General features: G+C 46.2%; 1 protein-coding gene across 1 annotated transcript; it reads left to right on the forward strand.

The window, feature by feature from the left end:
• Nucleotides 1-16568: 16568 nt before the first annotated feature.
• Nucleotides 16569-51791, forward strand: HS3ST6 (heparan sulfate-glucosamine 3-sulfotransferase 6). Its single transcript, XM_021006897.2, has 2 exons — nt 16569-17234; nt 50890-51791. The coding sequence occupies exons 1-2, from the start codon at nt 16696-16698 to the stop codon at nt 51506-51508; spliced, it is 1158 nt and encodes a 385-aa protein (XP_020862556.1). The 5' UTR covers nt 16569-16695; the 3' UTR covers nt 51509-51791.
• The last annotated feature ends 19883 nt before the right edge of the window (nt 51792-71674 follow it).

The following is a 71674-nucleotide window of genomic DNA, read 5'->3' on the forward strand; positions in this document are numbered from 1 at the left end:
TACAATGTCCTCATTATATTTGTGTTACTGACTTCATAGAGGTAACTTTGACATAATGGAAAAAGAGCTGGCCATGGGGCCAGGGACTCTTGAGTTCAAGTTCAGTCTTTTACACATGAGCTGTGTGACCTTAGCCAAGTTACTTAACCTCTCAGTGCCCTAGCAATTCTAAGACTATAAATTGCAGAGAAAGTGCTGACCTATGGTGGTAAAGGGATTTTCCTGTCCTAGGAGTTTTCTGTATCAATAAAATCACAGGCTCAGTCAGTCGCTATCCCCTTTTCATATTAACCTTACAAGGTTAGTTGGGAGGAGAGCTCTTTTTCCACCTGACAGCGCTATAGAAAAATGAGCTATTATTGCTTGGTTCTGAGCAGGGTTGTGTAGAAATCTGCGGTAACTCTGCAGTCAGAAGAGTACGTTGGGAGAGCAAAGGACGTACATGTTTACACGACTATGCACATGTGTATTCGTGTATGTACAATGAGATGTACTCTCATGTTTGCATGTGCATACACATACACCTATGTATATAGCTCACCAGGTGCATGTACTCACATGTACAAGTGCAAGCAGGCTGGTTTTCCCAAATGCAGATGGGAGGCCTGCCTCCTAACCCTCCCCTACTATCCCAACACACTTAAGACCTGTCCCAACACGGTCTGTGGTGTATGGTGTGTTCCTGGGACGAGTCTTGCTGGGTCTCCCGGGCTCTCTATCCTTGGCCTGGAAGCCATCTCCAGGGCTTTGGCAGGGGAGGCCCTCTAGCTTAGACTCTGAGTCCTTAATAGGAGATGAGGCTGAGGTCTTGTCAGTGTCAGGACTCAGGATAGGCTGACCCCTTCTCCAAAAAGACTATTGGGAAGGCTCCCCCTGTGGAAAATCTCTACCCTGTCTTACCTTCTCCTTTGTGCAGAACACACCCTCTGTGCATCTGTGGCAATCCAAGTTCTGAGAAAACCCAGCTTGTGGAAACTCCCCATCCTTTTCCTTACAGAACAGTGGAGTCTCAGGAGCCCTGAGGCAGGAGGAAGGAGGTTCCTTTGATGATAACATCCCCAAAGCTCCAGCCAGAAATCTGAGAGAGGCAGCCTAGCATAGTGGGAAAGAAACCTACACTGGGTATTAAGAGACCAGCCATATGACCTTGTGCAACTGGTCTAACATAGAATGAGAGAGATGAAGCATGTCATCTCTAAGATATTGTCTGGTTCTAATATGATATATGGTGTGGAATATGTGCCCGGAACTTGGTCTTATTGGGAAATAGAGAATACTACCCTGCCAAGTTCCCACAGACTTTCCCCCCATGACTAGGACCCATTTCTTTGACTTGGTCAAGGAGAGGCCTCCATCTTGGATTATGCCTACCCTCTCCTTGTCTCACTACACAGAGTGAATAAATTCAGATTCTGGGGTCTTCTCTCTTACCCACCCTGTCACATTTCCCCACAATCAACAAAGATCCTATAGATTCCACCTCTTCAAAATCACTTTATTTTCTCTCAGTAGGCAATGGGAGTAGAGTAGAAAGAGCACTGGGTTTGGAGTCAGAAGAGCTGGGTTCAAATCTCCTGGTTCTGCTGCATACTACCTAGGTGAACATGGCAAATGATTTCCCTTCTTGGGGTTTCCTCAGTGATAAAATCCAATTTGTTTGGATCAAGTGATTTCCAAGTTCCAGCCAGAGACAATGGGGGTATGGTAGAAAGAGTATTAGACTTGGAGCCAGGAGGCCTGCATCCGAATTCCAGTTCTGATGCTTATTGGCTCTGTGCTTAGGGAAAGTCATTTGACCTATCTATAAAGTGGGGCTCATTATACTTGCACCACATAATCTGACAGGGTTGTTGTACGGCAATATTTTTAAAACTTTAAAGTGCTATAGAAACTCAAGCTACTATGATGATTTATACCTTTCCGCTCCCAAGACCCCGACCCCAGTCTGAGCCTTCATCACTTCTCACCTCAACCATTACAATCCACTCTTAACTAAATTCCCTCCTTCAGTCTACAGCTACTAGAAAGAAATAACTTTTCTCCTATTGTATATTTTCCCTTACTTCATTAACGAAGCTTTTGACTGAAGAAAGTTGTCCTTAGAAAAGGACCAACAGTGCCTTAAATTAACCACTGTCCCTAGGTGAGAAGGGAAATTTCCCTTGCTTCACCCTGTCATGTATCCCCTTCCTTATCCACTTAGGGAAAGTGCAAAATCAAAGAACCAGAGATACGGAGCTAGAAAGGACTTTAGAGACCATCTCATCCAATCCCCTCCTTTGACAGATAAGGAAACTGAGGCACAGAGAAATGAAGAGCCCTGCTCAGGGTCACAAAGAAAGGAATGGTGCTAGAAGCTGAGGAGCCTGAGAAAGGCTTCCTGCATAAGATGAGATTTGAGCTTCATCTAGATACAGAATTTTGTTCTGTGAGGTTTGGATTAAGTCATGGGGCCACACTTGAGGACCTAGAAGGCCACATGTGGCTTTGAGGCTGAAGGTAAGGAGAAGGAAGCTGGGGAAGAAAGGAGTCAGAGTTGAGGAAGGTCAGTCTTTCACGCTTGGGGGACAGCCAGCACAAAAGCTTGGAACTGAGGGATAGAATGTCACATGGGAGGAACAGAGAATAGGCCAGGTAGCTGGATTAGGGAGTACATGCAGGGGAATAAGATGTAAGAAGACTGGAAATGTAGGAAGGAACTAAACATTCTAGAAATCCCATGTAAAATTCCTTTCTGGGGAAGCTGAAAACGTTTAGAGTAATATTCTAAATCTGGAGGATTGTATAGGTCCTTAAGAGTGGTGGGGGTGAAGAGTCACCAGGGAACGGATGATTGCCTTCATGGTAACAATGTGTAAAGTGTAGCCCAAGTACAAAATTCCTTTCTGAGGGGGCCCCAGATCCTTAGGATAGTACTATACCTCTGAAGGATCATAAAGGATCCAGAGGGTAACTGGGGAGAGGCAGGGCTCACCAGAGGGTGGGTGAGGTGTTGACTTTCTAAAAAAAAATTTTTTTATAACAACACTACACATCAAGGCAGATAGTTATATTTGCTTAATTGCTATGTTGTTTTTGTTGTTCAGTCTTGTCTGATTCTTCCTGACCCCATTTGGAGTTTTATTGTGTGTGTGTGTGTGTGTGTGTGTGTGTGTGTGTGTGTGTGTGTGTTTTGGCAGAGATACTGGAGTGATTTGCTATTTACTTCTCCAGCTCATTTTACAGATGAGGCAAAACAGGTAAATGACTTGCCCAGAATCATACATCTAGTAAACATCTGAAGCCAGATTTGAACTCAGGAAGATGAGTCTTCCTGACTCCAGGCTTGGTACTCTTTCCATTGTGCCACCTAGCTGCTCTAATTGCTATTTACATTTAAATTAATTTAAATGCAGTTCAATGTAGCATCATCGAACTTTCAGTTTTTTCCATTAAGTGCCCATTAGGATTCTCTGTCCATTCATTTTCACCCACTTTTTCTCATAGCATCTTAGTGCATAATCCATTCTTCTGTTTTTGATTTTTTTTTGTTCTGCATTATTCCACAAAGGTCTTTCCAGATTTTTTTGTATTCCTTGCACTTGTCCATCTTAATTGTTTTGTAGTATTCCATTTCATTAATATACCACAATTTATTTAACCATTTCCCTCTGCCTCCAGTTTTTTTTTCCTGCAATTACATATGATGTTGCTATTAAAAATCTTTGAATAAGGAGTTCTTTATTCTCCTTAAAAAAAAACAACAGGGTATATTCCTAACACAAGAGTCATCAAGTCAAAGGGCATAATTATTTTTGTAACTTTTATCATATACTTCCAGATGAGTCTACAGAATGATTCTGCAAAGTTGAGCTTCTATTAGAATTGAATGAATGTACCTGTTTGCCACAACCCCACCTGTAATGAGTTCTTTCAGTGGCTGACTTTTTATTTAACAACCCCAAGTACATAGCTTTTTCAGGGGAGTTCCAACCATAGGGTGCCACCACTATTCAGGAGAACTGTATAGGTCCTAAGGGGGAGAAAGATGTGACTCACGAGAGATGAAAGAGGGGGGAGATAAAGGATGTTGTATCCAAAATATTAGCTTTTTAACCCCAACGTGAACTCCCCCAAGGAGCTTTCAATCAAATAGGAGAGAGAGAGGATAAATACAAAATTATAATACAGTAAAGAGTGAGATAGAGCTGCTAGGTAGTACAGCGGATAGAGTGCTGATCCTCAGGTCAGGAAGACTCATCTCCCTGAGTTCAAATCTGGCCTCAGAACTTACTAGCTGTGTGACCCTGGGCAAGCCATTTAACCCTATTTGCTTCAGTTTCCTCATCTGTAAAATGAGCTGGAGAAGGAAATGGCAAACCACTCCAGTATCTCTGCCAAGAAGACCCCAAATGGGGTTACAAAGAGTAGGACACGACTGAAAAATGACTGAACAACAAAAGAGTGAGATAAGTACATGGGCAAGAACCAGGCAAATCACCAAGACAAATCTGAGGAAGGGGAAGTCACTTGGTAAAGCTTGAACACAAGCCTCGGGCCTCTGTTTTCAGGCTTTGGTTTGGTCTGGTTTTTTCCTACTGCACAGCATTGGCATGGCTGCTCCATCAGCTTCTATCATTTCCCACCTCTGAAATCTCCTTCATCTGGATCTTTCCCTGGGAGTTTACCCATCCAGATACCCCATGGTATTTCTTCAGTCATGCCCAGCTAGTTCTCATATGGTGTGGCATGGTCATGCTACCAATCACTCAGTCAAAAAAAGCATATTTTAAGCACTTACTGTGTGCCAGGCTGAGCACTGGAGAGACAAAGAAAAGCAAAAGACAGTCCCTGCCCTCAAAGAGTTTACATTCTGATGAGAGAGACAACACTAGGTCTGTATAAGATGTGTCCAGAGTACATGGCAGGTAATCCCAGAGGGAAAGGGGCTATCACCTGGGAGGGTGTGGAAAGACTGGGTGACAATTCAATCTGCCTAGACTTTATATGAAAACTTTTTTCCCCTTCTACATATCCCTTCCCTGCCAGTACTAGAAAGATTAAACCAAACCACATCCCTGAATAGAATCATCTTTTTGAATACTCTAGGCCGAGATCAGGAGCATAGAAAACTTGATCGCACTATTTAGGGGGAACAAGAGGAGTATGAACAATTACAGATTGGCTAGGATACGAGTTCAGAACCTGATCACTGGGAGAAGGATGGAAGGATTGAAGTTGGGAAGAAAAGAGATGGACCAGAAACTATCACTGATTCTTTGTGAATAAGGGAGAATTGGTAGGTATAATGGAGAAGGCATGGCTAGCTAAGGGCTCATTAGTGGACTTCAAGCTAATTTTACATCAATAGTATGATATAGCAATCCAAAAAGCTAATAATAATCTTAGGTTATACAAAGTGAGACACAAATGTCCAGAACAAGGAAAAATGACATCCTCTTATACCACATCTGGTGCTCCATGATGCTTGGAGGGACCTGGAATAAACAGTAGTGATTCCCTTTCATCAGAAATGAAATGTATAATGAAAAGAGTACTGTATTTGGAATCAGAGGACCTGGGTTCAAATCCTGACTCTATTCCTTTCTGTGTGACCTTGGGCAAGTCACTTTATTTTTGTGGGCCTCAGTTTTCTTCTCCGTAAAATAAAGGAGTTAGGCAAGATGATGTCTCAGGATCCCATGATCATAAGTGGTCCAGCCTGGTTAGCACTCCCCTCCACACTTAGAGATCCATATTTTCCTCATTTATTCAGGCCCCTGCTCTGGGTATTAGGAGAATGAGAGAGGATTGAGATTCTGGGGATCCTTCCTCACCTATAAGGTGGGGAGAGAGGTGGAACTCTTCTAAAGTCCCCTCCAGCTCTAAATCCCATGATCCTAAGAGGAAAAGGGCTCAAGGAAACTAGAACTCTGCCTGAAGTTACCTGCCCCAAAGGCTCTTTCTCCTTTTGGAACCTCTAGAGATCTAATTAGGTCTAGGCAATTGTATTAACTGACTAATTAACAGAGTGCTGATCCCAAGCAAAATGGCCTGTGGGTGCAGAGCTCAGCAAGCCTGGGACAGGCAAAGAGAGGGCTGGGACATTTCAAGAAAGCCTCCTGGAGGTTGATGAAGGTCATTCTAGCCCAGGGCCTGACAGGTGTGGAATGGAGGAGGGGAGGGTGGGGAAGCCAAGATGGTTCCTGTGGTCTGGGATTCACTCCAATCTGTGTCTTTGCTTGGGCTGTCCCCAGCCCCTGGAATGTCCTCCTCCCTTCTTTCTGCCTCTCCAAGAGGAGTCCTTCAAGAACCAATCCAAGTCCCACCTTCTCCAGGAAGCCTGGGAAGGAATTCCCAGACTACTCCAGCCTATGGCCATCTCTCTCATCAACCTTGGGCTGGCTACAATCTTTCCCTATGTGTGTAACATGATGCTACATAATGATTTCAAGAATATGTGTCTTGTGTTCCCAACCACCCTTCAGGCTCCCACAAATCACATTAACCTGATAGGACTAGAGAGCTATACCAGCTGACCAGAAGATCTGGACACCCAATCTACCTTAGCCATCCTGACACCCACCTTCCTGCTGCTCCACTTCACTGTCTGTGGAACAGTACTTCTAGACCAGATTTCCAGAAAAAATTCCCCCAGTTCCTGGGGTAATTAATCCGTTCAGCTTTGGAATTCATCCCCTGGGTAAGGCTGTCTTGATTGGTGAATGAGTACAAACTCAAATCTCTGTCTCTATGCATATATAGTACATATATGCATAGCTATAGACATAAAGACATATCGACATATCTATCTATCTATCTATCTATCTATCTATCTATCTATCTATCTATCTATCTATCTATCTATCTATCTTTGCATATAGCCCACTATGTCTAGCTGCTCCAGACAACTAGGCCAGACCATGCTTCATATCCCATGTAGCTGTCCAGCCTGGTCATCTGCCATCAGCCCTGCTACCCTGAGTATAATCCCACCTTTCTTTCCTCTTCTTGCTCTGGTTGTAGTAACCAAACAAATATTATCATTCTGCCATTATTAATGGAAAGGGAGTGTCAATAAATTGCCCTATGGATCAGCCTACCATCCCTGCAATTTTACAGACCCTCTCTTCCCTGGCTACAAAACACACACACATATACACATATACATACATACACATATATACACATATACATACATATATACACATGTGTGTATGTGTGTGTTGTTTCTCCTTCTTAGAATGTATTCACCTTGAAGGCAGAAACTGTTTCACTTTTTCTATTTCTATCCCCAGTGCCTAGCACAGTGCCTGGCAAACAATAAGCATTTAATAAATGTTTTTTCATTCACGCATTCATTCATTCACTTAGTCCAAGTGCTCTTAATCTGGGGTCCATGAAATTGGCTTCATAAAAAAATTTGATAACTTTATTTTAGTATAATTTGTTTCCTCTCTAATCCTGTATATTTCATTTTATGCATTTAAAAACACTATTCTAAGAAGCAGTTCATAGGTTTTACCAGACTATGAAAGAGGACCACCACACAAAAAAATGAAGACTCCCTGTTCTAATCTGACTCCTTTAGTTGAAGAATCTCAGGCTTAGAAAGATGAAGTATTTTAATTACCATTTGACAGAAGAGAAAATTGAGGTTCAGATAAGTGACTTGACCAAGGTCACATAACTAGTTGTGTTATAGCTGAGATTCAAAACCAGGTCCTCTGACTTCAAGTCAGAACCCATCCAGTCCCCTCATCTGACAGATAAGGAATCTGAGGCTCAGAACAGTGAAATGTCCAAATGTCCAAAGTCACACAGATGTTAAGTGGCAGAGCCAGGCTTCAAACTCTGCCTGACTTCGGCAGATATCTTTGCTGGGCTGTCCTGAGTGGGAATCTTGCAAAGTCTTCCAGTCTGTTAAAGTAGAAAACAATAGTGAAGCTGGTACCAGCCAAATCTCAAGGGGGACTTGGTCAGACCACGGATTTGGAGCTGTAAGGTACCTGGGAAGTTATTAGCCCCGACTGCCTACTAGAGAAATTGCCCGAAGCCAAGTTAGAATTTGAACCCAGGTCCTCTGACTCCAGAGAGAGTGTTCTTTCCACCTTGTGTTTCTTACATTTCTTTAGGAAAGGAAAGGGGGGGACAAAAAGCTTGCTAGGAATGTAAACTTCCGGCAGGCCTGGGGCTGAGCTGAGGTTGCTGGTCTGTCTGTCTGGGAAGGATTCCCACCTGGAGGCTTGGAGCCAGCCAGGACCTCCTTCCGCTGCATTTAGGGGGCAGGTGGCTAATTCCCGTCATGTGGTGGTGTCTCAGCCTCAACAGTGTTTACAATCCCCTGTCCCCTCTGATTAAGCGCTCTGCGGCGAGAGCCACGTTTGACTTTTGTTGCTCTAAGGCTGCCTAGAAGAAGCAACTCAGTTAAAATAGTAATTAGCCTCGCGCACACAGAGAGCCCCAATCCAATCTCTGCCCCAGCAGCTCCACACACGTCTGCGGGGTGATGGCTCCCCTCCAGCTCTAGCGCCATCTCCTGTCCCCTTGGATTCATTCCCCTCCTGTTCAGAGCCATCCCAGAGGGCTAGGTATGGCTCCTCACACGCAGCAGAATGGTTCTCTCTCCAGGTCCCCAGCCTCAGTCTTCCAGCCAGCTGGGCCTCTGGCTCAGTGCACAGTCTCCTCCCCTCCTCACAGTTTGGTTTGAGTAGGCTTTGCTTCCCCCACCCCCACCCGAATAGGTTTGGGATCTTCTGGATTGGGAAGTCCATTTTTTTTTTTTAGGCAATTAGGGTTAAGTGACTTGCCCAGGGTCACAGAGCTAGTAGGTGTCAAGTGTCTGAGGCTGGATTTGAACTTCTCTATCCACTGTGCCACCTAGCTGCCCCTGGGAAGTCCCTTCTAACAGTACCGATCAAAACCTGATCCCCTGTGATTGCCCACCTTGTGGGGTTCTTGTCCACGTCTTCGCTAGAGTTTGTCACACATCCTTATGTCCTGCCCGGAATTTGCCACCCAGCCTCCTGGAGACCTTCCTTACTTTTGCCTGACATTGCCTGGAGTACTCCTGCTGTTTACCTGTTATCCTTCATTCTTGCCCCATTCTTTTATGCCTATTCAAATCCTGCCCATCCTTTAAGGTCCACTTCAAATCTTAACACCTGCAGGGATCCCACCCTGACTATTCAATAAATACCACTGCTCACGTAGAGTGGAAACATACTGAAGTTAGGGGGTTGTGAGCAGAACCCTGGCTTCTTCCCATCTGGTCCTCAGAATAGCTGAATCAGGAGTGGGCACACAGTGGGGCTCAGTAGAGATATGGATGAATACCTACCCCATGGGAAAGGAATAAGGGACAGCCCAGGGACCTGGGCTTAATTCCCAGCTCTTCCATTTACTAGCTGTGTGACCTTGGGCAAGTTACTTCACTTATCTGGACCTCTCTAGTCTCTGCTGTCAAATTGTGATAAAAATAGTGCTACATCCATCAGAGGGCTGTTGGGAGGAAAGTGATCTGTAAACTGTGAAGCTCTGTATAGCATGTGAGCTATCATTATCCCTCCAGCTCACAAAGATCTCTCTCTTTTCTGAACTTTTGAAATGGCATTTAGAATCTGAGTGACATGCTCTATCCCTTGATCACACGCAATCAAGTCTTGGCCTTTAACTCTTCCACGTCTGAGTCTTCCAGCTCTCTGTGGGCTAGCCTCTTCCTATCTGGGACAGACATATCGGCAGATTCAGTATGGGCATAATAAATGAGTGGAGTGGTTGGCTGGGGACTAGGTAAGATAAGGTGATAGCTCACCAATCAGAGACTAGGGTCCCTAGTTCCTTCAACTGATCTTTATATGACAGAGTTTCCAGTCCCTTAATTATCCTGACTGCCTTTATCTGCAGATGCGCTAGTTGTCAATGACCTTTCCAAAATGTCATGTCCAGAACAGAATACAATATTCAAGACCTCATCTGACCAGGGCAGAGCAGACAGAATTACCTGCTTTGTTTTGGACACTATTTGTTGTTGTTCACTCATTTCAGTTGACTCTTTGTGACCCCTTTTGGGGTTTTCTTGGTAAAGATACTGGAGTGGTTTGCCATTTCCTTCTCCAGCTTATTTTACAGATGAGGAAACTGAGGCAAACAGGGTTAAGTGATTTACCCAGGGTCATACAGCTAATAAGTGTCGGAGGCCAGATTTGAACTCAAGATAAGTCTTCCTGACTCCAGACCCAGCCCTCTGTGCACTATGGCGCCATCTAGCTAACCTTGGACTAACTCTGAGTATCTAGCAGGGTCACTGAACCCACTATGAGGGCAGCAATATCATGATGGCCCTCTAAATGCTGGGGAAACTCTTAGAAATAAAAATGTCTAGGCAAACAGTTCTGGAATTCACCTGGTTCCTTCCACCTCCTTGCTGATACTTCTTTATATATGCCTTTACATGTCTAAGTGGAGGTAGGGAGTATGAGGTCTGAGGACACTCCTAACAGGGAAGTCAGCCTAGCATTAAGTTCCTTAGCTGCCATGTCATTGTGCTAACTCATATCAAGTTTGTAGTCCACTAAAACTCCTAAGGTTTTCCACACAAGCTTTAGTCTCACCGAATCTCCTCCATTCTGTACTTAAGTGGTTGATTTTTTGATTCCAAGCATAGCACTTTGCGTTTATCCTTATTAAAATTCATTTTATTGGATTTAACCTATCCTTCTTACCCGAGGAGATATTTTTGGATCCTATTATCCAGTGAGCTGGCTATCCATCCCTCCCAGCTTCAAATCATCTGAAAATTTGACAAGCATGCCAACTATGCCTTCATTCATGCTATTGATAAAAAATTTTGAACAGCACAGGGCCGAGGATAGAAATCCCTGGGGCTTTCTACTCCCTCCAGGTTGACATCGATCTGCTAATCACCGCTCTTTGGATCGAGTCATTCAATCAGTTCTGAATTCACTTAACAACTATCATCCAGCCCACATCTCTCCATCCTGTCGACAGGGACGTCAGAAGAGACTTTGACAAAGGCCTAGCTGACAGCCGGGTTGGTATACTATGTCTATAGCTTTCCCTCAGGAGGGAAAACCTTTCCCTTGGGAAGCCTCCAGATCCTTTCATGGAGCCACAATTTCTTGGGGAGCTCTGCAGACTGCAGTTTGATATATCTATGGCAGGGGTTCATTTCTCAGGGGCTTAGGGGATTTGAATTTTGCCATACCATTGACATTGTAAAATGAGTCTAGGAAAAAGGACAGTGGCCCATAGTCCTAATGATCCATTTGTTTTCCCGTGGTAAGGGTACCTGGATTTAGGTCTCTCCTCCCCGACACACTCTTTATTTGGTAGGGAGGAGTTGGAGAGAAATAGTTTTGTTTTTTTTAAAGGAGATGGCAGTACATCCTGATTGACCCCTCTAGTTAGGATGCAATTGAAAGCAAATAACTCTGTGCTTTTCTAACCTTAGTCGAGTTCTATAACAAGCATGCTCTAACTCGTGAATTCCCTTATGATCTTCTGAAGTTCAAGGTCCTTTAGGGACTTTATATCTCCTCCATTTACCCAGCCCAGGACTTTTCAGTAGGTGCTTAATAAATGTTTGGTATTAAATATATTAAACATTTATTATTATTAATTTGCTATTATTTACCATTATTATTGTCAACCAGAATAAATTTGTTAAATTATCTATTATGATTAATTTATTGTTATTAATATTTGAGTATTAAATCTATTTATCTACATATATGTAGTATATCCTTCCTAGAAGTACTTCCCCAACTCAGCAATCACAGGCTGCAGGTTGGGTTTTTATGAGCCTTCAGTGAAGTTATTTTTGATAATGAGCCACAATTAGCTCAAAGCAAAAGCACTTATCAAGATGGCATGATAAGAACAGTAGCTCCATAATATTCCCCCATAAACTTGGGGCATACTCCCTCACAAATATGCTCATTGTCCAAGGGAAAAGTAGGCACAGGCTTAGAGTATGCTGGTGGTGAGACCTATGGAGGTAACTCGTACCTCCAGCACTGGTGGGCTCTAATATGCTTTCTCTTCTCTTGGTGTTCCACTCTGGGAGCAGCATTTCTGTTGGGGAGGTCATTCAGTCAGACTTTCTGGACTGTTCCTCTCCAAATCTTATCTCTTATTTATTGGGGCTAATTTCCTCCTTGAATTCACATACGACTCTCTTCTCTGCTGCCATGTTACTTAAAGATCTTTCTTGCCCCAATTCTCTCTCTCTCTCTCTCTCTCTCTCTCTCTCTCTCTCTCTCTCTCTCTCTCTCTCTCTCTCTCTCACCCCCATCCCCCTCCCCCCCAATGCAATGTGTCTACTGCAAAATATTCATCCCACCCCAGAAGAGGAGGGAGTCATACTCTACAAAGCCACTTCCTGCCTCAAATGTCTCTGCTGCCTCCAGGGCTGGCAAGTTTATTTTTTTAAAGGCCATCAGGGACATGGCCAATCTCTGGCAAGCTTCCTTTCCAATTCCATCAGGGAAATTTTATTCACACTTCCAAAGGGATGATGGGACATAGAGAGTCTTTGTACTATATTTTGTTTAATTCATTAACACTTGGTTACCTCAGTGAATATATCAACTGGTGGTGGGAGGATACCCACCCTCCCCCACACAACATATGTGTGTTTATAAGCATATGCATATTTATTTATTTATAACCTGATCTGGTCTCCATGGGATAAGAGTAAAAAGAAGAGATTCCTTCCTAGCCAGGGCAGAGGAACTAGGGGGTAACTCTGAGTATCTAGCAGGGTCACTGAACCCACTATGAGGGCAGCAATATCATGATGGCCCTCTAAATGCTGGGGAAACTCTTAGAAATAAAAATGTCTAGGCAAACAGTTCTGGAATTCACCTGGTTCCTTCCACCTCCTTGCTGATACTTCTTTATATATGCCTTTACATGTCTAAGTGGAGGTAGGGAGTATGAGGTCTGAGGACGCTCCTAACAGGGAAGTCAGCCTAGCTAAAGCAGCAAAGCACCCCGAGGGAGACCATGTGTCAGTCAAGTCAAACCCCTGCTAAAACTTCAGTCACCACCTCCCTTTAGACATGGACAGAGATAGTTCAGAAGCTTGAGCCCAAGAGTCGTTCTAATAGTAAAGCTCCATGTCCCAAACCACTAGTTCTGCTTTTAGCCAGGCCTCTGCAGCCATCATGAAGGGGAGCAAGTCATCCTCCCCACCACTAATACCACCTACTGACCAACCACCATTGATGGGTGGATAATCCCTACAGTCCCAGGAAATACTGTTCTCCCCCATACTACTGGCCATGTTTCCAGCAACTCCCCACAGCTACAATCTGGGGAGCAATCCTTATGGAGAAGGGGCAGGCCATCCTCACCAGCTACTACCCTAAACCAGCCTAGGTGACTCACTACACTATGGCACCCTGAGGAGGATATAGGAGGTGGCATGTGTCAGACAAGACAAACCACTGTCACCATCTTGACCACCACTTGATTACCTTTCAGACCCCAGTGGAGATAGCCCAGGACCTAGAGTTCAAGAACAGGGGAGGGCAGTAATCCCCAGACCAGTGGCCCTGCTTCCAGCCCAGTCCCCTAGCAAGAAATCAACCTTTATAGAGACTTTCTGCAGGTGCTGCAGCATGCTATGTCCTTTATCCCCAAAGCAACTACAGCTACTACAGACCTAGAAAATTCTTGCCACCTAAAATCCTTGGTACTGTCAAATAATGCAACATCAGAAAAAGATAGGGGTTTTTTTCCCAGTGGAAATGACATTAAAAAAGGCCATTACCACCTGCTTTGCTTTTCTACCAGAATGATCATGGAGCCTTTCCATCCAATACGCAACTAAAACTTTCTGTGTGTTGTTTCTCATTAGAGCTTCATTAAAATGTGAGCTCTTAGATAGCAGAGACTGTCTAGCTTTTCTGTTTGTATCTCTAGAACTTAGCACAGTGCTTTATACATAGTATGCACTTAATTTTTTTTTTCATTTCATTCATTCATTCCTAGAGAGTGTGAGGTTTGGGTCCATTCCACGTACAAGTTAAAGTCACCTCCCATTGAATACTTGGCCACTAAGTATTCATAGAGACAAAGCTCTGTTTCCGGCCTGGAGCTAGTTACATCAGTCCCAAGCCACAACTAGAGTGGGGACAGAAAGGCATTTCTCAAATGTATTTTGACATGGAGGAGCACACCTCTCCCTACCTTGGTGAAAACTGGCACCCTCATCCCCACAGGCCTAGCCTTAAAGTCCTCAGATGAGCAATTCAACTGCCAGGACTACTGCCAGGGTCCCATAGTGAAGAATCCTTCTCTCAGAACATGTGTGTGTGTGTGTGTGTGTGTGTGTGTGTGTGTGATGGGGTGGAGTGAGGGCCAGACTGCTCCTTTCCCAGTGCAATTATGCCCAACATAAGGCTGTCCTCTGAGCCTATCTTCCCTAACTCAACTGAATTTGTCTTTGGGTAGTTACAGCTAATTATGGCTCTGTACCAGCCCTTTTCCAAGAAGAGAGCCACTATGGTGTGGAACCCTGAAGTTTTAAACAAAGGATAATCATTCCATACTGCTGAGACACTCTCTCTCTCTCTCTCTCTCTCTCTCTCTCTCTCTCTCTCTCTTCTCTCTCTCTCTCTCTTTCTCCTCTCTCCCCCTCTCATGGGGACAGGTAGGCCAGGCACCTTCTTTCAGAGTCAACCAGACACTGGGGAGTTGGGGGGTGGTGGGGAGGAGAAAGGCTCCTGGGAGAGGGATGCCATGGAAACGAGACTCCGGAGGTGGAGGCCTGGGGGTAGTTTGGTTGCCCAGCTGTAGACCACAAGCCAGACACCTCCCGTCATGCCAGGTCACTGGGCAAATTTTCCAGATGTGGGAGGGAGAGAAGGGGGGGCAATCAGGAAAGTGGGGACAGGAGATGGGGGAAGAAAGTAATGGCTTACACAGGGAGGCTGTGGAGGAGACTGAGAGGCTCAGGGGGAGGGGAGAGTCAGGTGAGGCAAAGAAGGAGGGAAAGAGGGAACATAGGAGATGGTACTGGGAGGAAAAGGCATGGGGAGGGATGGGGAGGAAAGGGATGAGGGGGAAAAGGAAGTAAGGGGTGAGGGAAGTTGGGAAACACAAGGAGAGGGAAATGATGAGGACTAATAAAGGAGAGGAATAGAGAGTAGAGGAAGGAGGAAAGGTGGCTGTGGAGAGGAGGAAAATAAAGATGGAGACAAGCGAGAGAAGGGGAAAGGAGCAAGGATGAAGCAGGAGACTAGGAACACGGAGAGAGAATGCTGGAGGAGGCAGGGAGTCTGAGACCTAGAAAAGGGAAAGGAGGAGGCAGGGGAAAGAGAATGGGAAGGCAGGAATTAGGGGCCAGGGACAGGTAGTGAAAGAGGGAAGGGAGGAGACGGGAGAGGTGGCAATGTGTGTGTGTGTGTACGTGTGTATGTGTGTAAGTGTGTATGTGTGTAAGTGTGTGTGTGTGTGTGTGTGTGTGTGTGGTGTGTGTGTGTGTACGTGTGTGTGCGCGCGCGCGCACGCACGGACTGGGAAGAAGAGAGCTCACAAGAGGGGGAACGAAGCACCGAAGGAGGCCGGAGAGGCAAAACCGCTCTGGGAGAATCCCCAAATCCAAGCCCAAGTGAAAGGCTCCAGTGGCAGATGCCGGCTTTGAGAAGCAGTCTCATAAACCATAAGAAGCTTTGCCCTTGCCTTTTTCTCTATCCCGCTCCGGCGCCCGGGAAAGCAACCAGAGCTGAGTTCAGCTCTGCCCGAGGCTGTACTCGCACTTGGACTCCTAAAATTACACACCGGCACGTTCAGGCCCTTCTGAGAGAGCGAACAGGCACCTCCCCGCCCAATTGTGCCCCCTCGAAGCAGTCGATGGCGACTCACTTACCTATGACAACTTGTCACCACTCCTGCTCTCCAAGGACCCTCCTCCCACTTGGTCCCAGCCTGAGTTGGAAGAGGGGAAAGGAGTTAATCGGGATTCTCGGGGAGCAGGACCTTAGGGGGTGAGGGCGTGAAGGACTTAAGGAACCAGCCGGGCAGAGGGACTAGGGTGGCAGAGTCTGACCGGGAATCCCCAGCTCTCGGAATGGGGAAAGCACTAAGAGTGTCCAGGGTCTTTTCACGTTTCCTCATGTACTCCTGGGATGTGTACCCCAGAGTCCCATAACGTGTGTGCCTAGGGTCCCGTGTGTGCTTTTGTCCTCCCAGGAAGGCGTACATCTGGACTATGTTCATTTGGGTCACGTATCTACGCGTGTCTCCGAGGCCTGTGTTCTAATGACTGTCCCGGGTTTGCAGCAGTTCTGTAGGAGGAGGTAGCGCGCTCGGGACCTGGCAGGGGCTGAGTTCTCAGCTCCTTGCGCCCCAAGCAGCAGGGGTTACCCCAGGAGGCAGTGGCGGAGAAGGACTGGGTAGGTAGCGGGAGGGTGGCGAGAGGGAAGCGCACTCTGGCTGGGCGAGGCGGGGCGGGCTCAAGCCGGGTTGGGGCGGGGCGGGGCAGGCAGGGGCGGGGGCTGCTGGGCCCCTCCCCGCCCTTCCCCTCCCCTCTTCTCCTCCCCCGCTCCCCGTTGCCTCTCCCTTGGCCGGCCGGCGGCCCTGCAGAAGCCGAGACGCCCGGCTGAGGGAGCGCGGCCAGGGCCGGGATGCACGCCCCGCGCGGCGCTCCACGGCCCCCGCTCCGGGCTCCGGGCGCAACGAGGCTTCATGGGACGTAGCGGCGGCGGCGGCGGGGAAGGCAGCGGCGCGGGGGGCCCGGGGCCGGGGCTCCGGGCGCACCTCGGGGCGCTGCTCCGCGCGCCGCCCCGCGCGCCGCTGCTGCTCTCTGTGCTCCTGCTCGGCACCTACTTTTTCTATTGCCTGTCCGGCCCCTGCGCCGCTGCCCGCCCCCCGTCGCAGCCAGCCGCGCCCCCTTCCACCCGCACCCCGCAGCCGCCGTCCCGGGCGCCGCGGCCCGGACGCCTTCTCCCAGCAGCCGCAGCTGAATCTGAGGAACCCTCAGAGCCCGAGACGGAGCGCGGCGGAGCTGGGGCTCCCCGAAGCCCCGGGACACCCGGCGGGGGCGGGCTGCCCCTGGCCAGCAGTTTCGGGAGCCGGCGCTTCCCGCAGGCGCTCATCGTGGGCGTGAAGAAGGGTGGCACGCGAGCCTTGCTCGAGTTTCTGAGGGTGCACCCCGACGTCCGAGCGCTCGGCGCCGAGCCCCACTTCTTCGACAGGTGCTACAACAAGGGACTTGCCTGGTACAGGTAAGCGCCCGGCCGTGCTCCTTTGCAAGCCTGGTGTAGGGATCTTAGACTGCCCGAGTCTGACTAGGGGTAGAATCACCCCTGAAGGCAGCTGGAATCTCCTGACCCCTTGCTACCCTGAGAGCTTCGCCCCATCTGGGACTCTTTCCCCCTCCTCTCTCCTCTTTGAGACGACCAACCCTTTGAGATGATGCCCACTTCTCTTCAACTTGATATACTTCTTTTCACTTTGGTCCAATTCTTCTTCCATCCCAGCCTGGATCTGCTTTCTTCCTTCCAGCCAGATCCTTCTATTCCGTAGGGAATTGAGGCCTCCCGGTTTTCTTTTTGTAGGTTCAGGAAAAGTCTCCTGCAGGCACCCAGAAGGGCTTTTGCCCCTCACATCGACACCCTCCTTCCCTCGATTTAATTTTTTTGGGAAAGGGAAAGCCCTAATCACAGTCTCCTTTGTAGCTAAGGCTACTTAAAACAGTTTTCAAGGTCTGTCACTGGCAGTGAAGGTAGGGGGTGGGGAGGGTGTTGCCCAGAAACTTTTAGCAGCTTGGAGAGAAGTGGGTCCCAGCAGTTCCCGAAGGCTTTTAGAGAATAGCCTGAAGAGTATAGTATCCTTCAAGACCCCACCCTACCGGGCCAGGTCCTCTAGAAAGGATTGTCTTTCATGGGGAGGAAGGAAGAACTGTCCGTGCCGACGGTGGCCCAGTATCTAATTAGGCCCCTGTGGAAAGCAGGGGAACAGTACAACCTCTGAAGATTTGGGCTGCGGAGTGATTTCTATATGTGTGTTGGGAGTGTATGTGTGTGCTGTTGAACCCTAGAAACTAGCTCAGAGTGTAGCTTAGGAGAATTAGGTAGGGATATAGGCTCGGGAGCCCACCACCTCCCTAGTTTTGATATGGAGCCTAGAGAAGGTCACTGAAGATGGGAAGAGGGATATGAGTAAGTAAGTCGTGGGGGAAGTCCATGACAGCAACAGAGTCCTGTAAGATCTGGGCTCAGAGAACCAAATCGGTGGCTAAGGAAAGGCAACCAAGACTTGAGACACAGAAAGGAAATCTCCTTTGCTTCTATATTGAGCTGGTGACCAGAACTCAATCTTGTGAGTTTTTTGGGTTCTAAAGTCAGGGTAAGGGACTGGCTGAAGTTTTAGGGAGGGTAGGGAATGGAGATGGTGTTTTTATATCTTGGAGTGGTATAAACATGTTTCCTATTAGCTAGGAAATCCCAAAATGCAGAAAGCCAAGGGTCTACTGGAGTGCCAACTGGCAAAACGACTGGCCAGGAGCTGCCTCTAACAGGCACACTTACTCAGTTTTCTTGAGTGGAACTTGGGGAATAGTGCAGTAGAATGGGCACTGAATGGGGGGGGGTCTGCCACTTATGATGCTTGACTTTGGATGAATCACTTGATCTCTATAGGCCTTAATTACAATTCCTGTTATAAAGGGAGAGAGTTTTACTAAATGATCTGTAATTCTGTGCTCTTGTATTGGGGGTGAATCTTCCTTTTTGGATGTTACTATATTCATTGTATCTTCACTGCTGGCCTGTCGGTAGCTTATCTGGGACCAGGAAGCAACTCCAGGGGAGAGTCTTCCCATGACTGGAAGTCTTAACTAACCCTTTCTAATAGGGAAGGACATTGTGTTTGGGAAAGCGAATAGATTCACAAAGCTTAAAGACCTACCCTCTTGTGCTAAGTCTGTAGGGAGCCGCCCTCCCTGTTTGCCAGCTCTCAGGGATTCAGGCTTTGTGAACCACATAGACAGGCAGCTCTAGGGGTTTCAGGGTCCAAGTGGACATGGGAGGAATGTTTGGGAAATGAGTCTTCTCTCTGTTCACTCCTAACGAGCTCCATCAGGGCATTACAAGTATGGATCTTATTTTGGGGGGCAGAAATGAACTTGGTGTTGTGAGAACAATTTAGGTACACAAATTTCTAGTGCTTCAGCATCCCCTTTTCTTTTCTCACCCTGACTCCTTTTCCCCAGAAGAGGGACTTGGGGCAATATCACCATCTCAAGGCAGTTAGCAGGAAAGGGTTCCACAACTCCCCTGCTGACTCCTTTGACACAGGCAGAAATTAGGTACCATTGCTGGAGGAAGCAGCTGGCCCGGCATTGAGTGAATGAGCTTATATGGTCCTGGAACTAATGTCACAGAAATGGCTGGTCTGTGGCTGTTGGTCCTAGCCTGGGCTTTGCCCCATCACTTTCCTAGCTTCCAATGCCAGATCTAGAGGTCACTCACATTATCCTAAATCCTATGCCTTTTAGCTTCTGGGGCCTTAGAAACCTATGGGCTTTGGGCCACCAGTGAGGGGAGAAGAGTTTTCGGGGAATATAAGGAGTGGTGTCACAGACATAATGCTTCCTGGGAAGGACTCAGAAGGCATCTTGGTATAGTAGAAAGAAGAGTAGAGCTGGCATCAAGATAACCTGGGTTTGAATTCCAGATCTGCTTTCACTTACTACTTGTGAGGAGGCCTTGGGTATTTCACTAATCTAAGCCTCAAGTTTCTTATATGTAAAATGAGTAGGTTGCAATAGATGGTTTCTACGATTCCTTCCAGCTCCCATTTCTGTGATAAGCTTGTTGACTGGTGTTTTAATTAACAGGAAAGAGGTAGGTAGAGTGTCTGTGACTGTCAGACATTCATAGATCTTACAGAAGTTTGGTTTTCCCCTTTTTCTCTGCTTCAGTTTAGATGTGTGTGTGTGTGTGTGTGTGTGTCTGTGTCTGTCCCGGTCCATCCATCTGTCTCTCTGTCTGTTTAGAGAGGGCTAGAGCCGGGCTTGGTTGTTCTGAACGTTGTGGCCCAACGTGTGTGTGTGTGTGTGTGTGTGTGTGTGTGTGTGTGTGTGTGTGTGTGTGTGTGTGTGTGTGTGTGTGTATGCGTGCGCATCTGGGTGAGACCCCGCTCCAATTACAGGGTTACTCCATTAACTTCAGGATTTAGTGTTATTGGCAGCTGGAAAGTGGAATTAAGGAGATGCCTCCAGGAGGAAGGGAAACCGAAGCCTTGTGATCTCTCAGATAGAGGCTCAGACAGTGTAGACATTCCGGTGTCCACCTCTATCACTGTTATCTCCTGGTTATCCTGGGCTCTAAGTGTATCTGCCAGAAAACCCCCTTATATAGGTGATAGTCATCTCCTCTCTGAGACAGGGCCACACCCCCCCCCCAAGGGGTTTCCTTCCCTTGTACTTTCCAGAATGGTCAGACCATAGGACTATATTAAATTGACTCTAATTTATTTTGGAGTTTGGACAATCTTACTGATGATCAGATTTATAATTGTAAAGGTAGCTCATATATTTCTAACACTTTGCAATTTACAAAATGCTTTCCTCACAACAACTCCCTGCGGATGAGGTATATACTCTCATTGTCTCCATTTTACGGATGAGAATACAAGCATCTTGGGAGTAAAGATTGTTTCTTTTCTTTTTAATGTTTGTATCTCCAGAACTTAGCATAGTACCTGACACATGGTAGGTGCTTAATTGTTGATTTGATTGAGAAAATTGAGGCTTAGAGAAGTTCATTGACTTCTTAGTGTCACACAGTAAATATTAGGTTTCCTGACTCCAGGTCTATCTGTTCTTCCCATTATGCCAGTTCCAGCCCAGTTTCTCTCTGATGCCTGCTGGCCCCTACTGTCTGGTTCCATGTGGACCTGGATAATGAATATGCTTTGTACCCATTTCCTCAATGTTGAATGTAAACTCCTAGAGGGCAGGAATGAGTACATTTGAATATGCACTGTGCCTGGAACTAGGTCTGTGCTTAAGAAAAGTTTGTTGAATTGAATTGTGTTGAAAGTATTTCTGATGATAATTACTCTGAGAGGCACAATGAGGCTCCCTCTTGGGCTTTCCAGACTGAGCTGGAAGGAGGCTATGGGTGGTAGAAAGTTCTCTGGATCATCCTGATTACAGTTCTGCTTCACTCTGTGAGCCTGGGCTAGTCACCCGTCTGGGTTCCCGTCTCCTCTTATAGTCAAGGAGGAATTTGGACCAGATGATCTTTAAGGTCCCTTCCAATTCTGACAGTCTGATTTGTAGATTGTCTGCCCTCCTTCCTCCCTTCCTTCCCACCCCCCCAAGATAAATGACTGTAGTTTTTTTCCCCCCTAACCCTTTAGCCCTTGAGTTTATACTGATAGTGATATAGAAGCCTTTTTTTAGTGGTTCCTGGTTCATGTATCACAGCCCAATCAATCTCTTAAGGGGTGTCCCTGAACAGGGGCCTCTCCGGGACTTCTTCTAGGAGGAAGAGGGGGTCAGAGGAGACAGTTTTTAGCTTGCAGGAAGCAGGTATGTCTGTTCAGGAGGGAACAGCTATATTTCCCGAAGCATTCCTAGTGGCACACGTTCATGGGAAGAGTCAGTTCTCTGTTCTCAGAGGTAACCTGGGCTGCCCTGAAAGTTTGGAAATAAGTATTTCTGCTTGAAGTTACTGATAAAAATTATCTTGGGGAGTCTTTTTTATTTAAATTCAAATTTACTTTCAATTGTGAATTCTCTCCTTCTTGTCTCTCCCTTCCCTTCCCCCACCGATTGAGAAAGCTAGAAAAACAAAACCTACAAATATGTATAGTCATGCAAAACAAATTCTTGGGGAGTCTTTTATGTAGAGTAGGTAAAACCACATTGCCTCTGCATAATGAAGAGATGGTTCCTGAGAAACAAAGCCCTTTATACACATTCTAGACCTCCAGAATGGCAGATCTGGGAGGATCTTTTGGGGTCATCTGGTCCAATTCCCCTCAGTTTACAGATGGTGAAACTGAAAAAGGGATGGAGGTTTATTAGCAGGTCACACCGAAAACAAAAGAGGGTTGGAACTAGAACTTCCAGTCCCAAACTCTAAATCTCCCCTGGAAGTGTCTGGTTTTATCCAGAGGTACTAATATTCTCTCTACCTTCCTCCTCCTCCTCCTTCCCTCCCCACTCCCCATCAAGCAGATTCAATTTCAGCTATGGTACCATAGAGTTGTAAGGAACCTCTGAGACCCTCTAATCCAACCTTCTTATTTTACAGATGAAAAAACTAAGGCTCAGAGGTCAAGTGGCTTGCCTAAGGTAGTAATTAATTAGGAAAGGGAGGATAGGAATCTGGTCTCCCAGTCCACTTTAATTTAAAGAATTAGCATAAAACTGGAGATAATTTGAAGAGATCAGCGAGGAGAGGATAGTTGGAACTCACACCGAAGGGTCGAGGAGTTGCTACCTCTTCCATATGGATGGATGAACAAATCTGAAATTTATGCCACGATCCTGCTGGTTTAAGTGAAGAAATCCAAGCCTGCCAACTCTGGCAGTCAGTGGGAAGGGACTGGGCCAGGCCCTCATTTATTGATTGAAACACAGTGTCAGTAACCACTCTGGCCCCCCAGGGGTTGGTCCTGTCTCTAATGATCTTTGTTCCATTCTGAAATAATCCTGTTGTCTCTCCAGGTCATTTCTTCCCCCTGAAGTTAAGAAAATCTCAATGGCTGTCCTAATTTCCAAGAGCCTTGGCTAGTCTAATAGGGTCTTTAGATGCCTGAGCTAAAGTGGATTTTGCTACTTAGCTCTCTGCCCAGGAATCCTGAAGCAAATAATTATAGCTGCTCACCCTGAGGAGGAAGTAGGATAGAGCAGGAAGCTATGGGGAAGCCTGAATGTTAATTGGAGCCCATATTTAAGAGCTTATTACTGACCTTTGAGAAGTTTTGACTGTATTAAGCTTGGGTGGGGATTGAGAACTTCGCTAATGAAAGGGTTGAGCAAAGGCGCCTTAATACCAGGGTTTAGCCCTAAAACAGTTTTCAAAGAGCCCTTAGAATCCGGCTGCCTCACCCTGCTGTCTTGCTGGGAGCCATTTGGAAGGGGAGCTTGCCTTGGACCGGGGGTGCCCGCCCAGGAAGGAAGGTCCTTTGGGTGAGGGGGCAGGACCATGCCCCGGGCTGCCTGGCTCAGCCAACAACCAGGGCTCAGAGTTAGAGATGAGGTCGGGAATGGAGACAATCTCTTCAGGGCCTTCAAGAAATTTGTTTTGCTTGTGTTTGTCTGAGTGGGAACAATAGGAGTATGTGTGATTGTGGCTATGTGAGGCTGTAAAGGTGTTGTGTGGGTGTTGTTTTTTTTTTCTTAGTGTGTTTATATGGGTCTGTGAGTTCATAGTGGGGTATTTGTATGTGGGTGTGAATGTACTTGTTGGCAGGAACGGTGTTTGTGGTTGGAAAAGTGTAGTTTTTTTAGTGCGTTCAACAGACTTGAGATATTTTCACCTTGTAATAATACTAATGTCTAGCATTTATATAGTGCTTTATATTGAAGTTTACCAAGTGCTCTATATGTGGTATTTCATTTGATCTTCACAACAGCCCTGCATGAGAAGTGAGGCCATGAAGTCTAGAGGTTTGCCCAGGGTTCCCCAATGAGCGTTGGATAGATTTGAACTCAGTTCTCCCTGCTGCCGAGACCAGAACCATATCTACCACTCCACCTAGCTGCCTCTTCGGGGAAAGGCAGCATTCAGTGTACTGGAGGTAGGTGGAGAGAGAGGAGCAGTTTCAGGACCTGAGTTCTTGGGGTTAGCTGGACTGACCGGCAGTTCCTCCTTATCTACTTCCCTGCTTGATAGATTCTCTCTCCTGCCCTATACTGTCTTTGAATAGCCATCTTGCTTTAGCCTTTTTCTGAGAGGGGTCTACCTGGTATGGATGTCCCCATAGGGTAGATGATGGGCAGAATTTTGCCAACAGAGTGGGACTCTCCAGCAGAGGTGGTAGGAAGACCCCAGCTCCCTGGAGGCCAATCTTGTGTATCTGTCTACAACCTGCAGCATTGGGGTTGGACCCAAGAGGGTCGTGGGGAATCCAAACTTCAGGAAATTTAATGAGGGGGAGGAAGGAGAATTGCATTAATATAGTCACTGGGGTCTTATTAGTAATCAGCATGCATTAGTCTGCAGGGAGCAGACTTGTGACCTCATTAAATGCCCTTACTGATGATCAGGACCTTATTGATTCATTGAGTAGTCTGCAGGTCATCCCTATTTCTCCTTACCCCTGATTCAGCCCACGTAGCAGAATTTTGACTCTGGGGGCAGCTGTCTGTGAATGCTACTATGTGCAGATGTGGTACCTGAGGATGCCTTGGGCCTGTCTACATGTTGGAGAGTATATGTATGTATGTATGAACATATGACTCTCATACATTGACTAACGGTGCTCCCCTGAGCACACGCCTGTGGCTGCTGTCTGCTCTGAAGTCACCATTGTAATCTTCTGCTCTGTGACCCTTGGCTAATTGGAACAGCTTCAGAGGGGGCAGCTGTTGAGTGAGGCGGGTGGGGGGGGATGGCCCCCCAGGGAGCAATCCTTCTGGATGGGCACCATATGGTAGAGCCACTAGGCTGAATGCAACAGAGATAGCCCTGGGCTCTCTCTCTTCTAACAGCAGTGAGTTACAACCCTTGAGACCTTTAGGGAAGGGGACTTGGGTCAGAGGAGGGGAACAGAGATAGGGGGAAGAGGCCCAAAGAGTCTCAGGTACCCAACAGGTCATTGGTGGAGAGTAGGGCTCACAACCCACAAGTACTTGAATACCAGTCCCTGGTCCCCTGCCTAAAAGGCAAACTTCCCCTCTCATTCCTCTCCTCCCCTTCCCACCCCCACCCCTATCCCTTCCCGAGGAACTGCTTTTTCTGTGTGCAGTGACCTTCCCTCCATCCTTCTTTCTGCCCTTTCTTTTTGGTTATTCAGAGCTTCTGGGGGTGGGGAACAGAGTGGGGTTCCTTAGGCCTCCAGCCCAGCTTGTGGGGGCAGGGCTTTCCACTTAGAGAAGGGGCTAGAGTATATTTGAATTCAGGCTGGACTAGGGGTGGAAAGCTGCCCTCCCCCCTCCCCCCACATGTCCTCACCCAAGGACCATTTTTCCTCTTCTCTCCTTTCTCCTCTCTGCGGCCCCTATCCCCAAAACTAGAAGGGAGGGGAGGGGCATGGTTACAACACTGTGGCCATTAAGCAGGCTCTAGAAGGGTGGGTGTGGGGTGACAACGTCTCAGAAGCGTCTCTTTCCCTCTTCAGCCTCAGATTTAGTCAGTCCCCACCTCCTCCAGGTTGGGTACAAAGGCTTCTGGAGCCCTGCCAGAAAGGACCTGACCTCCCCAAACACTGAGAGGGATCGCTGAGTTGGCCTGGAGCCAAGTAGGATCTTTGACCAAGTAGGGGCACCTATAACCTGCTAATCCAATTTACCTGAAGTTCTTTTGCAGAGCTATCGGGTAGATTTTATACTCTAAAATAGTATGATTGGATGATTCACAGTGGAGGAGGGGATAGGAGAGTACCCTCCCTTTCTGCTGCTTTGTTCCCTGAAATACAGGCCACACCCCTCTAGGGGGACCTTATGCAGATGCAACTCCTCTGGTATTATAGGGTTTTCTTTGCTATTCAAGTCTCTCTCTGAGTCTCAGCCCAAAGCTCAGGCTAGGGGGAGGGGAGATGATGGGGGAGACAAGGCTATTTATCTGTAATGAGGATGGTAATCCAGGTCCCACCCACATCCCAGGGTTCCCTTCCATCCCCAGGATAAGGCATTTGTTAAAATGATACTAATTACCGTGGTCCCAGAGTTAACTGAGTGGGGGTCCAGGGGCAGTATCCCCAATTGGGCTCTTGTAGTGTTGGTACCTATGGAGTGATGTAACAGAACTCATCGGACTTGGAGTCAGGGGTTTGAATCTTGGCTCTGTTGTTTATTAGGTGTGTGACGTTGGGCGAGTCTGTTGACCTCTGAGGGCTTCGGTTTGCTCATATGTAAAATGAGGAGTTTGGGACTATATCTCCAGGGTCGCTTTCAGCTGTAGCTGTCTATGAGTCTTTCAAGGGAGGGACCGTCCATTCTACTGTCTGTCTGGGTAACTTATCTGGACGGTCAGGCTAGACTGAGGGAGCAGTTGGTCGCCTGGGGCTTGATGAAAGCCACAGGGAAATGCATACCAGATGTGGATCAGCAGAGATAATTTGTTAGACAATTTGTAAGATGCTGGTTGTATAGGGGTGTGGTTCCCCCTCAGTCCCCTGGACTCAGACCCTGGCCCCCTCCCCAAAGTGAAGAAGGGGGCCTATGGGATGGGATTGGGGGAAGGTACCTGCTAGGAGATTGGGGGTCTAAGGCAAAAATTTCGGTTCTGCTTCTAAACCCCATGGGCAGACAATCATAGTCACAGTGGTGTTAGGTGTGATGGGAGGTGACTATGTCCCTTTTTCCTTTTCTCCTAGTCCAGAGAAGCCTCGTAACTGGGGCCCTACCAGGGGAAGGGTACACAGAAGGGACCCTGAGTGCTCTTGTGATTGGTCAGGTGCCCATCTCCAGCCTGCTGCCTACTGTAGATATCCCCTGAGGGGATATTCCTCTGGATGGAGGAGGCCAGGTTTGGAATTAGAGCCCTTTTCTAGAAGCCTAAAAGAAAGGCCATGGACCAACATGCATCTGATAAGAATACTGAAACTTGTAAAAAGTGGTTTTTAAGGTTTACAGAGTACTTGGAAATCATAGTATTATCACAATGCTAAGAGAATAGAATAGTGTGTGATTAGCATCCCCAGCTGATCCTGTCCCCTCCGGTCTGGATGGTAGTAGCTGGATTGAAGTGGCAGTCAGAAATTATTTTGGGGGGAACCATCTCTGGACTCTGGTGCTACATTCCATTCCGGTGTGATCATATCACAAAAGGACCAGGAGAGGTCAGGAAAAGGAGATATCTTGGGGAGTTGGGCTGGTGGGAGAAGGCTTCCTGGGGAAGGCCAAGTTTTGAAGCGCATTGGAGAAGCCATGGTTACTTCATTTTGCTCACCTATAAAACGAGAGGTTTTGAATAGATCTCCCAGGGTCACTTTCGGCTCTAGGGGTCTGAGTATGAAGGAAGGGACTCACGGCTAGTACTGCTTATCTTGTGGAAGACAGGATGTTCCAAGAGCAGGGAGTAGGGTTGGGGATGGCAGTGGATTTGGGGAGGAGCCGTATTAGCCTCCCAAATTTGGGACACCATTAATTCGTGTTAATGGGTCAGGAACCGCAAACATTTGGTTCTGGGTGATTGTTCTTCACTAAACCAAAGGCCCATCCCTTTTTCCCTCCAGCGCTTAAGCCATCCCTCAAAGAATCGAGCCGTGACTGTGCTGGGGAGACTGGAAACAGAGCAGCAGACTAGGAAACTTCAGAAGCTGTTTCTGATTAATTTCCCCTTTCTTGTCGATTTTTCTTTCCAGAAAAGAAGGGGGAAAGGGAGAAGGGGGGAGTTGGTAATCTATCCGGGTTTGAAGAGGGTAATCGGTTTTCAAATAGGCGGGGAACGGAAAGGAAATCCCTAGCCAGTTTCAAGTTGTAGCCGACCCTGAAATCCTGCAGGGCTTCCTGGAGCTGGGGGAGCCTAACTGCTCCAGAGGCTGGCCCTTTGTCCGGAAGAGAAGGATTTAGCAAAATGATTTTCTGATCTAAAAGTTTTGGAGTAGGTTTTTCTCCCTTGAATTCTTCCCCTGACCCCCAGGATTGGGGAAGGGGAGGGAAAGGTGGCTCTGGGGAGATGCTGCTTGGTTTCCTGTTCTGGGGCCAAGTATTCCCAGGATCTCCCGAAACAAGGCAGACTTTTCCACTGAGGGTGGGGTTGGGGAAAGGGTGTCTTCCTGAGTACTGCTTCACATGCAACATGGGAAGGTGAACCAACCCCCTAGGGCTGCTTCCAGACTCAATGTCTCTCTCGGTACACAGAGCCCAGGTTCAAGATGGGATTGACCTAAAAGGTAAAATGCCCAGTAGAGCTCTGTGTGTGTGATGGGTGGGGAAAGTTGAAGATTCACACCTTTAGAGACAGTGTGATTCAGTGGGAAAAAACCCAAGAGCTTTGGGTTCAAATCCTGCTGACTCACTATCTTACCTGTGTGACTTTCAGCAAATGACTTAAGATCCTTTGATCTCAGTTTACTCATCTGTCAAGTGATTGCCTCTGAGATTCCTTCTGGTTCAAAATCTATGATGCTGTGAAGGTGGTAGGGCAGAGCTAGGTCTCTGAGGCTTTGGGATAGGCAAGCTTGTATGGCTGGGGGCACAGAGCAGGGGAAACTGAACAGCTTCCCACATCCCCAGCCCCCAAGTATGGGCTCACCTGGGCAGAGCCCAAGCAGGAATTCTTCCACCCTGGCTCAGGATAAGTTCTAACTGGAACATTAGGGGTGGAGAGACCCAGGTGACAGTCATAGCGCATCCAGATGGTCTAATTGTGGGGGGGGGGGTTAGTCCGAGTCTAATCCACTTTCAATTGGGGCAGTTGTGTTGGTCTGGGATGGGTCCTGGGGAAACAAAGTCTTGGAAAAAATGAGTGATTCTGGAAAGTCACCAGCAATGCCTCCAGTTGTAGGCCCAAGGGAGCCTCCCTGGGTCCATTAGTTGTTTTTTTTAATCCCTGTTTCATTCTACTTCGCTTGCCTCTGATGTCAGCTTAGTATCGGCCTTGTCAACCACATGAATGTGATTGTCTTTTTTTTTTTATCAGTAAAAGGAAGTCACACTCTCAGTAATTGAAGAACCAATGAAAATCCCCAGAGAACAGATAATGAGACATACCTCCCACCTCATGGCAGAGGCCAGAGACTACTAGGGCAGAATTTGTGTACATTGTTAGATGTGGTCACTTATTGGGGGAAAGATTAAAATGACTGTGATAATAAAGACAAGAGGCATCATTGAAATAATTTTTTTTTAAGTTCATGAAACCTCCTCCCCCTCCAAAACACACCCACACCCACACCAAAAAACTAGCCCATTTTGCAGATGCCTACCCAGAGGCAGATAGTCTAGGGAGTCAACCAGGACAGAGCTAGGACCCCTGGCTGTGCATTCCCACACCTCTTCCTAGCAGCTGGACTGTTCTTTTATCTCAGGGGTTGAAACTGGTGACCCTAATGATTTGTTTAGTGTCTGAACACCCAGGGTTCCTCCCAGCTTCCCACTACCCTTTCTTTCTTCTGCTAATCCCCCACGTGCCCAGACTGAGGGTAGAGAAGCCTCAGTTTCTCCTGTCATCAGTCTCTGGTATCCTGCCCACTGTCCAGAGTACAGAAGAGAAACTCTTCCAATAGCCCATTCCCAGAGTTGCGAGGTTTGGGTGGCAGAGACCTAACCCAATGTTTGACTGAAAAGGGAGTAGGATTAGGAGATTGAACCCCCTACTCAGATAACCAGTGCTGTTTGTCTCCTGTGTGAGAACCTTGAGCTAGAAGGAAGGACCAGCTGTCCCTGGCCTACTCCCCTCCCAACCCTCTCTTGAAACAATGGTGCTAAATTGGATTGGAAACAAATCCCTTCTGGCCTCCTCCTGGAGGGCTGTTTTGAGCCAGAGTACAGAAATGCTTCTTCTGGCACTATCTCTCCCCCCCTCCCCCCCAATCCCTGTGCTGTATTCCAGTCCTGTTAGAAAGCATTCCCTGTGAGCACTGGGGCTGCTGAATTGGGGGGGGGGGTTGCTGCAGGGGTGGGGAGAGACAGGCACAAGCGTTTGCTCACTGCCTCTCTGGTTTAGATTAAGAATACCAAAAACAGTTGTTCATTCTGGGCCCATGGCCCCCACCCAACCACAGATAGGAAGGGCTCCAAAGTCTTGGGGCAGTGGGAGGAGGTGTTACAGGGAAGTTTCAGTGGTGGAGTGAGACTTACTTCTCACCCTGGTCCTCAGGCCTTGGGTTCCCTCACCAGTCCAAGTCCCACTGTTGGTCAGCCATTGTATACCTGGACCCTGATATAATCAAGTTCACTAGATCACTTTATTTGTGAATTATTTATTAATCATGTCCTGTGTGCAAAAAAAAAAGGTGTTAAATTTGCCTTGTGAAGCTTATCTTTTAATGGAGATAAGACATCAACACAGATAATGTATATTACCATAATTAAGATGATAATCAAATTAGAGAATTGAAGAACAAAGTGCTATGTGAGGTTTGGAGGTAGAGGGGAAAATCACTGAGGATGAGACATCAGGGGAGGCTTCATGGAGGAGGTAGCTTTAAAGGATGGGTGAGGAAAGAAGGTGGGAATTATAAGCAAAAGAAACAAGAGGGCATATGGCATGTTTGCATAATAGTAAATGGACCAGTTTAACAAGAGCATAGAGTACAGAGGAAAGTAAAATTATATAAGGCTGGAAAGGTAGGATAACTCCAGACCCTGGTGGACCTTGAGGGCTAGCCTGGGCAAAGGAATTTTTTTTTTTAGTCAATTGGGGTTAAGTGACTTGCCCAGGGTCACACAGCTAGTAAGTGTCAAGCATTTGGTCTGAGGCCGCATTTGAACTCAGGTCCTCCTGACTTCAGGGCTGGTGCTCTATCCGCTGCGCCACCAGCTGCCCTGGGCAAAGGAATTTGAACATCATTTAGGAGGCAGTGGTGGGTCTGGAGCCACTTAATATTTTTGAGTACCAGATTTAGGACTCAAGCACCTGATCCTTATACAGATCTTCATGGTCTACTTGGGCCCCCTGGGCTGGATGAGTCAGTGTTCAGGCTCCCCTAGTACTTTATTAATGTCTGCCTTTAAAATCCTCCACCTCTCCATATTTCTTTGTCTCTTCCTTCTTAGTTTATGGCTTTCCTTCGAGATCCAGGGATGTCAGGATCACAGAATCTTAGGCCTTGAAAGGATCATAGGTTCACATTTAGAGCTGGAAGGGACCTTAGAAGCCCTCTAGTCCAATCTCCTTACTTTACAGATGAGGAAACTGAGGCTCAAAGCCTTGCCTAGGGTCAAAGAACTACTAAAGTTCGGAGACAGGATTTGAACCCAGGTCTTCCTTACTCTAAGCCCAGCACTCTATCCAGCATGCCATGCTCCCTAATGATCATCTAGTTCAACCCTTTATAGGTGAGGAAATTGAGGTCCAGAGTTATTAAATTACCTTTCTCAGGTCACCCAGATAATATTGGCAGGGTCAGAATTTGAACTCTCTTCCTCTGACTCCAAATCCAGCACTCTCAAATAACTGAGAGGGCTGTCTGCCCTCCTACCCTACAGTATGGGGAGAAGGGTGAAGGACTAAGAGAAGCTAACAGTCAGCCCTTTTAGCCCACTAGTTTTCTGCTTAGGAAAGTGGCTGCTTTTGTGAGTTACTGTGCAAACAGAAATGAATTCAGGTACTTGTGTGTTGACCCTTTTGAGGGTTTGTTATATTCTTAGACTATAGGTTTATGAAAAGCCATACTCTGTTTTATATACCATATTGGCACTTTTTTTGGAGCAGGGTAAGGGAAGGCAATCAGGATTAAGTGACTTGCCCAGGGTCACACAGCTAGTAAGTGTCCAAGGTTGAATTTGAACTCAGGTCCCCCTGACTCTATCCCCTGCACCACCTAGAAGCCTACTTTTGTGCCTCGTCGTGATGTGGAGGTGATTCTTGAAGGGTTCTTGAAGGCTTTTCCAGTGGAGTATAAGTTCTGACAAGTTCTACCATGCTGGAAAATCTTTGAGTAAATCCTTCTCATTGACAGATTGAGTCTACTGGTACAGGGACAAATCTAGCCAGGTACAAAGGAGCTCATCGTTAAGGAACTGGACACCATGGCAGCCCATGGAACAAAATTAAAAATGGCCCTTAGTCCTATGCAAGCTCTTCTTCTATAGTGGCAGGGGCAGAGGAGAGGAAGAGATGGCAGAGGATACTTTAAAAACACAAGCCTTTTAGACCAGCTTAACTATAGGTACAGAGATTATTGTTCAATGGCCAGTGATGACATACCTCTAAGATCATTTGAACCACATCAAAATTGATATTCTTGTGATAAACAAAACCAGACGACAAGGAAGTTGTAACTAAATGAAAGGAAATATGGCTCCCAGGCTGTCCTTGGAGAGAGACAAAGAGCTGGTTTCATCAGGCACCCAGAGGAAATGAGAACCATCATTTTGTGGGACATTTGGATTCTCCTGTTGCTGTGCTCATGATGACTATGGCTAAAAAAGACCAGCTTGAAGTTAATTCCAACTTGTGTGCCAACATCAGTTAATGGATGAAGAAATTCTGTGATGAATTTGACAAGATCCTTCAAACCAAGTTAAGCAATAGAGTGTGGACAGTGGAAGATGGCCAGGCGGGGGAAAAATAAAAGCATGTTAGAAAATGGCACTCAGATTTGAGCAGTGAAAGAGAGGGTGGAGGTGCCTGAGAACCCTCTGGCACATCTCTGTACCATTAACGCTTTCTTCCAGGAGAGAGTCAAGGCACTGAAAATGATGAACCCTGAACAGTGTCACAGAAAGTGAAATTGACTATATCTTGAGAGACAGGAAGTGATCACTTAGTGCTGTCTCATTGAGTCAGAGCAAGGGTCAAAATCAACACCAAGTTAGGAAAAGGGACAAAGATAGGAAGATACTGGGAATGATTGCAAAATCTTCAACCTAGCTGTTAAAATACACAAAACAAGAGGAGTGGGTGTTAGAAAAAGGCAAAGAAATTGACTTTGACCGTGAACCAGTTCCTGTAAAAGTTTAACCCGTGTACACCAAGCACCCCAACGAGGAAATTTTAAAAAGTGACTAGAAACTGCCCTAGGCTGCAAATGCCCAGTAGAAAGAAAAGACAGCCAATTTAATACTAAGAGTGCTGCTGCTGCTACTAGCATTTATATACAGGTTTAAGGTTTGCAAACTACTTTACAAATATTATCTCATTTGATAATTAGGAGGTAGGTACTATTATTATCCCCCATTTTAAAGATGAGGAAACTGAGACAGATAGAGGTTGTGACTTGTCTAGGATCACACAGCTGGTATGTATTTGAGACTGAATTTGGACTCAGGTCTTGACTCGAGGTCCAATGCTCTATCTATTGCACCTCATTTGTAAAACAGTTTGGAGGAGGAAGACAGATAACTAGCAGCATTGCTTTATAAAAGCAAAAATGAGTCTGGAAAATGTGCTGTTAGACCTAACTGAGTCACATTAGCCCAGAGAGTATTCCAGAATTGCCATGGTGTGTGAGATAAGGTTCTGGACTATGCCCTCACTACCACCAATACAAAGCAAACAACAGCAACAACTCCCCTTTAGGGTTCATAGCACACTTCCCTTACAACAAAGTAGGTAGTTGTGAGCATTACTGTCTCTGTCTTGCAGAGGAGGAAGCTGAGGCCCAGAGAAATGAAGTGCTTTGCCCAAAGAAGCACAGCTAATGAGTGGCAGAGATGAGACCAGAGCCCAGACCTGCCTCCAAGACTGCTGTTTTTTCCATTATACCAGGTTCTGCTGGTCTCCCTCCAGTAGCCCAAACTGTGGTGATTGCTACCCCACCAGCCCCCACACACAGGTTAGAAGAGCCTGTGCTAAACTGAATTAAACAAATGTGTTTTAAATACAGAGGGGATCAAGGGCACAAGTAGAGGATTTGGTCCCGATCACCTTTTCCTCGATGATCCCAGTAAAGGAGACTGAGATGGGGTGTCGCTCAGAGCTTTGGAGAGTTGTCAGCAGAAGCATGCAGACATATATGTGCACAGATATCCATGCACAAACATGTGGGATCCTGGGATGTCTGTTGTTGAAAACTGGGGTGGTTGGGGCAGCTAGGTGGAGCAGTGGATAGAGCTCTGGCCTTGGAGTTAGGAGGACCTGAGTTCAAATCCAGCCTCAGACACTTGACACTAGCTGGTGACCCTGGGCAAGTCACTTAACCCCAATTGCCTCACCAAAGAGCAAAAAATGAAAAAAAAAAAAAAAAGAAAACATGAATAAAAACTGGTGTAGTGAAACAGGACTTGGTGATACTGATAGTGAGCACATAGAGCTAGCTCCCAGAGGGCTCCCAGTGTGACCTTGAGCAGAATACCTTTCATTTCTGGGCTTTGCTTTCCTCAGCTATTGGCGGAGACAAGAAGATAGTTTCTAAGGTCCAGTGTTGGTTGAAACTCCAGGGTCTCCCTGGGCAGGAGTCTTAGCCTCACCAGAGAGAAAATCAGATTCTACAGTGGAAAGTGTATGATGGCTTTGGCATCCAAGGACCTGGGTTCAAATCCCAGTTCTGTTGTTACTTATTAACTGTGGGATCTTAGATAAGTCACTTAATTTTTCTTGGCCTCACTTTCCTCATCTGTAAAATGGAGGGGGGTTGGATGAGATGATTTCTAAGGTTTTTTCCAGCCCTATATCTGTGATACTGCTCTCCTCAGGAACCTGTGAGTATTCCCTGCTCTCCCTCTCCCCAACCTCTTGCTATGGGTCAGCTCTAAGGAAGCATAGCAGCCTAGGGCAGGTGGGGCAGAAACCCCCAGGCCTCTAAGGTTCTTCCTGTCTAGCCCTGGACAGAGACCCCCTGGCTTCTGCTGCTGGAGAATCCCAAACTGGGTTGGGAAGAAAGGTATGCAAAGGCTGACATTTATCTTGTGCTTTGAGGTCTGTCAAATGTCTCATGCGTGCATTTTCTTCTTTGCTCCTCCAGAGAAAGCCCATGAAGTAAGTACAATGCTACAGGTCTTACTCTTCCCATTGTGCAGGTGAAGAAATTGAGGCTTGGGTGAAGTGACTTATCCATTGTCACACCACTTGTAGTGTCTGAGGGGGGCTTTCTCTCCAGTTCTCTCATACCCCCAAATCCAGTACTCTCATCACATCACACCCCCCTCATTCAGGGAACTCCTTATTACTTCTAGGATCAAATCTAAAACCTCTGTTTGGCTTTTAAAAAGGCTCTCCATAGGCCAGGACCTTGCTACTTTTTCAGTATTCTTGCATCTTACTCCTCCCATGTCCAGTGATACTGGCCTCCATGCTGCTGTCTCCTGTCCCCCCCGTCCTGGACTGCTCTCCGCCCTCACCTCTGCCTTCCGGCTTCCCTGGCTTCCTTCTAGGCCCAGCTAAAGTCTCACCTTCTGCATGACACTTTCCCCAGTTCTCACTGCTAGGGCCTTTCCTCTGAGATGATCTCCTGTATATATTTTTTCTATAAACATAGTTGTTTGCATGTTGTCTTCCCTCATTATCCTCAAATGAGGATCAAATGAGATATTTAGAAAGTGCTTGGCACAGTGCCTGGCACGTGGCAGGCCTTATATAAATGCTTCCTCCCTCCCTTCCTCTCTCTCCCCATCCCTACTTTCCTTTCTTCTTTCTTTCCTCCCTCCCTTCTTTTCTCCCTCTCTCTCTTCCTTCCTTCTTTCCTTCCTCCCTCCCTCTGTGAGCTCCCTCAGGTTCTGTGACTTTCCACTAGAGCAAGCTGCCTCTCAGATCATAGACTGGGCAGGATGTAGGCCAACTGTGGTCACTGGCAACTAGAAAGTGGTATGTATAGACAGACAGAAGAAGCAGGAGCCATGACTAACACCCTTGGGGAGCTCCCAGAATGGAGGGGGTGGGGAGAGTAGAGACATGGTCTTTCTTGACCTAGGGGTACCTGGGCTGAGCCACGCATGGTGCCCACCCTAGGAGAGTGTGTGTGTGTGTGTGTGTGTGTGTGTGTGTGTGTGTGTGTGTGTGTGTGTGACAGAGAGAGAGAGAGCGCGCACTCATAGAAGTTCTTTCTCTATGAGTTCCAACAGGGGACCTCCCCTTCTAGCTTCCACCTCCAAATGTGGTTATGGACACGTGGAAAGCCTCATACACAGACTAGCCAGAGGTAAATTTTTTAGAATTTTCTGCTGGGCTCTTTCTCTGGAATAAAAAGGTCTAGTGTTGTTCCAACAGGGTAAAGAGGAGACTTTGTGATATTGTGGAAGTGTTTTTCCTGGGAGTCAGGAGACTTGGGTTCTAGCTCCAAATCTGTCATTAACTCTTTATGTAACTGTGGTCAAGTTATTTTTTTTTTCTGGGTCTCATTTTACCACTCTGTGACATGAAGGAATCAGACTAGAGATGATCATTGGCTTTGGAGCTAGAAGGAACATTGTAGGTCCCTTGAGTCTAATCTCCTCATTTTACAGATGAGGAAACCAAGGCCCATTTAAGTGACTTGCCCAGGATCACACAGCTGGAAAGTGTCTGCCCAGGGGAAGTGAGGCAAACTTATTGTATGGGCTGAAACCAGGAAGGAGACCCGTATCCTGTCTCTGGGAATCTCAGTTTGGTGGGCAGGAAGAGGAGACTTGTACCCATCCATCTGTTGGGTGTTCATGGCCTGGGAGGAAAGAGAGACACTCTTTGAAGAGAGTATTGTTGGACACTGTCGAGGGCTGCAGGGAGTGGCTTTAGGTTCTCCCCTTTTTTGTATTTTAAAACTCTCCCCAACCTGCCTTTCCTCCCTCTTTTCTTACCCATTACTCAGTCTGTAGCTGAGCCATACTGGTTTACCTGCTTTCCCCTCATGGAGCACAAGATACTCCATCTCCCATCTCTTTGTACTGGTTGTCCCCCCATGCCTGGAATGCTTTCCTCCTCTCCATTTCTTGGATTCCCCCCCCACCCCATTTCTTTTCTTTTTTTTTTTTTTGGCTAGGCAGTGGGGTTAAGTGACTTGCCCAGGGTCCCACAACTAGTAAGTTTCAAGTGTCTGAGGCTGGATTTGAACTCAGGTCCTCCTCACTCCAGGGCTGGTGCTCTATCCGCTGTACCACCTAGCTCCCCTCTCCCTATTTCTTTCATGACTCAGCTAAGGCCCCACTTCCCAGAAGAGGTCTTTCCTGCTCCCTCCTCCTCCCCACTTTACCCTAACCCCACCTCCACAGGTGTTAGTGCCTTCCAGTCCCAGGTTACCTTATATGCATCTTGAGTATACTTCTCTATGCATATGTTGTCTCTCCTGTTAAAACAGAATCTCCTGGGGGTCAGGAACTATTTCATTTTTTTTTCTCTCTGTATCTCTAGCACTTAGCATAGTACCATTTAATGAACGCTTGTTTATTGATTGATACGGGTGCCATAAACAGGAGCATACAAGCCCATATAGATACAAACGTATATACTTGCAGAGATATATATCCATGCACACACATGTTCTGTTCCTGTTCAAGCTATGGGGAAAGCTGGGGGATGGGGTGGAGAGAGTGCAGAGAAGGGCCTGGCATCAAGGAGGAAGGGAGGGAGGCCAGAGAGATGTATGACTTTAGGCAAGTCACTTTCCGTGTCTAGATTCGGTGTTTCTCCTCTAGCTATAAGGAGGTCGTGTGAACTTCCCCAGTTACTCTGATTGTGATCTGTGTGAAACTGTTCCTAGGGCATTTGGGATTCCCCAGCAGTGGAGGCCAAGGGCTGGCCTTGTGGGCTGTGAATCTTTGCGGGCTTTGCAAGACACTCCCAGGATCAGACCTCCGTGGAACTGTGCCCACAGGTCTGGAGTCCAGAGAATTGCTCTGTTTGCATTTGAGTTTTTGAAACAATCCCTTCTAAATAGTCGATCTCCGGTTAGAGCCAGAGGCAACCTTGGTGCTTTTAGGAACCAACTCTTTCATTTTTACAAATAGAGGAAACAAGCCAGAGAATGAGAGTCACTTATCCTAAATCACCCAAGAAATTAGCACCAGTGGGTCTAAAACATGGACTTTAGTCAGGGTCCAGATGGATACTGGTAGATGTGATGATGGTTTCGGAAACAGCTCAGTCCCTGCTACTTCTGGTAACCTGGAAGGATAGGAGAACATTGATTTAGAGCTATATGAGACTGCAGAGGTTACCTAGTCCAGCCTCTTTATTTTATAGACAGAGAAAACAGGTAAGAGAATAAAGGATCCCGTCTTCCTTTCCCTCGAATTTGGGCATCAAGGAAACAGCCCAGGCTCCTTATCCCTCAAGACAGGTCTTGAAGACCTCTCACCCAAAAGCCACAAAGCAGCTCCTCTCCAGCTTTTCTGTCTTATAAGAAAAACAGCTCACTTTAGGTTTAACTTGAATCAACAGTGGAAGCAAGGGATGAGAAATTTAGATGTTCTATAGTGGGAAAAGCACTGAATTTGGAGTTCGAATTCTGACTGTATGACCCTGGACGGTTCGCTCTCCCACTCCTTTCTGGGCATCAGTTTTCTTTTGTTAGGGGTCAAGGGGTGCGGCACTAGATGATCTTTCTAGCTCTAGGTCTTGTGATTTTTTTTAACCAGATAAAAGTTAGCCGAAGTAAGAAGAGAATTATAAGATGTTCAGAATTTAGGCTGCAAGTGAGCAAACAAGAATGTTTCTGCTGCCTAGCGGGGGTTCTTAGCCTGGGGTCAGCAAACTTGTTTTCTGAAACATTTTGATAACTGTTTTTTAAATCTAATTGGTTTGCTTTGTAATCCTATGCGTTTTATGCATTTACAAATATTATTTTGAGAAAGGGCTCGTGGCACAGAAAAGGTTAAGAAGCCCTGTTTGCCCCTATGTGTTGTGGATAGACTGAACTGGAGGGCTCTCCTGTCCTATGTAGTCTTCTAATTTTTTTTCTCCCAACTTGCCTTAGGTGGGGCGGGGCGGGGAAGGGAGGGATGTGGAATGATGGCAGGGACTCTGTTGCCATGTGGATCCTGCCTGTTGACTCTGGCTGGTCTCTGCTGAGCAGCTCCCAAAGCCTGAAACCCAAGGTGGGAATGAAGCCACAAGCATGTTTGGAATCAGCCATCTCAGCGCCCGCCTGGCCATGCTGGCTCGGGGGCTGCACATGGAACTGTTTTGCTGTATCGAAGCACAGGAGGAGAAACTCCATGGGACTGTGGAGGGAGAGGGAGCGTGTGTCTGAATACCAGCTTGCTATCCTTTACCCCTTGGGCCACCTTCTTGAATGGGCATGGGTAGGTTAGGGTACCAGCCCCTTGGCACTTCCTGGCTTCCTGGGCAGGGCTGCCCACGGTGAGTTTAATAGCTCAAGTTGTCTGCTCTCTCAGCAGGGTGGGTGCTGGGCTGGGAAGAGCTGTTGGGGGTCCTGGCTGTGGACACCTCCAGTTCTCAGAGCCTGCCTTTGATTAGGAACGTCCTGTACTGGCAGCCCTGAGGCTGACCAGCCAGGGAGGGTGTTGGCACCAGAGGCGTTCGGAGGACGTAGCTTCTGTGTTCCTTCCTTGTCTGTCCTATAGGGCTTAGCACATTGCTAGGCACTCGTGAGCTTGATGGACGTGCGCTGGTTAATTTTCCCAGTATCTAGTAGGAGAAGGGCAGGGATGGGGACCATTTTTAACAGGTGAGGAAAACCAAAGTGTATTCATTATGTGGCTTTTGAGTGGTCTTTTTTTACCTTTCTCTTCTATAAAATGGCAATAATGTTCACATTACCTATTTCCTGGTATTGATGGGAGGAAAAGTGTTTCATATATTGCAAAACTCAGTAGAAATTAGAGCTGGTATTAGGGTGCATTTTTTCCCTTTCTCTTCTCCCACTGTCCCATGAGCACCAATTAGAAAGGGTCAAGTAGGTGCTAAATAATTAAACAGGCTGGGGGTACCTGGGTGCCCTGAGGCATGCTCATGCCAGCCAACCTAAGAAGGGATGCAATTAGATGGAGACCTGCAGGGTTGGGCCTGGGCCTATGGCTGAGCCCCACCCTCCCTCTTCAGGAAGCCCTTGCTGTTGGACCTGGGCCAAAGCCAGCCTGAGCAGCTCCATCTGATGGGAATTAGGTCAAACAGACTTGGGGGAGTTTTTCTTCTGTCCTCATTTGGGTTTACAGGCTATGGGCCTGGCTGGGTATGGCAGCTCCAGAGCTGAGAAGAACCAGAGCTTGATCATAAGGGAACATCTGTAGCAACATCTGCAGCTTGATGAGAGGATGGTTTACAGCAAACACAATGTCAATGGTTCAGTTAGACAACTCAGCCCTAGAGGGTGGCACCGGGAGGTAGGGAAAGAATCAAAGAAGCTCAGAACTAAGAAGGGACCTCATAGATCATCCGGCCCCAACTCTCTCATTTTTTTTCTTTTTTCTTTTTTTTAAATTCTGGGCTGAACAAACATCAAATAAAGAGAGCATTTCTGTGTACAGAATAGAACAAAAGAAGAGGATTGTACATAAAACTGTTTATATCCATTATATGCAGTTTGTTTTTCTTTTTAAGTATATAATAAATTCAACATAACTTTCAAAGCTGTCCTGCTTGTCTGTGATTCCTTCTGTCCTTCCTTATGTTCTCCTCTGTGCATTAAAAAAAATCTTCAATGACCTTCTTTTCTCTTCTCTTCTTTTCTGTCCCCCCCCAATATTCTTAACCCTATCCTTCCCCTTCCATCAGAAAAACAAACAAACTCTTAAGAAATATACATAGCGAAGCAAAACAAATTTCCACATTGGCTATGTCCAAAAATTTATATTTCATTCTACATCTTGAGTCTGTCCAGGTCAGGAAGTAGGTATTGTGCTCCATCACTGGTACTTTGGCATGGTGGTTGGTCACTGAATTGATCAGAGTTCTTAAATCTTTCAAAGTTGTTTTTCTTTAAATTGTTCTCCTGGTTCTGCTCACTTCTCTCTGCAGCGGTTCTTGTAAGTCTTCCTAGATTTCTCCAAAACCATCCTTTTTGTCATTTCTTACTGTGTAGGAATATTCCATTTCATTTGTATGCCATAATTTATTCAGTCAATAGATTCCCCATTAGATGTGCACTCCCCTAGTTTCCAGCTCTTTGCCACTACACAAAGAGCTGATATAAATATTTTTGTATGTGGGTCTTGTTCCTCGTTATTTGATTTTTTTTAAACCAACTCTTCATTGTGTAGGCAAGGAAATTGAGACCCAGAACAGGGAATAAATTTGCCAGAGGCTACATGCACAGTAACCTAGTTGCAGAGACCGGATTAGGATTGAAGTCTCTTGCTCAACATAGGGCATTTTTCAATAGTATCACATACCGGCTCCCCAGGCAAGGCTGCCTACGGTTACACTGTTGTGTGAATTTAACAGCTGAAGTCATCTGCTTTCTGGGCAGGGTGGGTGCTGGGTTGGAAAGAATTGTTGGGTGTCTGTTATGGACACCTCCGGTTCTCAGAGCTTGACTTTGGAAACTTCCTATGCTGGAAGCCCTGAAGTTGCCAGTCTCACCCCTACTCTTCCCCCTGCCCCCCAAAGGAGAACAAAAGGTTTTTAGGATTTTAGAGCTGCAAGAAACCTGAGAGATTGTCTTCCCCAACCTGCCCATTTTATAGCTGGGGAAACGGAGAGTGTCAGGTTAAAGTACTTGTCCAGGCTTTAGAGCACATAGTAAATGCTAACTTAAATGCTTGTTGACTGACTGTCTTGAATGGCTTCCTGGTCCATGTTGGATCTGAGAGGGACTCAAGAAATATGTGGTGGATAATTTGTCCTCCCTGTGGCCCTGGCATCAACTTGGAAGCCAGAAGATAACCCCAGTTCCATTTTATTTTATTTTGTTTTTAGGATAGGCAATGGGGTTAAGTGACTTGCCCGGGGTCACACAGCTAGTAAGTGTTATGTGTCTGAGGCTGGATTTGAACTCAGGTCCTCCTGAATCCAGGGCCGGTGCTTTATCCACTGTGCCATCTAGCTGCCCCCCTCCCAAGTTCCATTTTAGAAGGACTTTCTGAGACACCTCCTCAGGAGTGTTAAATCTCCCCCCTCCCCCACTTTGTAATAGTAATGGGCTGAGGCTCACAGGCCTCCTAGCTCAATATGGATGTGTGTGTGTGTGTGTGTGTGTGTGTGTATGTGTGTGTGTGTGTGTGTGTGTGTGTGTGTGTGTATGGAGGGGCGGACCTAGATGTTTCTCCCTCACTTCCAGGTGTACTCTCTGCAGCCCAGAAATTCGGGGGCAGTAAAGGGAAAGAAAGTAATTTATTTATCACCTCGGACATGGGTTCAGATGGCTACACTCTTGTCTGCAAAATGGCTGGGTGATCTCCAATTTCATTCCTAGCAACTGTGACTCTGAAGTGATCCCTCCCAGCTCACAGGGCAGGATCACTTCTGAGAGATGAGCCTTTGGAGGTTCTAGCCCCTTTCGGCGTCCCTGGATGACTGAGTCTGGGAAGGCAGCTGCTCTTACACATTCCCAGAGGGAGTATATATGTGTGGATGTGCAGTGGGGGTCTGGGTTAATCCAGTGACTTGCTCTCTCATTTTGTAGTAGAGACAGGGAAGGAGGTGTCTAGGGAATGAACCTCTCTCAAGTGAGGGAGAACTGTGGGTGACCAAAGTCCCAAGACCATACATAGATATTAAGATTTAGATCTGGAAGAGACCTTGGAGGTTATCTACTTCCAAACCCCTCATTTTATGGACAAGGAAACTGAGGCCTGAAGTGATTAAGTGGCTTGCCTAAGGTCACACAACAGTAGAAGCAGAATTTGAACCCAGGTCCTCTGACTCTAATTCTAGCGTTCATCTCACTCACCATTTTCCTGTGTCAGAGGCTGTTGTTCAGGGAGAACTCCGAGTCTCCTCTGCTTTGAATAATTGAAGGGGAAAGGGGAGGGGGCCAACAGCAGACTATAGCCTGCCTATTGGAGCTGATGAAGTCACAGGCGGGACACCTGTCACAGGCCCCCTGGGGACCTGTGTCTGACTCAGACGCTGAGTGGGAGGGCAGGTGAGCTATGACAGGATTTCAAATGGCAGACACCATGAGGCTGCACCTGTCCTTCCCCAGGGCAGGGGGGGAAGTGTGCTTATCACACTGTGGAATCCCCCACTTCTTCCTTTCCCTTCCCCTCCCACTAATTACCTAATTGCCCACCTCCCTGCTTTTATTTTTGCATTACTGAAGAGCCTAACACAATGTTTTAACAGTAGAAAGAACACTAGTTTAAGAATCTTGAGAACTGGGGTTCAAATATCAGCCTGCTTTTTATTATGTTATCCAGAGAAGGTCCTTTAATTGCTCAGCCTCAGTTTCCTCCTCTGTAAAATAAGGGGATTGGACATAGTGATCTAAAATCTGTTCCAGCTTGCAATCCAGATATCCTATGAACCATTTGGTGGGGATGGGTGACAGTGTGTGTGTCTGTCTGCGTGTGTGTCTGCTCAGAGTCTCTTAGCTCTTTTTTTTTTTCCTATTTAGCTGAATAGGGCTTGCCTAGGAAAGCATGCCAGTCTTATCATCTACTTATCACACCTACTGAACAAGCCTTCTGCCAGGAACTGCCAGAGGGGATACCCGAGGGACTTCCCTAATCAGCTGCCTCAGTTCTAAGGCACAGTTACCAAGCTCCTACCCACGATGATATGTTGAGAATTCACCGTGAAAGCACTTTCTGAGATGTTGACTACCAACTTACCACACCAGTACCATAACTCGTGTGAAGACCTAAGAGGTCTTCAGTGATCACATGCCCAACATGAATCAAAGTTCTAAGTAGTTTAATCTTAGCTCTCTCTCTCTCTCTCTCTCTCTCTCTCTCTCTCTCTCTCTCTCTCTCTCTCTCTCTCTCTCTCTCTCTCTCTCTCTCTCTCTCTCTCTCTCTCCTCCTCCCTCTCTCCTCTCCCTCTCCCTCCCCTTCCCCTCTCCCTCTCCCTCTCCTCTCCCTCTCCTCTCCCTCTCCTCTCCGTCTCCTCTCCCTCTCCCTCTCCTCTCCTCTCCCTCTCCTTCTCCCTCTCTCTCTCTCTCTCTCTCCCTCCTCCTCCCTTCCCTCCTCCCTCTCTCTCTCTCTCTCTCTCTCTCTCTCTCTCTCTCTCTCTCTCTGTATGTGTATAAATGTCCAGGATGAGAGAGGGGACATGATAATCCCACTGTCCTCTAACCAGGAAAGACCATACCTGGAGTATTATGTACAGTTCTGAGAGTCCCATTTTAGAAATCGACAAGTGGAAGGAATTGTCTAGGGGAGTACAACCAGGGTGATGAGGGAGGAGTCTCAAGATCACACCAAAGGAACATCATTTGAAGGCACTAAGAGTGTTTTTTAGCTTAAAGAAGAGGAAGCTTAGAGGGTATGCAGCAGCTGTCTTCAAACATCTGAAGTCTTCTCTGTGGGGTTGAAGGATTAAGGTAGCTCCCAGAGGGGAGAAGGGGATCAATGGGTGGAATTTATGGGGTTCTGGGTTCTTAGTTCAGGGTGATGGGTTTCACAGGCTGGAATTGTTCCCGGGTGGGGTTGCTGGGAGAACCCGACTGCCAACCGGAATCAGAAAGGCAGAGGCTGGAGGGTGTGCCCTCCCCATTAGGCTTGTTTGGCCCAAGGAGAGGGGCGACGCTTCATGCTTCCAGGACGGCAGACGCCACTGAGATCTGAAATTTCCCTGGAATAAAATACGAGGGCTCTCAGGAATGAGCAGAAACCCTGCTTGCTGGCTTGTTCTGGGCTTTGGAAATTCATCTACAGGGATGGCAATTAGAGGGTCTGGGAGTCTGAGCTCATTAACTCCTTTTCCCCTTCTCCTTCCATTCCCCCGCCATGCCTGAGTCAATAAAGGAGGCAGACTCAGAAGCGTTTTGAGAGCTGTTAAGAGAGTGCCTGCCTGGTTCCCAAGGTGATCCCATTACCCTGGCACCCAGTGTCATCACATTGTTATTTGGCCACCTGGTATCACCTATTACTCTAGCTCTCCCCAAACTCCATCACTCCAAGGGGCTGCCACCTTGTAACTCTGGTATTGATTGCCCCATTGCCAGCACCATGGTATAATAAATAAAAACCTTACGCTGATTCAGTACTTTGTCATTTTCAAAGTGCTTTTCTCACAACCCTAAAGTGGAAGTAATACTAATGCTGTTATCCCCACTTTAAATATGGGGCACCTGAAGCTGAGCACAGAGCTAATAAATATCTTAGCTGGGATTTGAATGAACCCTGGTCTCCTGCCTGCAAGTTTAGGATTCTTTTCACCACATCCTGCTGCCGTCTATCCTGTTGCAATGTGACTTGATCAGTGGGGAGCCATCAGCTTCCGATACTGACCCCTAGATGGGTAAGGGTTGGGACTTTTAACCCTAAGATCTCTTAGGTAACATCTTTCCCCAAGGTGAGTTCTTTGTGGTCCTGGGGATATGGTTGCCGGACTGATGGAGGGCTGTGAACAACCAGTGTGATGGGAGGCAGAGAACAGCACAGAATCTTAGGTGAGGAAACGAAAATTGTATTAGAAGGATCACTTGGACCATTTGGGTGCATCCACTCAGCATTCTATTGGGCACCACAGAATTCTGCTTAGTATTCTGGAGCCACCTGGCAAAGGTTAATGAGAATTAGCACCATCGTAATTAAAGGGAGTCTGTCAGTGGTGTGGAGGAGTCCAGGAAGCTGTCCCTTATGGGAAGGAGGAGGGGTATCAATAATTAATGGAGGCAATTTAGGGCAAGGTACGAGTTAATGAAAATGTACAGTGGAGTAATTACAGAGCATGGTGGGAGCCTTTGTGTAGGGGGAGAACCAGCAAAAGCCTAGGACAGCTTTGGTTGAGTAGTTCAGGGAGGATGGCCAAGGGAAACCTCCAACTTTCACAGCCTCTTGTCAATGAGAGGATGAGATGAGTTCCAGCTGATGGCTAGCTAGGACCATGCACAGGGATGGATCCTGTATGGTCTGTTCTTAACCTCAGTACTTATTCATTGTGTCCCAAGAAGACTCAGGAGCTATCTGTAGGTTGGAAGTAGCTGCACTGCAGTCCTGATAGTACAGATGCTTTTTTTTTTTTGGCTAAGCAATAGGGTTAAGTGACTTGCCCAGGTCACGCAGCTAATAAGTGTAACGTGTCTGAGGCCGGATTTTGAACTCAGGTCTTCCTGACTCCAGGGCCAATGCTCTATCCACTGTGCCACCTAGCTGCCCCCCCCCACCCACACCAGATGCATGTTTGTCAGAGGCTCTGGATCAGAGTGCTCGGAAGTCACCAGAATGAACTAGGAGCTCTGACCATGTTTGGCCAGGAAGAAGAGTTGTGGTCTAACGGAATAACACTGGCTCTCAAGTCAGAAGTCCTGATTCTGCTACTATGTATCTAGTCATGTACAGTCATAAGATTTAGAGCTAGAAGGGTCCTTAAAGGTCTGTTGTTAGTACAACCCCCTCATTTCACAGATGGGGAAATTGAGACCCGGAGTAGTTAAGGACATGGAATAGCTAACTACTTGTCTAGGCCTTTACCCCCAATTGTAAAGTGAGGAGTGGGGTCCAGATTCTCTCTTGAGGTGCCATTAGCTCTTAAATTTTAGTATTCTATAAGCCTACTAAGGACAGCGAGAAATAATCACTAAAAGCTATCCTTTGTTTTCCTTCCTCCTTTATACCTTATCTGATCTCTCTACCTTGTTGAGGGGGATTGGAGATCCCTGTTGAACCTCAGAGAGATTTCCCTACACTCCACCTGTCCCAAACTGGTCATCCCAGGTTCCTCCCACTCACAGGTGGGGCTGTGCTGAGGTGTAGTTAGTGTGGGTTAAGTGCTAGGATAGAGTAGAAGGGAAATTACCCTTTCCCCAGCTCAAGCTTTCTTCTTTTAAAGGGCTGAGTAGTTGGGGGAGAGAAAGGGAAGGAAAAGAGAAAGCTACTATGTGTCTAAGCTGGGGGAGAAGGCAGTGGGAGTTAAGTCTTCAGCTGCCTGGGAAATCTTGCTTACCTGCTATCCTTAACCACTGGGGAGCACTGATCAGAGGACTGGATTTGGGGGTTACGTGAGGAGCCGGTTTCTGATCCCCGATCTGTTTGTTCCTTCCTACCTGTATAACCTTTGATCTGTCATGCATTTCTCCAGGCTGTAGTTTTCTCATTTGAAAAATGCAGGTAAAGGGCTTTCCCAGTGCTAAATCTTATGATGCTAGAGAATTGACATGCTTAAGTCCAAGCTCTTAACCCAGGGCCTTGGAACTTAAAAATTTTGGAGGGGATAAATGTATTTCGATTGATTTCCTTTGTAATCCTTTGTACTTAATTTTGTGCATTTAAAATGTGCTGAAAAGGGGTCCAAAGATTTCACCAGACTGCCAGAGGAGTCCAGAACACACACAAGAAGGTCAAGAGTCCTTGCAGTGGAAAGTATAGTTGCGGGGTTTCTAGTCCAGCTGCTGATTCATATGATGACTTTTGATAACCTCTGTGTGCCTCAGTTTGCTCATTTGTAAAATGAGGATACTGGACTACCAGTATCCTGTGTGACCATAGGCAACTCATAATCCCTGGCCTCGGTTTCCTGTCTGTAAAATGACAGAGTTGGGATAGAGGACTTCTGAGATTCTAACCTATGACTCTAAGTCTGTGAAAATGACATTGAACCATTTACTTAGCCATCTACGCCGGCCTTCAGTTTGGTTGTATCCCAAGCAGGGGTGCCTTCCCCACTCCTGTCACCTGACTATTCCCTGTGTTAATCCTGTGAGCTGTCCAGGGGCTGGGTCCCAGGCTGTTCTTTCTGTCTCCCTCTTCCCAGTGTAGCTGAGCTAAGGACCAGGCATAGACCTTTGAATGGTGGGGAGAGTATGTGTCCAATAAAGTACAGAAAGCAGGGAGCCGGAATGGCTTCTTTCTTCATTTCTGAAGCCCAGAAGGAGCCAGGCCATGGTTCTCTTGTCTCCTGGCTGTGATCTAGGACAGACTTCAGGTTTTGTTTTGGCTCCACATTCCTTCAGGAGGGAACAGATGTTTTTGCCCTAGAGACTTGGAGGCTCCATCTGTCTCTTAGGTCTTTGGAAGTTGGGGAAATGACCCTCTTCCCTCTTCTGCAGCCTAGGCGGAAGTCCAACAGGAACATCTTGAGAATAAGTCAACAAACACTCATTACGCAAGCAAGTACCGGAGGAAGAATCCCCATTGTCATAGTATAGTGAGAAAGAATGCTGGATTTGGAACCTGAGGGCCCAGGTTCAAATTCTGTCTGCCATCTGCGTGTGCTGTTTAACTTCTCTGGGTCTTTCTCCTTATTTGTAAAATGAGAGGATTGGATTAGATGCCCTCGCTATATCCAACTCTAAATCTATGAAATGATGTTTGGTCTTTTACCTCCCCCCATCCCCAAGTCTTCTGGCTATAAATCTTTAATCACTGAAGCATGTTTTTGGTTATTTTTTTTCCCCAAAAGGAGGTGAGAAATTATGTCTCCCTGGGGTTGCTCTAGGAGTTTTAGGGTAAGAGCACAGGAAGAGACAGGAGAAGAGGGCACGAGGAGAGCAAAGGAGACACGTTCCCTCAGTGTTCCTGGCAGATATAGCATTGGACACAGCCCAAGAAGGACCAGTCCCCAAACCAGCTTCTCTTTGGGGGGGGGTGTCCTGTGGTTTATAGGAGCTTTTCATGTGAGCCTCTGGCCCCCCAGAGGGGCAGCCTCATTGTCTGAGGGGCAGTCACGCTGTAAGGACACAAGACCCGAGGCAGGAAACAGGAGGGGCCAGAGTCCACTTCTCGATGCTCAATGAGCTAGGTCCCCAAGCAGTCGGGAAACAACTCTTTCTGCACTTCTACCCCTGCCTCCATTCCGAGCCTAGCCCAGATAATTCAATTCAACAAATTCTGCAAACATTTACTGAGTGCCTCCTGCAGCCTAACCTCAGCGCTCAGTAATTGTTTCCTGTGTGTTTTGTCTCCCCAGCCAGACCCCGAGCTCAGCCCCATACGCCTCTTGTCTCCCCCGAAGTATTAGACTCTATAAATGCTTGTCAGAGAAATGAATGACTAGATGGATGGACGGTCCTGACCCTCTACCCTACTGATCACGGGGCCATGGGCTCTGAGCTGCGTCCTCAGGAGTGGGAACGGGCAGCATTCGCTACACTCTCTGCTCTGTTCATCTTAGCGTCAATGGTGGGCATTTGTAAGATGGCTAGGAAAGCTTGCTCTTCAGCTGGGGTGAGGGGTTAAGTCTATGACTGAGGCTAGAGGTCAGGCGGGGGCCAGGGGCGGGGCTCAATCTGAGGCCCAGATTTTGGGATTTGGAGCCATAAGGAATCTCCAGAGATCATTTAGGCCAACCCCCTCATTTTATATATGAAATTGAGGCCCAGAGAGATTAAGTTAGTTGTCTGGGAGGCGACATAGCTAGTAAGTATCTGGGCAGGGATTTGAACCCAGGTTTCCTTGCTAAGGGATAGAGCTTGGTGATATGACCCCCACATTCCCATTCTTCCCCATATTTGCTCCTAAAACTGGATGTATGCAGTGATTGCAGTGTGCCCCCAAAGGTATCTCAGAGAGTGAAAGTATAATTGAAGGGCACAGGTGGCCATATGGTCGTGTTCCTTGGGTACTGTCTGGTCCCAGAGGCCAAGACAACTTAAATGCTTCTCATTTGAGTACTTTGACCACTGGGGTTCCCTTAGATCTCTGTTTGCCTCTATCATAGATTTTATACTCCTGGGCAGTCCTGGTGAGGGTCTAGGAACCAGTGTTTGGCCTGGATGGAAGTCAGCTGTGATGGTGGCTAGGGCTCCATCTGTGTCCAGAGTTGGTCTAGAGTTAGCAATTTGGGGGTAAGTTGGACAGGGCGGGGGTGGGGGGGGAGATTGTGAGGAGCCTAGAATGCCAGGCTGGGAAGAGTTGCTTTCCTCCTTTGGACACTGGGTGACCTGGCAAGATTTTTGAGCTGGTAAACGATGGGATGAAAGAGTGTTTTAGGAAGACTAACTGTGTCTCAGCATGGGTGCTCCACATGAAGAATGGTTGTGAGGACTACAGCTATTACTGTTCCAATTAGTGATCTGTGTAGTAAAGCCCTAACGATTCCATCAGTCACTACGACAGGGACTCTAATCACAGGTTATGAGGGAAATAAACCCTTCACACTGCCCTTAACACCTCTGTCCCGGCCTAGCACCAAAGAGGGCACGCAAAGGCAATTCATCCCCTCTCCTCTGCCCTAGGAGACAAGGCGGAGAGCATCTGTGATGTCCCGCCACCCCTTGAGGATGAGGCTCCAGAGAGATGAAGAATTTTAGATAGTAAGTCGCTGGGCCAGGATTGGAATCTAGGTCTTCAGATTTCAAATCCTTACGCTGCCTTTTATAAGCTATGAGTTCAATGGAATGTAGCCAGGATGCCTGTCCTGTGGTGGCAGGTCTAAGGAGTCAGTAAGATCGTGGGAAGATTATTGATGTTGAAATGATAACTCTCTTGTCGAGGTAGAGAAGTGAGAGGAAATAGAAAAAAATATATATATATTTGTGTATGTATATGTATATATATGTATATATATGTATATATGCACATATACAAACACCTACATACATATACATACATGTATACATATATATACATATATATGTATATATGTGTGTGTGTGTGTGTGTATGTATGAGACCCTTCTTTAGACAAAGTTTCACACAATGGACCCAGGAAACTGATGTCCAGACCTCACCCAGATGAACCATGCCAGGATAAAAGTAAATAGCCCAAATTCCAACCCTGTGATTAGGCCCTGAGCAAATGATCTAGTCTGGGGCTTCTGAAAGGAAATTTCTGAATCAGACTGAAGGACTTGGTTTGTCCTTCCAATCTTCAGGGTCCCCCAAGCTGCCCTTCCTGTTACTTATGCAACATGACTGTTCTGTGGGATCTGATTTGGGGAGGAGACATGGTCCTCATTCTTAGTGGGGGCCTGCTCTGATGGGAAGACACAGCTCTGCTCTCAGGGAGCTGCTGATCTGAGGAAGGAGATATAATGCCTGACATTCAACCAAAAAAATAGAGTTAAAGGGACTCATTTGGTCCAACCCCTTCATTTTACAGATAAGAAAACTAAGGCTCAGAGAGGTGAGAGCCCTGGGATGGGGGAAAGGACAGACGGTCTCTAGAGTTCATGGGTGGGTAGAGAGGTCCTAAAACTTGTTCATATGTGCCCTGCCCTCTTGTCTCCCCAGAAGCCTGATGCCACGGACACTGGATGGCCAAATCACCATGGAGAAGACCCCTAGCTACTTTGTGACAAAGGAGGCCCCTAGGCGCATACACAACATGTCCCAGGACACCAAACTGATTGTGGTCGTACGAAACCCTGTTACACGGGCCATTTCAGACTATACTCAGACGTTGTCCAAGAACCCATCCATTCCGAGTTTCCAGGCACTGGCCTTCCGAAATGGCAGTACCGGGCTGGTCGATACCGCGTGGAGTGCTGTGCGCATCGGCATCTACGCTAAGCACCTGGACAACTGGCTGCAGTACTTCCCGCTGTCCCACTTCCTGTTTGTGAGTGGCGAGAGGCTGGTGAGCGACCCAGCGGGGGAGATGGGCCGAGTGCAGGATTTTCTGGGCCTCAAGAGGGTCGTGACAGACAAGCACTTCTATTTCAATGAGACCAAAGGCTTCCCCTGCCTGAAGAAGCCAGAAGGCAGCAGCCGCCCTCGATGCCTGGGCAAGTCCAAGGGCCGACCCCACCCCCACATCGAGGAGCATGTGGTCCAGCGCCTGAGAGAGTTTTATCGGCCCTTCAACCTCAAGTTCTACCAGATGACCGGGCAGGACTTTGGGTGGGACTGACCCAGACTATGGGTACTCTAATGGTAGTGGGGTGGGATGGGGAGCCCCTGAGCCAGGGCAGGGGCTGCCAAGAGCAGTGGGGGTCGCCGGCAAGGCAAGGGAAAGATCTCAGAAGACACCCATCTGGGCCTTGGACTTGAGCCTAGTACCAGGCTTTGGAAAATTTGACAATGGTTCTAATTTATATCTGTTCTCCTAGTAGAGAGCAAGCAATTGTACACTTACTGAGTAGAGAGAGATATTTAAGAAATAAAACAGTCAGATAAATATTCTTCCACATAAACCCCTGTGGTCTCTATTGCCTGGATATGTTTTCAGGAAGGGAGGAAAAGTGGGAAGATGGGAGGACTGAGTTTTAATCTCTTTCATATTTGGGTAGCTCATGGTCATTGGGCCACATGTCCCTTATTGAGAATAATCTGGGGGGCCACTAGCAGGAGCCAGAAGGGTAAGGATTGGACTTTCAGCCAAGCAACGTCATTCTGTGCTCTGCTTCCCCGGAAAGTGCCTAGCCCTGGTACCTAGCTGATGGCTGGACGTGTCACCCAAGTGATGGTGCAACTTCTAGCTCTGTCCCAAATTTCCATATTGCCTCTCCTCCCGATATACATACCTATCACCACAAACATTATCCTCCAAATCCTTTTCCTCTGCTGATTCCTCACCTTAAAACTTTTCCCTAAAACCTTTAACTCCCACTGACTTCTCACCCTAAACCTCATTTCCAACCCTCAGCCACCCCATTGACTCCTTACTAAAACCTTCATCCCTCATTAACCCATCATTGACCACACTAACCCCTTAGCCAAAACTGTCATTCTTTATTCACCCCTTCCTCCAAGTTTCATCTCCTACACACCTCTTACCCCAAATTTAATCACTCGCCTTGCATCAGTCCCTGTCACTAAATCGTCATCTCTCCTTTGCCCTCATGCCAAACTCTCATCTCCCTAATCTTTATCTTCCACATGCCTCTCATCTCACAGAATCACAGAATCAGAGAGCAGGAAGGGATCTCAGAAGTCATTCATTTAAAGACATCCCCGAATTCCCAATGGGGACATCCAGTCTCCACTTGAAGACCTCATTAAAGCGGAATCCACTGTCTCCCAAATCAAGCTGTTCTGCTTCGGGAAAACTCTTTCTAAGGAAGTTTTACTTTCATCAACCTTAAATCTACCTCCCTGCAGCTTCTAATTTTGCCCTCAGAGGCCAAGAAAAACAAATCTAATCCCCCATCTGCTGGATAGTCCTTTTAAATACTCAAAGACAGCTATCACGTTCCCTCTAAATCTCCTTTTCTCTAGGCTAAACATCCTTGCTCCTTCAACCAGCTCTCATAAGGCATGGTCTTTGGTACCTCAAGATCCTGATAGCCCTCTCCTGACTCATGGGAGCAGGATTTCTCACCTTTTGTTGGAACACTACTTCCCCAAGCCCATGCTTCAGAGATCAAAGATTTAGATCTGAGAGAGACTCCAGAGGTCAGCCAGTGTAACCTCTTCATTTTATAGATGAGGAAACTGAGACCCAGAGATATTAAATGACTTGCCCAGGGTCACACAGGTGGTAAGTATCAAAGGTGAACCCAAGTCTTCCTAGTACTGAGGCCAATTCTCCGTCCACTAATGCCAAACTGGCTTTTCTGGGGCAAATGACTAATTAATGACTTTTTTGATAAATTCAGTTTAACAAACATTTGTTATCCACCCATTATATGCAGGGCACTGTGTTAAATACTGAGGATACTAGGGAAAAAAAACCTTGAGAAACCTATATTCTACTTAGGGATATTCTATTAAGGGAGACCAGATTTTGGAAGAGTACATGAAATAGGTAGCACATGAGCTGAATCTTGAAGAAAGATAAAGATTCTGAAAGATGGAAATGAAGGGGGAGTGCATTCCAGTGATGGAGAATGGCTTATGTGAATATACTGAGGGAGGAAGATCGTTTGTCAAGTTTAGGGACCAGTTCAGTTTAGCTGGAAGATACAATGCGAAGGGGAGTAGTGGGAGGTAAAGCTGGAAAGATAGATTATGGAGGACCTTAAATAGCAAATGAAGGAGTTTGTATTTTATCCTAGAAGCAACAGGAAGCCACTGTATTCTTTGGGTCTGGTTACTTAACTAGTTCCAAATAAATCTAACTGTAGCATCATCTAACCCACATCATTCCATCATGTCCACAGAGATAACATGAGTGATTTTGTCAAATGCCTCACTGAAATCTTAGTATGCTATAGCTAAAGTATTCCCCTGATCTCCCAGTCTAGTGACCCTGTCAAAAAGGGAAATGAGATTAGTCTGGCATGACCTGTTCCTGATGAAGTCAAGTGATCCCATCCTTCTTGGGTTGATTTCCTACCCGTGCCCTGCCCTAACCCCCAGAGTGTGAGGTTATTGGATCCTAGCTACCCTCTCTCTGAACTCTCTGAAATCTGCACTCTGAAAATCAGAAAGAACCTGCTTTCCTCTGTCCCAGTATGATGGAATGGTCACTTGCCCCAAGGTTTCTATTGTTCCTATTTCAGTAGTCAGGTCAGAACCCAGTTCCTCATTAGGTGCATTCTTTTCCTAGCTACCATTATTGTTTTATTTTATTTTGAAGTTTTAATTGATACATTTTGTTTTTACATCATGTACATTTCTCAGTGTAGCCGTTCACCACCCCAGCTCTTCCATGCCCTCAATCATCCTTTATAACAAAGAATAAAAGAGAGAGAGAGAGAAAAAACTGGTTCAGGAAAACTAACCAGGACATCAACAAATTCATTCCTGTATTTTAAGCTGTGGTTGGGAAATCTGAAATTCCATTCTCAGATGCCATCTTGTTAACCAGCTGTTCTTTACTTCCCAAGTCTGTTCTTCCCATCTAAATCCCTCTTTTAAACAGCAACAGTAATTAAAAGACCAGTTGTACCCCTAAGACCTTCACTTTCTGGCCCAGGATCTCACACTCCTCAGGAATTCTTCTGGTGATATCATTTGTTACCATGTGAATTTCCTGGAGTGGATAGTGGTCATAGATAGGACTTAATAATTCTTGAAGTTCTCCATCATATTCTGGATATATGATCCAGAATACAGCAGACCTCTCTGTCGTTCACGGCAGGTTGACAAATGGCTGCCCTAGTCCCTTTCAAGATGGGAGTCCTCGATCATTACTGCTCATTTCTTCTTCCTCTGCCTCTTAAATTGAATGACCTCTCTCCTGATGGCACCAGGAGCTTCACGTTGTCTTTCCTTGGAGAATGAGAAATTGCTATCTCCTAAGAGAGTCCAGCTTGATCCTCTTCCCTTTCCTCTACTCTCCAGCTTCCTGGCACAAGTTGGGATTTTTCCCTACTTAAACTTATTTTTAAAACATGTATTTATTTAAATATTTATTATTTAAAATTATTCTTTGTTTCTACTTTCAAGTACTTCTGCCATTTTTTCGAGGAAGATTTCATTCTCTCTGATAACCTGGAGTGTAGAGAGCCATTCTTCTAGACTTTTCAGCTTCTGTTCTATGAGAGAGACAAAATGAAGGTCATGCATGGGTAGCTGAGGCAGAAACACAAGCAGCACACTCCCTGAAGGATCACTATAAAATTTCTTTTTATACCATACTGAAAGTGAGGTATCAATCCTCTATTCTTGTTGGTATTTCTCATGGCTAATTGTCCCAGCAAATTGCTTCTTGGTCATGCTTATTTAAGGCCCTTGGTAGCTCAATTACAAAGCTTTATTTATTTATACTAGATTTCCCAGCTCTTCTCAGAAGAGGAAGCTAGATTGTTCACCTGCCTCTTCCTGGAAATCAGTAGAATCTCAAGTAAAATCCAATTGCCAGTCACTTTATCTCTTCCTACTTTTTTTTTCTTTTGCTAGGCAATGGCCAAGTGACTTGCCCAGGGTCATAGAGATAGTAAGTGTCAAGTGTCTGAGGCCAGATTTGAACTCATGTCCTCCTGACTCCAGGGCCGGTGCTCTATCCATTGCACCACCTAGCTGCCCCTCTTCCTACTTCTTTTTTTAAAATTAATTTATTTTAATTTATTAACAATCACTTCCATATGCTTTTGAGTTTTTAATTTTTCTCCTCCTCCTTCCCCAAGATGGCATGCAATCTGATATAGGCTATACATATACATTCCTATTAAACATATTTTCATATTAGTCATGTTGTAAGGAAGAATTAGAACCAATAGTAGGAACCACCAGAAAGAGGAAACAAAGCACAACAGAAGAAAAAAAATAGCAAATTATTATGAGGCCTTTGGAGATGTTTCAGATCCTTGTATTGCTGAGAAGGGTTAAGTCTATCAATATTAGTCATTGCACAACGTGGCTGTTACTGTGTACAACGTTCTACTGGTTCTGCTCACTTCACTCAGCATCAGACCATGCAAGTGTTTCCAGGTTTTTCTGAAGTCAGCCTGCTCATCATTCCTTACAGCACAATAATATTCCATTACATTCATATACCACAACTTGCTCAGCCATTCCCCAATTGATGGGCATCCCCTCAATTTCCAATTCTTTGCCACCACAAAAAGAGCTGCTATGAATATTTTTGTACATGTGGGTCCTTTTCCCATTTGTATGATCTTTTTGGGATGTAGCCCTAGAAGTGCTATCGCTGAGTCAAAGGATATGCACACTTTTATAGCCCTTTGGGCGTAGTTCCAAATTGCTCTCCAAAATATTGGGTCATTTCACAACTCTACCAACAATGTATTAGTGTTCCAGTTTTCCCACAACTTCTCCAACATTTATCATTTTTCTGTTTTCTCATGTTGTCTTCCTACTTCTTTAATGCTTTCTTGCCAATGAGATTCTAGAAACTTCTTAATTATTTTGACTTCTCAAAGATGAGTGTTCTTCCCAAACTCTTCTCCCCCATTGTTTTTTGCGTACTCTCAATGACTTCTTGTTGTTTAGTCATTTTAGTGGTGTCCAACTCTGTAGCCCCATTTGGGGTTTTCTTGGCAAAGATGCTGGAGTGGTTTGCCATTTCCTTCTCAATCTCATTTTACAGATGAGGAAACTGAGGTAGACAGGATTAAATGACTTGCCCAGGGTCACACAGCTAGTAAGTACCTGAAGCCAGATTTGAGCTCAGAAAGACTCATCTTCCTGACTTCAGGCCTGGGACTCTATCTACCACGCCACCTAGCTGCTTCCAAATCGCAATGACGCCCCAAATTCAGGAAACTTAAGCCAAGACATTTGGATCCAAACTGGGTCAGAAAACCCCCCGAATGGATAGCTTCTCTAAGGCTATTGAAGATTGAGAGCCTGATTACCTTTAAGGGACCTTCAGGAGGCAAGGGAAAATGGGCCCATGCCTGGAGAAAGGGAGCACGATGGAGTTTCTTGGGAATATGGACCAGCGAGACTTCACTGACCAGTGGGGGAGACCTGATGGAGGCTGGAGTACCATGAGCTGGCTTGAGCTACATTCCCTGGGCCAGGTTGTGCTAAAGCAGGGTTGACAACTTGAGGATTCAGCTCTTAAGTATTGCAACTCCAATTCTAGCATACATTCTATTATAAGGAGCAGTCTCCTTTAAGTGTATGTAGACTCCATTTCTATTCAATTCAACAAATACGAAGCAACTACTGCACGGCAAATCTGACTTGTCATTCAGTTCTTTTTCTTTTTGATTTTTATTTATTTTGATTTTATTTTATTTTTTAGACAATTGGGGTTAAGTGACTTGCCCAGGGTCACACAGCTAGTGAGTATCAAGTGTTTGGTCTGAGACCGGATTTGAACTCAGGTCCTCCTGACTTCAAGGCCAGTGCTCTATCCACTGCGCCACCTAGCTGTCCCCTCTATTTGATTTTTAAAATGCTTTACTGATACTCTTTTTTTTTCCATCACTGTAACTACCCACTGGCTTCCCCACCAAACAGAACAAACAAAAGAAATCAACGCATTAACTATGTCTGAAAATATATGCTTCATTCTGCACCTCTAGTTCATCCCATTTCTGCCAAAAGGCTTCCTTCACCATCAGTCTCTTAAAGTCATGACTGAGTTCCAAAGTCTTTCAGTGTTTTTCTTTCCATTGTTGTGGTTATGATTTAAATTGTTTCCGTGGTTCTGCTTCCTTCATTATTTATTATTTTATATAAATCTTCCCAAATTCATCTAACTTCTTCATAGTCATTTCTTTTGGCATGATAATATTCCTTAACATTCACACATCAAAATTTGTTCACCCATTTTCCAATTGATGGATACCCATTTTCTTTCCAGTTCTTTGCTATTACAAAAAGTACTACTATGAATATTTGTCCAGATGGGACTTTCTCCTTCATCTTTTACCTCTTTGGGCCATGTCTAGTAGGCATATTACTTCACAAAAGGTTTGTATAGTTTAGTGACTTTTAAATTGTTTTCCAGAATGGTTGGGCCAATTCATAGCTCTTCTAGCTGGGTATTACTGTGCCTGTCTTCCCACAAACCCTTGAAAATAAACATTTTTGTCTTCTATCATCTTTGCCAATCTGATGGATGTGAGGTAAAACCTCAGAGATGTTTTAATTTGAATTTCTCTTATGATTAGTGATTTGCAGCATTCTTTCATATGCTTGTTGATAGCTTTATTTTTCCTTCTTTTGAAAACTCTCTGTTCACATCCTTTGATCTCCAGAGCTCTTTCCATAACTTCTAATCTTGTGATTTAAGGGCTTCTGCTAATTAGTGTCCTCATTCTCCCCACATCCCCTGGAACCTCACATCTCAGTTCCCATATAACACCCAGGCTCATATTCTCAGCCCCACCCTGCAGTATAAGACCCTCTATCTCAGAGGCTCCCAATCTTTTTGTACCCTTCAGCTCTCAGCAAACCTTTCTTTCCCCTTATGAAAGGAAATACCTTCTAGAGTTTAGCATGCATATGCATATGAGAAATATAATAAAGATATTAATTTCAATAAGCTATTGAAATGACCAAATGTGTCTGTATTCCCTTGACAAGCTTCTTACCCACCATGATGGTACTCATACCCTAGGCTGGGAATCCTTTCTCTATCAGAAATTTTCCACCTCTGACTGAGATTCCAACACAGATCAGTTCCTCCTTTCTGTTTTCTCCTTTCTGTCAAATCATGCCCTTGCCTTTATCCTTTTGTCAAAACCCCTTTGAAATCACCTCCTTCAAGAAGCCCTCCCTGAGATTCACCAGCCCCAGTTATTCAGAATTCCCCACAGAAGATGCAGATGCCACTAGAGTTTCTGTTTCTCTGCAGTATGCTCAGCAGGACTTCAGGCATGGGCATAAAATGGAGGGTGGTAAAGATGGAGGGGAATGGGCCCAGCAGCATGGCGGGCTGGACTTCTAGCAAATGTAGTAGCAGGAAACAGAAGGTGAAATATTTCTTTCAAAACCCAGGAGCCTAGATCCGTCTCATTCCGGCTCTGACACCTTGATCCTCCTATACTAAGGTGCCCACAAATGAGCCATGCAGCTGGGTGCAGTCATGGGCAGGCAGGGCCCCTATGGACTTAGAGTGGCCCATGCCCGGGGTGCTTATTTAAGTGCTAGTTTGGGGAGTTTGCATTTTATCCTCGATACAACAAGTATCTACTGAAGCTCTGGTGTCAAGGCAGTGGCGTGGTAACAATGCAGTATTCCACTGATAGTTGTGTGGAGGACAGGTAAGACAAGGGAGCTCAATTAAGAGGCTATGATAACAGCTCAACAAGAGATGCCTGTGAGCAGAGAGAAGGGGACTGTTGAGAGAGCTATTGTGAAGATAAGGGGTAGAATTTGGCATCTGACTCAATGTGAAAGATGAAGGAGAGGAAAAAGTCAACGATAACTCTGAGGTTACAAACCTGGATGAAAAAATGGTGGTACCCTCAATAGAAATAGGGCAGTTTGGAGAAGGCGCAAGGATAAGGGGAAAATAGGGATTTGTGTTTTAGATGCGTTGAGTTTGAAATGCCTGTGGAACATCCAAGTGGAGATGAGGGGGCAAGAACATATGATTCACTGAACTGTCCTGAAGTTGACTCTACCTACAACTTTTGCAGTCAAGCATTAAGCCAGTCAGGACCCTGGTCTCTTCTCATATAAGTTTTTTTTTTTTAATGATTCAATTTTTTTTCAATGAAAAAATTCATTTTCCCCTCCCACCCCTCTCTTTCATTGGGGAAAAAAAGTGGGGGAAGTCCTTATAACAAATGTGCATAGTCAAGAAAATCCAATTCCCCCATTGGCCATGGCCAAAAAGTATATGTCTCGTTCTGCTCCCCAAGTTCTCCATCTGTTATGTGTAAGGAGGTGGAATAGTGCATAAAGTGCTATACCTAGAATCTGGAAGACCTGAGTTCAAATCCAGCCTCAGACATTTACTAGCTGTGTAATAATGGGCAAGTCATTTAACTTCTGCCTGCCTCAGTTTCCTCATCTATAAAATGGGGGAAATAATAGTACCTACCTCCCAGGGTTGTTGTGAGGCTCAAGTGAGATAATACTTATAAAGTGCTTTGCAAACCTTAAAGTATGATATAAATGATAATTACCCTAATTATCATCATCATTTCAGTTTCCATATAACGTGGAGGCTCACATTCTCAGTCCCACCATACTTTATTTATCTATTTTATCTATTTAATTTTTTTAGGCAATTGAGGTTAAGTGACTTGCCCAGGGTCACACAGCTAGTAAGCGTCAAGCGTTTGGTCTGAGACCAGATTTGAACTCAGGTGCTCCTGACTTCAGGGCCGGTGCTCTATCCACTGCGCCACCTAGCTGCCCCCCCCAACCATACTTATTATTGTTATTATCACATAGGTTCTAACTAGTGACCGTTCTCGGTCCCCATCTCTGGGTCCTCATCTCCGAGTCCTTCAAAAAGTATTGAAAAGATCCACAATTTCATTCATATGAACACTCCCTCCAACTCAGCTCACAACCTCCATGCCTTCATAAGTAGTTCTCCATGATTTGCTGCAACCAAAATGATCCATCCATTCAGCCTTTTGGGGATGAGCTGCTCCAGCCTTGGCTTGGCTGTTCCTCTGACAACAGACACAGAGTCAGTCCATGACTGGCCTGTTGGTGATCGTTGGGGTCCGGTGGCACCCTGGTAGCATAGTCTTGGAGAGCTGAGGGATCCTCCTCCATGTCTTGGTGAGTCATCAGAAGAGGATTTTTAGTGGAGGAGTGGGAATAATACCAGGGACAAACATGGACAAGTATCCACATTACTAAGGAAGAGGAATTCAGCCTCATTTGTCACAGGGAAGCTCTTTGTTCTTTATAGGTCCTTAGGACAAACAGCTCTCCCCAGTATTTGTCCAGGGCATCCTTTATAGTAGAGACAGGAGCCACCTTATGCAAAAATTGAGGTTTGTAGGAGTTCTTTTGTTGCTGGGAAGCTGGGTTCAGGATACTAATGGGGAAGGATGTGGGGTGTTGTTGTTGGGGTGAAAGGGGAAGTTGAGCCAGGTATAGATGATAGGAAGCTCTAAATAAGGCAGGGAGATTGGATGAGGTTGGGAAATAGACAGGAAGGAGTGCTGTGGAGATCATCAAGTCAACCAGCATTTATTAAGTGCCAACTATGTGTCAGGAAATGTGTAAAGTGCTGAAAACCAGCAGAAGTGTAATCAGGAGAAGGAATTTTGGAGACTTTGAAAATGAGGGCCTGTGGGCTAGTCTGCCTGAGCTAGGACTGAACCTGGAGAGCTGGACCACCCTCAGTGACCAGAGGACTCTAGTCTGGGATCTTTGGGAACTGGGATTCCAGAAAGAGAGCCATGGGTGAGTGCTTTACCTGAGGAAGACTCAGAGGGAAACCTGTCTCTAGCACAGCTAGGGCAGACAGCCTGGACCTAAGTCTCCTGCAAGTCTGGGACTAGACCTGTTCCCACTAAGACTTTCTATTGTAACAGGGATTACTATTGAGGAATAGGTTGGGTTAAATCAGGGTTTTTTTTTAACCCTTTAAGACCTTGTCATGGGCCCCTTTGGTGGTCTGGCAGATTATGAAATCCTCAGAATATGGACTCCTTTTTAAATACGTAAAATAAAATACACATGATTACGAAGGAAACCAAATGTTAGTGAAAATAAATACGTAATTTTTTTCCTATCCAAGTTCACAGACCCCCTGAAATCTGTCCATGGACCCCCAAGGGATCTGTGGACCCCAGGTTAAGAACCCCAGGGGCTCAACAGTTGCTGAAGTCTTTTGTAGCTCTCAAATTCTGTGATTAAGTGCTTCTTCTCCAGGAGGATGCATTGGAGAATGGTGTGGCAAGGATCATTGAAACCTCAAGTGGAGTGGATCCTCTCCCGATTTCCACCCCTTCTTATTCACACCTCCCCACCTCCATTCTGTCCCCATGAACCAGGATCCCAGCCTACTCTTGCTGCATGAGAAAGGCGCCCCCAGTACTCTGTCATGTTGCTGGCTGGAGAAGGGTCAGTCCTGCCGCCCAGAATGGCTCTGAGGCCCTCCTGGGGGTCCGTCGGAGCGACTGGAAACTGGGCGGTGGTTGGCTTGGTCAGAATGCCCGCCTGCCTGTCTGCCTGCGCCCTCCCTTGTCTGGCCGGTGAATGCCTCCGAGTCTCCCTCTCTTCTCCCCTCCCTCCTTCCCAGCTTGATTGCCTTGCTCTGGCTGACATGGGGGCTTTAAAGTTTCCCAAGTACCTCTGAAAAGCTGGACAGGCTGATAGTGATCCTATTTCTCAGCTCAGTGGCCCCATTCAGCTAGGGCCATATTGATATGCAAACCACCAGGGCCCCAGGTCTAAAGCTGCTCTGTCTCCCCTGAAAGAGAGGGCGCCTTTTTTCCCCCCCGGCCAGGCCTTTCTGGCCACACAATGCCCCCCGCCAGGCCATTGAGAGCATCTGAGGCGACCCCAAATGCGTTGAAAGGCTCTCGGCCCACTGCTCTCAGAGCTGCCCAGCCAGGATTAAAGCTTGTGAAGTGGTACACAAACCCCAGCTTAAACTAATTGCTGCGGCCAGGGGTCAAGTGTCTGTATTCATGGTGCTCCAGAGGGGCCACTTGTGGGGCTTCCCAGGTGAAGCCAAACAAGAGCTGGCCAGCACAGGAAGCCTGACACTCCCCACCCCCTGTCAAGCAAAGGGAAGAGCAGGGTAGGGCAGAGGGAGGCGGGAGGGAGGCTGCCTCCAGATAGCATCAACCCTCCCTCCACTTCTGCAGGCGGGACAAAAGCCAGAGAGCTCAGAAATTGACGACTTTCTTTTTTCAATTTAATTTTTAAAATTCTGAACTTAAACACCCCCTTTCCCTCCGATCACAGAGAGAAGAATTTGACCACTTTTAAGGTGAGCTTTGAATCTTAGTTCTCTTCCAAGGAGCCCTGGCTGGGGAGAGTCCGGAGGGGATCAGGTAATAACAGAGCTGGGTTTTGAATCTAGATCATAAGCCGACAGATCAGGCACTTGAAGGGTCCTTAGAGGTCGTCTAGAGACAGCTACGTGGCCTAGTGGAAAGAGCATTGCACCTAGAGTGGAAAAGACCTGAGTTCAAATATGCCTCGGACACTTAACTAGCTATGTGGCACTGGGCAAGTCATGTTAACCTCTGCCTCAGTTTCCTCAAATGTGAAATGGGGACAATCAGAGCCCCTGTGCACTTTGGTATGGTCCATGGCTGGGGTGGTTTACCCTTTTCCTCATCCCCTCACCCCCACCCTTGTTATTCACCAACCCCCGGAGGGTAACCAGAAACAACTTGTTTGCCTTGGGTGGTGATTACAATCTCGTCCTATATTTGAGGTGTAGGAAGGTGAAGGGACTCAGGATTTGAAACCCAGTCCTCAGACTTCAAATCCATCTCACTTTCCACTGCGTTTCTTGAGGCAGATACAGTGTGCTGAACATCTCAGTATGTCCATAGATGAATGACTGGAACAGACTGGGATCTGGGTAAATTATGGATCAGATGAGTAGAATCTAGATAGGCAGAGAGTAGGGGAGAAGAGGAGGGATGTATGATCATAGCACAAAGGTAGGAATGAGGCTGATATATGTGTGTATATGGGATGGAACATGGGAGGATGGTGAGGACCACTGCCTGGCCAGAATATTGCAAGGGTCAGAGGGAGTTGGAGACATGTGACTGTCAGGGATGGTGTAGAAGGTATCCCTGTTCAGGCATGATGGAGCTGAATGATCTTTGAAATTCTTTTTAATCCTGAGATTCTCTCATTCTACTGTCAGGTATGATAGGTCTGGAGGATGGAAGAATTTTAAAGGAAAGTTAGTGGGGCAGCTAAGTGGCACAGTGGACAGAGCAGTGGCCCTGGAGTCAGGAGGACCTGGGTGCAAATCTAACCTTAGAACTTGCTAGCTGTGTGACCCTGGGCAAGTCACTTAACCCCAGGTGCCTCAAAAAAAAAAAGGCAAGTTAGAATTTGGCCTGGATATGATCATAGAACCGCAGAACTGGAAGGGACCCCAAAGATTGTGTAGTTCAATCCCTATCTGAAATACGTGCTCTTTATAACATCCCCCTTAAAATAATTACCAGCCTCTGCATAAAGACCTTCAATGATGGGGAGCTCACTTCCTTTTGAAATAGCCCACTTCACTTTTGGATAGCTCTGTTAGGAAGTGTCTTCCTACATGGAGGGGAAGCCTGCTTGGTCCTAGCACTTGGCAATACAAGGGCAATCTCAGATCTACAGGACAGCCCTTCAAATAATCGACAGAAAGCATGTCTTCCTCCTGCCCTAAATCTTCCCTTGACATGCCTGGGAGGAGCACATTAATCCCTACACCTTAGGGTGAGTAATCAGAACTCTCCTCTCTGTTAGGAAGCTCAGAGCAGCTTGAAGGCTCTGGGTAGTAAATGAAGAGATTATCAAAGGGAAAAGTCATAGAAGAAGGTCAGAGGAGAATGGGCATGCACTCGTGATCCTAGATTTAGAATGGGATGGACCTGTACCTGAGAGGTCATCCTGTTCAACCCTCTCATTTCACAAAGAAGGTAATTGAGATCCACATGCCAAAAGGCCAAATGACTTGCCCAAGGGCGAGTAGGTAGATGTGTCAGAGGCAGAATTTGAACACAAGTCCTGTGACTCCAAACCATCCGGACTAGGCAGTTGTGTTGAAGATAAAGTTCAATCTTTTTCAGTTTGGCCCTGGGACCCAGGGTGTATGGAGTCCCAAGCTGTGTAGAGGCTGACTCAGTCTGGATCCTAACTCTCTGGGGGTTTTCTGAGAGTTATTTAGGATGATGATGATGATGATGATGGTGATTAGATTATTTCCCTCTCATTCTATGCTTGCCTAGCCTTGCTGAAGCATCTGCTGCCTCTGCCCACAATTCACACCCTGTGATCCACATCTGTTTCAAAGGCTTTCCTTATCATTTCCAACTCATATCCTCCAATCAGCAAATCAGGGACAGAGATCTGACTAGACCCCAGGGCTCCAGACTGTCAGCCCAGGGGCCTCACCATTGTGACACACCTCAGATACCAAGTTTCCTACCAAGGAGTCCTCTGAGATTTGAAGCGCTCAGCAATTCTGTGATTTTTCATTTACCCACATCCTTTAAGGCCCAGCTCACTTACAAAATAACAGTCACGGTCTTGATGAGACGTAACGGGGGCCTGACATGTTGTCGTTTGGGAGTGGAAAGGCACTGGTTGATTGAAGAATGACTGAAGAAATTGTCATGTATGAATGTAATGATGTTATTTTCTGGCCCCCTTGCTATTGAGGTCTTCCCTTCTGAGATTACCAGCCATCTACTCTGTATACATCTTGTATATGTCTACTTATTTAAATGTTGCCTCTCCCAATAGAATGGGAACTCCTTGAGGGTAGGGGCTTTTTTTTTTTTTGCTTTTCTTGGCATACACAGTGTTTAGTATAGTGCCTAGCATATAGTAAGTGCTTAATAAATGTTTTTTTCACTGGCTGGCTTGCACCATAAAAAATAGCAAATAGAAGGAATTCAAAGAAATATGGAAATACTATACACATGAAGTAATAAAGAACAAAAGAAGCAGTATACACAACAATTGCACTAATGTCAACAAAACCAACAGTAGAAGGCAGGTGAACTCAGATTAATCGCAATAACTGATGTTCATCCCAGAGAGCAATGAGGAAAGGTGGGAAAAGACAAATGAGTAAGGGTGTGTCTATTGGCTTGTTTAACTGCTTTTTGTTAATGGGAAAGTTCAGCTATTGGCTAGATGAGGAGTGACTGTGTGGTAAAACAAAAAGCATCAGGAACATTCTTTTTTTAAAAAAGAAAAGAAAAAGTGGGAAGGATTTAGGAGAGATTTTGACAGAACTAGCAGGGCAGAGAGGGGGAAGATGAGGGAGGAGTCAGGCCGTTGGAAGGTTTCAAAACTGGGAGGATGGTGGTGGTCTTGGCTGAATTGTAAATAATTATAGTAAACACACATATACAAACACACATATATATACATATGTAGATATCTTTGTAGATATACATACACACAAATATATATCTTTTTACGATCTACAAGCTGTTTTCCTCACAACAACTCTGTAAAGTGGATATGTTTTGGTTTTTTAATCAAGTTGGAAAGTCAGGAAGGTGAGCTAGTTTGTGGGAGAAAGGATCGGTTTCAAGTCATCGAATCTCTCTCCCTGCTTCCATCTTCTTTCTGCTCTGGTCCATCTTGCACACAACTGCACTTATCTTCCTAAGGAGAAGATCTCCCATGTCACTTAAAAACCTTTGATGAGGGGGCGGTAGGTGGCTCAGTGGATAGAGCACCTGCCCTGGAGTCAGGAGGACCTGAGTTCAAATCCGGCCTCAGACACATAACACTCACTAGCTGTGTGACCCTGGGCAAGTCACTTAACCCCAATTGCCTCACCAAAAAACAAAAAAACCTTTGATGACTTCCTATTGCCTCAAAATAGAAGACAAACTCCTTAGCTCGGCATTTTGTATGTAACCTTACTCTATAGTTGTCAAACTTACCATTTGTTAAAAGAAAGACAGGGTATGTAAGCTTTAATTTCAATGTTAGCACCAATCCAGTTAGTTGTCCATTGTATTTCATCTAAATTTTGTTGCTACTTAAAGTTGTTTTTGTTTATATAGCTGTAATTATTGTATACCTCCTTCTTTTGATTCTGTTTTCCTCCTTCTGCATCACTTCATCCAACCCTTACCATATTTCTCTGAATTGTTCATATCCGCCCTTCTTTAGTGCACAATACTATTCTATTACATACATAGGCCACAGTTTGTTCAACCATTCCCAAGTTACTGGGTACAGTTACTTGCTATTAGAAATAGTGCTGATGTGAATATTTTCATACCTTGAGGTCTCTTCTTTCAATGTGGCTTTTAAGCCCCTGCACAATCTGGCTTCAATCTTCCTTTCCAACCTAATTTCATACTACTCCTCCCTTCACGTACTCTATATTTAGGAGTGTGCTGGTAAATATTTAGCCACTGACTCTCTGAAAAAATATACATGTATGCAGGACACACCTTTAAGTTTACCCTGTATTATTAAAATTTTCTCCATTACTTTCATAAGTCTAGACAATCAATAAAACAATAACTTGAGCCTCGATTTGTAACCTTTGCCAATTTAACAATTGGCCCTCAGGCTGGTAAGAGCTGGCTCCAGCACACCTCTGTGTATTTACAGGCCAAATTGGATGACTAACTGTTTCCTGAACTATCTCCTGGCTTGTTGCTTTTACATGTCATCCCACACACCTGGAATGCACTCCCTCCTCATCTCTCCCTCCCAGAATACTTGTCTTGTCAAAGGGTGGCTCAGGTACCACTTCTGACTAGGACTTTTCCTGATTCTCCCAGTTTCCAGCATTCTCATTCTACCCAGTTTACTTTGGATTACCTTTTATTAGAAAAACTGTGTGGTGTTATGGACAGAGTCCTGGACTTGGACTCAGAAGGACCCTGGTCCTCATTCTGCCTTTGCTGCTGCTATTAGCATTTATTAGCTGTATGATCCTGAACAAATCATTACATTTCTCTGATTTAACTCCTTCCTCTGTGAAGTAGGGGTGATGATAATAGTCATTGTACCTACCTTACAGGATTGTTGTGAGACTAATAGGATCATAGATTTAGGGATAGAAGGAACCTTGCCAGCTACCCAGTCTAACCCCCTCGTTTTACAGATAAAAGAAATTAATCCAGAGAGATTAAATAACTTGCTCCAGGTCATACAGACAGTGACAGAGACAGGATGATTAAAAATATGATAAAATATTATAAAGGATTTAATAAACTTCAAAATAACATATAAATGTAAGTTATTACCATACTTATTTGTGTGCATGCTTATGATGCCACACAGGCAAGTTGCCCTGGGAATGGCTGCTGCAGGATCAACGTAGATCTGTATCACCTAAGTGCATAGCTCATGAGCCTCCACCAGTGAGTTTACCTTAAATGGCCAGCCAGAGAACACAATTCATTCAAAGCGAAGCAAAAGCTCTTAATGAAATGGTATGGTAAGAAAAATAGCCACAAAACATTTCCCCTATAAAACTGGAGTACTCTCTCCCATAAATACACACAAGATCAGCAGAAAGAAGGGAACATACGTAAGGGGCAAATACAGGAAGGACACACATGTAGCTAATATGCGTGGCCAATGTACGTATATGAAGAACATATACAGAGAACACTTATGGCCAGGGCACACATATTTGGAGGGCCAAATCATACCTCTGCCCAAAGCTGTTTGGATGGATGCCGCTGAACTGAATGCTTAAATTTCTGTATCCCCATCATCTCTAGCTTCTGGTTTGACAGAAATCTTTAGTTATCTCTTCCTTAAGGAGAGAGCAGGCACTGAACCATGCTGGTAGTTTAAAGCCCATAGACTTTGCTGTTAGATCTGTCAAAAGAGACATAAATTCTTTCCTGGGACCAATAAAGAAAAAATCTCCCTTTTGGTTTTCCTGTCTTATTCTCTCAGGGTCTTAGTTACAGAGGTTGTCAAATGCCTCCAGCTTAATCTTTCCTTAGATTTATCTTTCTAGTCCAGGACCTTGGGAGCTTGGGTCCCTCTGGTAGAAGCCTAGGTTATGATGAGCATTTTATGTAATTTTTAATTTTAATCTCTGAAGGTTATTCAAGAAGTTAGGGTAATAGTTATTTACCCAATGGCTATCAAATAGCTCTGGCATTTAGGGTTCCCCAGTTTTCAAATGCTAAGCCTTTTTCTATTCTTCCATGCAGATTAGTGGGTAGGAAAAAAAAAGGGCAGAGAATGCCAAGCTAACTGCACCTCCTTCCTAAGGTTATTGTCTTCTCCACCTGCTCAGCCACATTTTTTTGTCCTTTTCATATGCAGATACAGCCAGCCCAAAGCCTCGGAGGCACTTTGAAGAACACTCTTACATGTAGTATGCTCCTCGGTGGGTTATTTTGCCTTCATGTTCTGTGTCTAGGGTTGTACCTTGAACATAGTAAGCATTTAATAAATTTTGATTGAATTGAAAAGGGGCACAAAAGTTTAAGGTATGAGTACCTTAACGCAATGCTCAGTACTCAGCAAACACTCAACAAATATTTGCTGAATTGAATCCAGGTAAAGATGAATCTGAAGCTTCAGAGATGGGGGTCAGGGTTTCAGATAAAATTTGCTAATCCTCTTCAGATGCTACAAAGTTGAAGACAAAGTGGTGTGTGTGTGTGTGTGTGTGTGTGTGTGTGTGTGTGTGTGTGTGTGTGTGTGTGTGTGAACTGAGGGTCACAGCATCACAGCTAAAGAAATGGGAAAGCCCTTAGAGGCCACCTAGCCTACCTCTGTCATTTTACATATGAGGAAAGTGAGGTTCAGAGAAATTGACTAACTTGTCCTGCTGTTGCTATTCAGTTGTGACCCATTATTCATGCGTCCATTTGAGGTTTTCTTGGCAAGGATATTGGAGTCATTTGCCATTTCCTTCTCCAGCTCATTTTACAGATGAGGAAACATTTTACAGATGGGTTTAAGTGACTTGCCCAGAGTCACACAGCTAGCAAATTGTCTGAGGCCAAATTTGAATTCAGGTCTTCCTGACTCCAGGCCCCAGTGCTCTATCCCCTGAGCCACTTAACTGCCCAGTGAGTTGGCCACTGTCACAATAAGATGTTGGTCTATGCCCAGTTTCGGCCACTATCATAGTAAATAGTAACAGAGCATGAGATGCAAATCCATATTCTCCAACTCCAATCCCCTAGGCAGAAGAAAGAATGGAGGGCTGAGGACTGAACCAGACTTGGTCAGGAGCAGATTCTGTCCCTAGCTTATGCTGTCAATGACCAACCTGTGTTCTCTATCTCCAGTTTGTGTTCTCCTGCCCCACCCCCCACTCCCTAATGCTTATTCCTCAACTCAGGACAGGGTCCAGTTTGGAAGGTTTGGAGAGAGAGACTCAGTCAGAACCAAGGTGGGTGTGGCCAGTAGGAAAATAATGTTTATTTTAGGAGAAGCTGGATGAATGGAGGATTGCTGGTGAAACATCTGCCGGGAACAACCCCAGTACTTCCCAGGTCTGTCAGGAAGGAGGATAATTGCAAAAGCCTGAACTTTCCCCCAGCCCAGGCTCCCAGACAGCAACCAACTCCCCTCAGTCCTGGAGCCACGCTCTCAGACCACAATTAACTAACTGGGAAGCAACAAGCATCCTTCTCCCCACCCCCCACCCCCACCCATACACTTCCTCCCCCAGTCCAAGACTCAGAGACAACAGCACTGGACTCCCATCTCCTCCTCTCCTGGCCAGTCAAACCACCCAGCAGACAGTACCCCATTCCCACAATCAGATTCCCTCCAGCCCAGGTCCCCAGTCCAATAACTGGACTCTCACCTACCCCAAGGCTCTGGAACAAAAACCCAACTTCTGCCCAGGCTGGGCTTTCGGTCCACAAGTGGACTGCCCGTTGCCTTCCCTAAGCAGACCTCGCACTGCATTCCTCCTCCCCATAAAGAATAACGGGACACTTCCCCCCGCCACCGGCCAGCCCCCAGCTCATAGATAACAATCAAATTGCAAAGCCCTCGGGCTCAGTCTTGGAGATGACAAATCAGACCCAGCCTCAGATGTTCGGGAGCACATCCAAGCCCGCTCTCAGGGCCCCTTTCCCTGCCCCACCCCGCTCCGCCAGCCTCCAGAAACAGCCCCATACTTTTCTATGGGGAATCGTCCTGCTTAAACATTGAAGGAAACTGTCAGTCACATTCACACTTTCTGGCAGGGTCAGCCCGTGATCATGTGACCTTGTCATTCACCATCCCTGGCCCCTCTCCCTGGGTGTCTTGTCATGTGACCTTGTCAAATGTTTGGACAGAGGGCCTGGGGCCTGTCAGGGAGATTAACTAACTCACCCTGAGAAAGTTCTCCAAATTGACAATGGGGCTAAGACTCCTAGAGAGTCGGGGGTGCGGGGAGACGAGGTGGGGATTGAAGAGGTCTGCCACCCGGGACCCAGAGGGACAAAAGCCTCTGGACAGGCCAGTCCCGCTCCCCTCCACTCCTATTTCCTGGGACACACAGCCCAATGTCCCCTCCCACACTGCCGGACTCCTCCATGCAAGCCCTGAGCCTTAATACTCTGTCAGTCAATAGAAAAGACAGAAGGGCATCATGCCTGAGTGGCACAGGAGATGATTCCCAGACCAGAGAGTCGAATCTGAAACCCAAGACAGAGCTACACTGGGACATCTAGGGCAGCTGAAGCTGCAAGACCCCCTGAGGGAGAGATGGGAAGCGTGCAAGTCAAATGCAAGCCACCACCTCCCCTCACACCTTCAGGGAAACAGCTTAGGACCCACAAGCCCAAGCCCTGATAATGTGACATCCTCCCCACCCTACCCCCCACCCCAGACCACCAGCCCTGCTTCCTTCCAGCCTGGCAGCCACTGCCACCAGTCAGGGGAATCCCTGTGGAAAAGGGGCCCACTTTCCTCAACACGACCAGCACTAACCACCAACTCTGCCACTGATGGGCAAGTCAAAGCCATAGCAAGTGCCTCTGGTGGAGATGCAACCTGGAAACTGTTTCTGCAGATCTTACTAAAGCCTCCACCTCCTCAGTAACCATAGCTACTGAAGATTCAGAAAAGAAAGTTTTTGACACCAAAGTCCTTGGCCCTGTCAAATGGTTCAAAATCAGAAATAATATTAATCTAAATTAAAGAAGAGGCATGA

The sequence above is a fragment of the Phascolarctos cinereus genome, unplaced genomic scaffold (genome assembly GCF_003287225.1).
Source record: "Phascolarctos cinereus isolate Bilbo 61053 unplaced genomic scaffold, phaCin_HiC Scaffold_4;HRSCAF=312, whole genome shotgun sequence".
NCBI lineage: Eukaryota > Metazoa > Chordata > Mammalia > Diprotodontia > Phascolarctidae > Phascolarctos > Phascolarctos cinereus.

What these genes read in the sequence shown, in the direction of transcription:
- HS3ST6 (XM_021006897.2), top strand. Translation starts at nt 16,696, where the DNA reads ATGGGACGTAGCGGCGGCGGCGGCGGGGAAGGCAGCGGCGCGGGGGGC. An exon ending in AAGGGACTTGCCTGGTACAG is followed by an intron (nt 17,235 to 50,889) that starts GTAAGCGCCCGG and finishes TTGTCTCCCCAG; the next exon opens with AAGCCTGATGCCACGGACAC.